Source organism: Spinacia oleracea, chromosome 2, assembly GCF_020520425.1.
Source record: "Spinacia oleracea cultivar Varoflay chromosome 2, BTI_SOV_V1, whole genome shotgun sequence".
Lineage (NCBI taxonomy): Eukaryota > Viridiplantae > Streptophyta > Magnoliopsida > Caryophyllales > Amaranthaceae > Spinacia > Spinacia oleracea.
The window spans coordinates 80664804-80736892 of NC_079488.1; the positions used below are offsets into that span (position 1 = coordinate 80664804).

The window sequence follows — 72089 nt, forward strand, 5'->3', positions numbered from 1 at the left end:
ACAATATTTAATATTTCCGATTCCGGAATTAATTTCCGTTTCGAACAAATATTTAATATTTCTGTTTCCGGAATTATTTTCCGATTCCGATAATATTTCCGATTCTGACAATATTTCCGTTTCCGGCAATATTTTCGATTCCGGCAATATTTCCATTTCCATTAATATTTTCCGATACGTACCATGTTTCCGTTTCCGGCAACATTTACGACTTGGATAATATTTATATTTCCGATACGATCCATATTTCCGTTTCCGGTAATATCATCGTTTCCGGAGTATTCATTTCTTGCTTGTGACGATCTCAGCTCCTACTGAAACCAAGATCCGTCGATTCCGGATATCCATAGATGGAGTATTTAATGCCATTAAATACTTGATCCGTTTACGTACTATTTTTGTGACCCTACGGGTTCAGTCAAGAGTAAGTTGTGGATTAATATAATTAATTCCACTTGAACTGAAGCGGCCTCTAGCTAGGCATTTAGCTCACTTGATCTCACTGAATTATTAACTTGTTAATTAATACTGAACCACATTTATTAGACTTAATATTATATGCATACTTGGACCAAGGGCACTATTTCCTTCAGTCTCCCACTTGTCCTTAGGGACAAGTGTGCATTACCTAATTCCTTTGTCGCTCGATGCTTGCTCTTGAACATAAGGTAAGAGTTGTCATCCTTATTATGTCCAGAGGTGTTTCTCGGTTTCAGAGTTCAACTGATCAAATAAACAGATAATCATAGCCTATGATTCATCCGAGCACGGCCATGTATTTTACAGTTTCTAGCTCTCCGAGTGGCCTTATACAACTTTTAAGCATCTCATCCCGATTTATGGGAGGACAATCCCAATCTTGCGATCTTGAGATTAGACTTCGTTTGATAGGTGATTACCTGAGCGTTGTCTTTATAGCCTCCTTTTACGGTGCGACGGTCAACGTCAAAGCAACTTGTTCTCAAACAAGTAATCTCAAATCACTCAGGTATTGAGGATTTAGTGTCTAATAATTTTAATGAAATTTACTTATGACAGATTTTCATCTCTTACAGTAAAGTTTCATAGGTCTGTCCGATACAAGTCTTCCCAAAGTAAGTATCTATGCAAATGATTATGACATTGCCATGCCCACATAATTCAAGAAACAGAACTACTAGTCATCTTGCATTCTAGTCGTCTAACGTTTTCTATGCGTCCAATTTTATAGAAAACTCCGACCAGGGACCATTTTCAACTTTTGACATTCAAGTTCACTTGATAGACATTTCTTAGTCACAGGACTGGTCCTGACAGTCTATCTTGAATATTTCGTCAAATTGAAGGGACTCATCATTTAATAAACCACAAATTAAATGAAAAAATGAATTCTATTCATTTATTGTGAATGATTAACCAACAATGTTTTACAAAGAATTAAACTCTAAAACTTTAAAACATTAAATAAGGACATCAAAGCCATTCTCCAATATGCTTGATTCCCATAGCTGCAGTGTGCGAGTTGTGCTTCGCCTGCGGCAGAGGTTTAGTCAATGGATCTGATATGTTGTCATCAGTTCCAATCTTGCTTATCTTGACTTCTTTTCTTTCAACGAACTCTCGTAGAAGGTGAAATCTACGAAGTACATGCTTGACTCTTTGGTGGTGTCTAGGCTCCTTTGCCTGTGCAATAGCTCCGTTATTATCACAATACAGGGCTATTGGTCCTTTAATGGAGGGGACTACACCAAGTTCACCTATGAACTTCCTTAGCCATATAGCTTCCTTTACTGCTTCATGTGCAGCAATGTACTCCGCTTCAGTTGTAGAATCCGCAATGGTGCTTTGCTTAGCACTTTTCCAGCTTACTGCACCTCCGTTGAGGCAGAAGACAAACCCAGACTGTGATCTGAAATCATCTTTGTCGGTTTGGAAACTTGCGTCCGTATAGCCTTTAACAATTAATTCATCATCTCCACCATAGACCAGGAAGTCATCTTTGTGCCTTTTCAGGTACTTCAGAATATTCTTGGCAGCAGTCTAATGTGCCTCTCCTGGGTCTGACTTATCTGCTCGTAGCACTGAGTGCGTACGCAACATCCGGGCGTGTACATATCATAGCATACATTATTGAACCAATCAATGATGCATACGGAATCCCATTCATTCGTCTACGCTCATCAAGTGTTTTTGGGCACTGAGTCTTGCTTAGAGTTATTCCATGAGACATGGGTAGGTAGCCTAGCTTGGAGTCTGCCATTTTGAACCTATCAAGCACCTTATTGATATAAGTGCTTTGACTAAGTCCAATCATCCTTTTAGATCTATCTCTGTAAATCTTGATGCCCAATATGTACTGTGCTTCTCCTAGATCCTTCATCGAAAAACATTTCCCAAGCCAAATCTTGACAGAGTTTAACATAGGAATGTCATTTCCAATAAGTAATATGGCTTCGACATATAATACTAGGAAAGAAATTTTGCTCCCACTGACCTTCTTGTATAAACAAGATTCGTCCGCGTTCTTGATGAAACCAAAGTCACTGACTGCTTCATCAAAACGTATATTCCAGCTCCTGGATGCCTGCTTCAATCCGTAGATTGATTTCTTTAGCTTGCATACCTTTTTAGCATTCTTTGGATCCTCAAAACCTTCAGGCTGTGTCATAAACACAGTTTCTGTTAAAATGCCGTTTAAGAAAGCGGTTTTGACATCCATCTGCCATATTTCGTAATCGTAATATGCAGCGATTGCTAACATTATCCGAATAGACTTTAGCATTGCAACTGGTGAAAAGGTTTCATCGTAATCCACACCGTGGACTTGCCTGTAACCTTTTGCAACCAATCTAGCTTTGAAAACTTCAAGTTTCCTATCCTTGTCCTTTTTCAGTTTGAAAACCCATTTGCTTCCAATGGCTTGGTAGCCATCTGGCAAATCGACCAAATCCCATACTTGGTTTTCAGACATGGAGTCTAATTCAGATTGCATGGCTTCATGCCATTGCTTGGAGCTAGGGCTCGTCATAGCTTGTTTGTAAGTCGCAGGTTCATCACTTTCAAGTAATAGAATATCATAGCTCTCGTTCGTCAAAATACCTAAGTACCTTTCCGGTTGAGATCTATATCTCTGCGATCTACGCGGGGTTACATATCTAGATTGACCATGATTCTCACCAGATACTTCTAAAGATCTCTGAGTTTCATCTTGAATGTCATCTTGAGCATTCTCTAGAGTTTGTTGTTCGACTCGAATTTCTTTGAGGTCTACTTTTCTTCCACTTGTCATTTTGGAAATGTGATCCTTTTCCAAAAAGATACCATCTCGAGCAACAAACACCTTGTTCTCAGATGTATTGTAGAAGTAATACCCCTTTGTTTCCTTTGGATAGCCCACAAGGATACATTTGTCAGATTTTGGATGAAGTTTGTCTGAAATTAATCGTTTGACGTATACTTCACATCCCCAAATCTTAAGAAAAGATACTTTTGGAGGCTTTCCAAACCATAACTCATATGGAGTCTTTTCAACAGCTTTAGACGGAGCTCTATTTATAGTGAGTGCAGCTGTATTTAGTGCATGTCCCCAAAATTCTATTGGAAGTTCTTCCTGACCCATCATTGACCTAACCATGTCTAGCAAGGTTCTGTTCCTCCATTCCGACACACCGTTCCATTGTGGTGTTCCAGGAGGAGTCAATTCTGATAGAATTCCACATTCTTTCAGATGGTCATCAAATTCATAGCTCAGATATTCACCGCCTCTATCAGACCGCAGTGCCTTAATCTTCTTGCCTAATTGATTCTCTACTTCACTTTGAAATTCCTTGAATTTGTCAAAGGATTCAGACTTATGCTTCATTAGGTAGACATAACCATATCTACTGAAGTCATCAGTGAAAGTGATAAAGTAGCTGAAACCACCTCTAGCATTTGTACTCATTGGTCCACATACATCTGTATGGATTACACCCAATAGTTCAGTTGCTCTTTCTCCAACTTTAAGAAAGGTTGCTTTGTCATTTTGCCAAGTACACATGATTCGCACTTACCATAATCCTCTAAGTCAAATGGTTCTAGAATTCCTTCCTTTTGAAGTCTTTCCATGCGTTTCAAGTTAATATGGCCTAATCGATAATGTCACAGATAGGTGAGATCCGAATCATCCTTTTTGGCCTTTTTTGTATTTATGTTATAAACTTGTTTTTCGTGATCTAATAAATAAAGTCCATTGACTAATCTAGCAGATCCATAAAACATCTCTTTAAAATAAAACGAACAACTATTGTCTTTTATTAAAAAGGAAAATCCCTTAGCATCTAAGCAAGAAACAGAAATGATGTTTTTAGTAAGACTTGGAACATGGAAACACTCTTCCAGTTCAAAACTAGCCCAGAGGGCAACGACAAATAATAAGTTCCTACAGCTAATGCAGCAATCCGTGCTCCGTTTCCCACTCGTAGGTCGACTTCACCCTTGCTTAACTTTCTACTTCTTCTTAGTCCCTGTGAATTGGAACATAAGTGTGATCCACAACCTGTATCTAATACCTAAGAAGTTGAATTAACTAGTGTACAGTCTATAACGAAAATACCTGAAGATGGAACGACTGTTCCGTTCTTCTGATCTTCCTTTAGCTTCAAGCAATCTCTCTTCCAATGCCTCTTCTTCTTGCAGTAGAAGCATTCGGATTGAGAAGTGGGTTGACTGACCTTCCTCTTTTCAGACTTGGCGCCAGTTTTCTTAGTTGGGCTGGCCTTGTTGCCACCTTTCTTAGCATTCCTCTTCTTTCCAGATTTCTTGAACTTGCCCCCACGCACCATAAGCACATCTTGCTTATCACTTTTGAGCGTCTTTTTAGCGGTCTTCAGCATACCGTGAAGCTCAGTGAGAGTTTTGTCCAGACTATTCATACTGTAGTTCAGTTTGAACTGATCATACCCGTTATGAAGAGAATGGAGGATGGTGTCTACAGCCATTTCCTGAGAGAATTGCTGATCCAGCCGACTCATATTCTCAATGAGTCCAATCATTTTGAGAACATGTGGACTTACGGGCTCGCCTTTCTTAAGCTTGGTCTCAAGAATTTGCCTATGAGTCTCGAATCTTTCGACCCGAGCCAGATCTTGGAACATGTTCTTTAACTCACTGATGATCGTGAAAGCATCTGAGTTGATGAACGTTTTCTGTAGATCTGCACTCATGGTTGCAAGCATTAGACATTTCACATCCTTGTTGGCATCAATCCAACGATTGAGGGCTGCCTGAGTGACCCCTTCGCCTGCGGCTTCGGGCATCGCCTCTTCCAGGACATACTCCTTTTCTTCCTGCATAAGAACTATTTGCAAGTTCCTTTGCCAGTCAAGAAGTTTTTCCCGCTCAACTTCTCCTTTTCGAGAATAGATCGAATGTTGAATGAATTGTTGTTTGCCATAATTAAAACTACAATTGAAAAAGAATAAACAAATAAATAACCATTCACAGTTTCTCTTAATAAACTTAAATTCGAGCATACATGCATAATTCAATGTTCATTAAGCATTTTATTCAAGTTATGTGTTCCGACAGGTGTGAATAAGATGATTCCAAGATCCTAAAAACCATTGAAGAATTAAGCACATTATGTATTTAGACTTAATTCTAAAATCTTTTAGGTAAGCAAAAGCCTTTTGCTAATAGTCTAGAAACTACTCTTGGTTGATAGGTACGTCTAAGAACTTATTAGGTAAACCTATCGATTTTTCCACGACATAAAAGGACTCCTTACTTATATCGTTGAGTTTCACCAAAACTAACATGTACTCACAATTATTTGTGTACCTTACCCCTTTAGTATCGATAAGTAACACCTCGCTATGTCGGAAAACTATTACTAAGATCGATGAAAAAAGGATATCCAAGTAAGTGTTATTTTGGCATGGCACCTTTTAACTCAATTTTTAAGTTTGGAACTTGAGGCTCTTACTATGTAGGTTAGATTTTAAGTGAACTAAAATCCTTAATCATGCAACATAATCAAGCTTTGATCTCATGCATATTTAAGACATATTTAAAAGCAATAAATAACTTAAAACATGCATAAGATAAATGTGATCTAGTATGGCCCGACTTCATCTTGAAGCTTCAACTTCAAAGTCCGTCTTGAAAATCTCCGTGGGAGGCGCCATTTTCTTCAAATAGGATAAGCTATAATTAAACTAATTACAACTATTTGATGGTACGCATACCATATTTGAATTGAAAAACAATTTTGGTACTTTAGACCAATTACATTCAAATTAATGGTACGCAGACCATATTTTCTATCCTATTTGGGCCATACTAGTCACTTCATAACCTGCAAAAAAGTACATATACAATATATATCATTCACCCATTCTGTAATACCCCGAATTTTTAAAACTCGATTAATTATGCTTAATTATTTTTATTTAGATTAAATCGTTTTAAATCCTAATTTCGAACTTTATTTTAATTAACGAAGTTTTATTTCGCTTGAATTTTTAATATTGTTACACGATTTATTTTTCAATTTATAATTTAATTTTCATATTTACGAACTTAACGAACTTTTTAAATTTTAATTATTTTCGGATTTCTAAATTTATTTTATTCAGAAACTAAATTAATTATTTAACGTTCTTATTTTTATTCGGAAAACTAAATTTATTTTTCGTTAACGATATTTATTATTATTTTTTTTATAAAGAATTAATATAGCTAAACATTTCCATTTTTAGTAGTTTCCTAAAATAGCAACAAAATTTCTGAATTTTAGTCCAACCATGTGAAATTACTAAAATGCCCTCAAGGAACCAAAAATTCCCTTTCCCCTCTTCCCTTGCTCTCCACGTATAAACCAGGAAGGAAATTTCTTTCCCTCCTTCCCTCAAATCAGTCCAAATTCAGATACTTGGACCCCAAGCACCTCATCTTGTTCTTCACTCTTCCTGTATACAAATTCCCTTCCAATTTCAGACATTCAACATCAAAAATCAATTACCAAAAACTGAAACTCTCACTCCCTTGCTCCTTCGTTCGAACCACCAGCAACCACCGTAGGCCGCCACTGCATCCACCACTGATCACCACCGTCCCACACCGTTCGACAACACCTCACCCACTCAGCACCACCATTGTACCCCCGTTGTCCTCCCTCCCCTTCTCCTCGTCGCTCCCCTGCCTCTCTCCCCTGACTCTCTCCCTTTCCCGACCCCGCCAGCACCACCACCGTCTCGCACCACCACCTCCAGCCACCCCATCACTCTATCAACCAACCTCCGCCTCAAATCCCCGGCGAGCTTCCCTCCCTCCGCCCAGAACTGCCTCAAGTTACGACCACAAATTCCCCTGTTTTCCCTCTCTGTTTCGCACACTCACCACCCTCCTCTCACAACTCCGTCGCCGCAAACCACCGTTCACCACCGTCGCCTCCAGGCGCGGTTCGCGGTGATGCGCCGCCCAGCCCAGCCACCTTATTCCTCCCCCATCTCTCTCCTCCCCTTCGTGCCTCCCCTGTTCACGAACTCGTTCCCCTTTCTCCTCGCGCCGCCGCAAACAATCACCACCACCTTCGCCTCTGGCGCGGGTTTGCGTGGCTGCGCCGCCCAGCTCAGCCGCCCTCCCTCCTCTCCTCTCCTCCTCTTCTTGCCCTTCTATCTCGAGCACCCCCTCCCCTGTTCGACGCCTTTCTTTCCAGAAAACCAAACCAAGTTTCCTTTTGAAACTTTGGTTTTCCTTAAACCTATAATAGAGTTGGGCCATTTCAATTTGGGCTTTTGGATAAGTTGAAAACTAAAGAGTCAATTTCAGATTTTTCTAATTATTAATTTTTATGTTTTAAAATTTTTATGATATAAATATTTACTAATTAAATTGTTATTATTTTTCAGGTTTAATTATCGAATATCGATTCTACTAATTACTACCTTATTTAACAAAGTGAAATTTAAATATTATTTTCATGAAAATCGATTTATGGAATATATATAAATATTTCGATTGAAATTTCGTTTAATAATATTTTCGTTAAATTATGAAATTATATCTTTAATTAAAATTCGTTATTTATAAATTCATTATTTATAAACTTAATATTTATAAAATATCGATTTTAGATTGTTTGTCGATTTAATATTAATTCAATAATTTGATACTTTGAAAGAAATCGAACTCGGAGCTCAGGACGAACGAACCAAGGAAAAGGCCTAGCAATCATGGAATTGAGGTAACGGCTATTGCTAGTACCCGCAATCCCTTTATAAATGTATTATGAAATTATGACGTTATGATTGAGTTTATGAATTAAATGTTTTGACATGTTTTATGGATTGTGGGAATGAATTATGATTTGTTGAATTATTCTTTATAATATGATTTGATTGAGTTTTCTCATAAAATAATGTTTATATGATGCGTTGAATGAAATGATGTTTTATGGATCCCAGGATCTAAATGATGTATTATGATATAAAATGAGTTATGTTGTTTCAATTGAAATACAAGCCAAGGCTTGGTAAAATTACATACAACATGATCAATGAAAGTGAAAGACCTGGTTTGTCTGGCGGTATATAAACTAACATCTTCCTATCTACCGGTCATGCATGCACCACGGACACCTGTCCACCCATGGATTACGAGCCCAGGCTCCCATGGTTTATGAGCCCAGGCTCAGGGCCCAGGCCCCATGTTACGATGAGCCCAGGCTCTTATGGGCCCAGGCCCAGTGGAGAATTCCTTCACGGTTCGTACTTGCCGACAACTAGCATGTTAATTAAAGTTTATGAATGATGTTTTCATTAAAAGATTATGAATGAATTGAATATGATGTTTAATTAAATGTTTTACTTATTCTATTCTCCCTGTGTTATTAAATAAAATGAGTTGAAATGAATTTACGTTGCTAGGGTAGTCGTTACTGAGTCTTCGGCTCACCGTTTTGTTTTCCATTTTAGGTACTGCGGGGATCGATGGAAACGAGTAGAGGCGAGGAATTTCACTTTAATAAAATTCACCTAGTTTATGCTTAAAGTTATAATAGTTTAATTAAAGACTTTTAGTAAGTTATGTACTTTTATTTTGAGAATATAGAGGATTATTATATTAAATTGGAGGTTTTTATGGCTTATGTATGATGTTGCCTTGTAATTTCCAAGACAGAATTACGGCAGTAATGTCCCGACCAAATTAGGTTAATTCCGCTGCTTATTATGCTTTAAAAAGTGATTTAGAGGTCGGGGCGTTACACATTCATTATCATGAATGGCCCACATAGCTAGTTAGTAAAACACGTTATGCATCACATAAATATTTGCAGCAATTAATTAAGGGCACCAATAATCTACCAATTATTCAGTCCTTATTAATTCTAATCAAGTTGTTTAACCTTAAAGGAATTGTAGACCTAATCAAGAGTTTATAACTAAAAATGCTCCCACTTAAACCAATAAATTCATATGCTTTACTAATTTTAAACATAAAAATGTATTTCTAGTCTAACCGGAAACATACAAATTTAATTAAAATTTAAAGCTCATGTAAATTTATAATTGAATCCACTTATTTAATTTATTTTCAGTCGAACTTAAATTAATTCAAGGTTTTTAATTTTAGTAAAATAATTAGAATAAATTAAAATTTATAATAATTATAATATTCAAAATTAAGATCCAAGAAAACAATTTAAATTATTAATTTTAAAATTAATTAAAATTATATGAACTGAAAATCTCGAATTAAAATTTAAAACTCGACAATCGTAACATGACGAGCACTTGGGCTTGGGCCCAAGCCCCGTCGTGTGCACGACCTATCGCTGGCCCATGGCTCATCGCAGCAGCAGCCACGCGCAAACGCAGCAAGCCAAGCCACGCTTGCGCGCAGCCTGCTTGCCCGCATGCATCGCAGCAGCTACGATGGGAGCGCTCTCTCGCTCGCGCGCAAGCAAGCCCTCGAGGCCACGCATGTTGGTGCGCGGAGCAGCGATCGCTGGGCGACCAACTCTCGCCCTCGCGCGCGCGCGCCTCTCCTCGTGCCACGGCTTCGCCCTTCGCCCATCGCCACAACACACAACACACACGCACAGGCTCCCTTGCCTCGTGCGCGCGCCATGCGCTTGGTTGCTCGCTGCATTCGTACCGCACGGGCGACGACCTCCCTTGCTCGTCGTCGCGTGCCCGCACTATACAACACCCCTTAAGGGTAACACGTAGCTTCCATTTCTTTGTGCGTGCAACATTAATGAGCGTTTTCATAAAAATTTAAAATTTTTAATTCAAAATTAATGACAAATTAATAAAACATATTAATTTCATAATTTTAGGGCGGAAAATCGAAAATTTATTAATCAATTAATTTCCGATTAACATGGATTCAAATCTAGGTCATAAAAATTAAAAATTTAACATAAATTAACAATTTTTATGGTGGATTTTAATCATGGATACCTAATTAAATTATTAATTAATCATGAAAATCAAATCAATTCTAAATTATTCGAATTTCAACAAATTAATCATAATTACAAATTAGGTTGTATAATTAACAAGTCTAGGCATTCATAATTGTTAAACATATACAGTAGGTCAACCAAAAACTCAAGATTTATCAACAAGAATCGCAAATACTTAATTTAACATCTTAGATTTACAAACTTTTGCGTTCGAAAAACTAAAACCTCCGAAAAGTCATAGTTAAGCTTCGAATTTGGGAATTTTAGAATGCCTTTTACATGCGGAATTGACACAAAAATCACTCGATTTGGATGAGTAACGAAGAAACTGCCGAAAAACTGCGTACATATAATTAAATAAACGCAATTTGCAATTAATTAACAATTACGAAAATTAATCACCCCTTTTAATTCTTTGCAAATTTGTAACATTTAACCATGTTTATGCAATTTAGATTATGAAAATAATAAGAGGCTCGTGATACCACTGTTAGGTTATGATACGGATGACAAAACATAAATCATGCGGAAAAACCATAAAGCCAGGAAACATATTATTTACACATAATCATATAGCATAATTTAGGTGCATACACTTTGTAGCGTGCCCTCCCTAGCTGCGCCCGAACCGAACAAGAACAAGTCTTTAGGACTCCAAGTGTCGTCCCTCTGTAGATAGTCCACAGCACGTCCGGATCCGCCTTAAGATTGACCAACTAGAATCGCCCTTAAGGTGCTACAATTTTCGGCAATTATGGGCAAGAATGTGACTGAATTTTTGCTCTCAAAATCACTTTGAATACTTCAAAAACTCGTTATAAATTGTGAACCCAAGCCACATATTTATAGGGGTATGGAAAGAGAATTGGAATCCTACTAGGATACGAATTAATTAAATTAGAATCCTAGTAGAACTCTTATTTAATTAATTTATCCTCTTAGGATTAGGAATTTAATCATATATCGAATCCTGATAGCTTTAGGATTCGTATAGCACGTACACGAGCATCGCACGAGCACCGCACACTCGCGCAGGCCTTGCGGCCCACGCTAAGCGCACAACGCTCGGCCCATGCTGCTGCCTGTGTCCGCGCGCGCGCCCAAGGCCTTGGCTGGGCCTGGCCTTGCGCTGGGCCTGGTCGAGGCTTGGCGTGTGTTGGTTATGCGTGTGGCTTGCTGGGCGATGGCCTGGCTTCGTGCTGGGCCTTCATCTAGCGATCCTCATCCGATGCTAATTCGTACGATACACTTCCGATTAAATTTCCGATTCCGGAAATCATTTCCGATACGAACAATATTTAATATTTCCGATTTCGGAATTAATTTCCGTTTCGAACAAATATTTAATATTTCCGTTTCCGGAATTATTTTCCGATTCCGATAATATTTCCGATTCTGACAATATTTCCGTTTCCGGCAATATTTTCGATTCCGGCAATATTTCCATTTCCATTAATATTTTCTGATACGTACCATGTTTCCGTTTCCGGCAACATTTACGACTTGGATAATATTTATATTTCCGATACGATCCATATTTCCGTTTCCGGTAATATCATCGTTTCCGGAGTATTCATTTCTTGTTTGTGACGATCTCAGCTCCCACTGAAACCAAGATCCTTCGATTCCGGATATCCATAGATGGAGTATTTAATGCCATTAAAAACTTGATCCGTTTACGTACTATTTGTGTGACCCTACGGGTTCAGTCAAGAGTAAGTTGTGGATTAATATAATTTATTCCACTTGAACTGAAACGGCCTCTAGCTAGGCATTCAGCTCACTTGATCTCACTGAATTATTAACTTGTTAATTAATACTGAACCGCATTTATTAGACTTAATATTATATGCATACTTGGACCAAGGGCACTATTTCCTTCATAGTATACATACACCAGTATATAAAAGCATAAGTGTTTTGGTAAACTAGTATGACCCCTTGGCTTGGTCTTGAAGCATCCAATCTTCAAACTCCACCTTGTTATAGCTTTGCACCGTCTTGAAATCCATTCAAAATACTAACTTAGAGTTTTTAATAACTTAGAATTTTTAAATGCTGCCCTAGAAGTACTTGAATTAATAATCTAATTATTACAACAAAACTTCATGGTACACAGACCATATTTAAAAATTACATTCAAAGATAAAACGGTTCGCATACCGTATTTAACAATCCTAGTTGGGCCATACTAGTCACCTGCAAACCTGCAATACATAATAATATAATATGCATTCACCCATTCGTACTCTAAGATGAACGACCCAAGTAAGCTTACACATAATTATGTTTAATTAAAATCATGCTCGTGTACACACGCTGTAAAAGATTAATCAATTCCAAACTATTAATCCTTAATTATATGCTAATCAAATATTTATTTAATTAAAAGTGATTGTGCTACGAAAATTAATTAAAATAATGATTTCAATAATTTCGTTAAAAGACTCCCACTTAAACCAATACCGTTTGAAAATTTCATTTTAAATACTTAAACTCACGGCCCAACCCAAGTTAAATAAAATAAAATATCAAAATATTCCAATGTTACCCCCTACGTGCAAATATTAGGCCTTGAATTAAAATCGCGCGAAGCAAAAATGCATAAAATGATGCAACGTTTTCGCGCTGTGCTACATCCCTCCCGCACAAGACACAGGCCTCAAGGCCCATGCCTCGTACAACAGCGCACATGTACGCATGCGCGCACCCATTCACGAGCTAATTCTCATCACTGCCCTGCTGCTTCCTCGCCTAATGCACACTGACTTGCCGCGTCCTTGTGGCTTACCGTGCCGTGTGCACGCTTGCTCGCCCAAAGGGCTTCACCCAGCATGCACATACACAACACAGCGCAGGCAGCAAGCACCGGCCATGCGCGTGCCAGCACTGCCTTGCTTCCCCTGCTGCTGGTCTCGTTGCCCATGCATGCACGCACAAGGCACGAATCCAATGCCGCACATACACAGCTGTAGACACATAATTCGTGTCTCCCCTAATGGGATGATGATGATACTATTATCCTTGCTAGGTGATTGGTGCAACTCCGTGCGGAAGTCCCAATTGCTAAAGTATATTCCAAAATCCAAAGTCCAATTCCCGAGACCGTTCCCATTATGGAACTCGGTACAAAATTCAATTTCCTTAAAATCAATTTCAAAATCCAAAAACAATCTCACCCAATGGACCTCTCCATTGGTTTTACAAGGCTCTTTCCAGTCAAAATGACATTAAGCTATCCAAAATAGGTAATTCCGAATCCCTAATACAAATTACCATGATTTAATTAAAGTTTCTACCTTTCCTATTTCAAGTTTTCCTATGATGTTCTTGTGTTGTTCATACACACTTGAACTAGGAAATGTAAAAAAAGGAGTAATCTTTGAGGGGATTTAATACTTGAAACCCCCATCAAATGATCATCCAAATTCCTTCTACAATTTCAAGTTTCAATCTTTATGCTTTGTTTTCAAAAAACATGATTAGTAAGTGTAAGATTTCATCCTTGAAAATATTCCTTACAACAATCATCATCAAATCTTCAAAAACCCCAACTTTATACAAGTTCAAAGATGTTTGGAAAGTGCAAACCCTTTTCCAAACTAGAACACACGAGCATTTCAATTTCTATCATCAATATTCAAGTTCTATATTCAATATTCAATGATGTTTAAGTGAGAACAACTTCTCCTTAAACTAGAATCAATTTCAAGTTATGGAGCATATTAAAGGTGAGGCCTTTTTAACATTAAAAGGTCTAATCTTTAAGAACCAAGTCTCCTAATTTCAATATTCAAGTTCAATATTCAAGTTCTATTTCAATAATCAAAGTCAAGGATGCTTTATGATGAGCAACTCATCTAAAGTTGAGATTTCTAGAGAATTGAATCCGTGTCGGGCACACTTATTATTAAGTAGTTGTTGTGCGTTCGGATCTCAAGTACAATAATACAATTTCAATATCGTCATTTAAATATTGTCATTTAAATACCGTCATTTTGAAGGAAATAATGCCCTTGGTCCAAGTATGCATTCTATGTTAAGTCTAATAAATGCGGTTCAGTATTAATTAACAAGTTAATAATTCAGTGAGATCAAGTGAGCTGAATGCCTAGCTAGAGGCCGCTTCAGTTCAAGTGGAATTAATGATATTAATCCACAGCTTACTCTTGACTGAACCCGTAGGGTCACACAAATAGTACGTAAACGGATCAAGTATTTAATGGCATTAAATACTCCATCTATGAATATTCGGAACCGACGGATCTTGGTTTCAGTGGGAGCTAAGATCGTCACAGGCAAGAAATGAATACTCCGGAAACGATGATATTGCCGGAAACGGAAATATGGATCGTATCGGAAATATGAATATTATCCAAGTCGTAGATGTTGCCGGAAACGGAAACATGGTACGTATCGGAAAATATTATTGGAAATGGAAATATTACCAGAATCGGAAATATTGCCGGAAACGGAAATATTGTCAGAATCGGAAATATTACCGGAATCGGAAAATAATTCCGGAAACGGAAATATTAAATATTTGTTCGAAACGGAAATTAATTCCGGAATCGGAAATATTAAATATTGTTCGTATCGGAAATAAATTCCGGAACTGGAAATTTAATCGGAAGCGTATCGTACGAATTAGCATCGGAAGAGGCCTGCCGGACGAAGGCCCAGCACGAAGCCGGGCCATCGCCCAGCAAGCACGCGCGCCACAAGCCCAGCCAAGGCAGCGCCCAGGCCTACCGCAAGGCAGGCCCAGCGCGCGCCAAGGCCACGGATGCGTGGGCCGCGCTGCGTGGGCTGCTGCTCGCACGCGCATGGGCAGCCCTTGTGGCTGCCGTGTGTGTGTGAGTTTGTGCTCATGCGTGATTCCTAAATCTACAAGAGTTAGTGTATGATTAAATTCCTATTCCTAATTGGATAAATTAATTAAATAGAATTCATGTAGGATTCTAATTTCAATTAATTCGTATCCTACTAGGATTACGATTCCTTTTCCATAACTCTATAAATAAAGGCCTAGGGGTCATTATTTATATACAAGTTTTAAGTATTCAAAACTAAGATTTTTAAGCAGAAAAATCAGCCAATATTCTTGCCTACCTAACCGAAAATATTAGAACCTTAAGGGCGATTCTAGTTGGTCAATCTTAAGGCGGATCCGGACGTGCTGTGGACTATCTACGGAGGGACGACACTTGGAGTCCTAAAGACTTGTTCTTGTTCGGTTCGGGCGCAGCTAGGGAAGGCACGCAACAAAGAGTATGCATCTAAACTATGCTAAATGATTATGTGTAAATAATATGTTTCCTGGCTTTATGGTTTTTTCCGCATGATTTATGAACTGTCATATGAATCATAACCTAACAGTGGTATCACGAGCCCCTTATTATTTTCATAATCTAAATTGCATGAACATGGTTAAATATTACAAATTTGCAAGAATTAAAAGGGGTGATTAATTTTCGTAATTGTTAATTAATTGCAAATTGCGTTTATTTAATTATACGTACGCAGTTTTTCGGCAGTTTCTTCGTTACTCATCCGAATTGAGTGATTTTTGTGTCAATTCCGCATGTAAAAGGCATTCTAAAATTTTGACAAAAATAGTATTTTTCTGCCGAACCCAGAATTCTCAAATTCGAAGCCTAACTATGACTTTTCGAAGGTTTTAGTTTTTCGAATGCAAAATTTCGTAAATTTAAGATGTTAAATTAAATATTTGCGATTCTTGTTGATAAATCTTGAATTTTTGATTGACCTACTGCATATGTTTAACAAGTTTGAATGCCTAGTCTTGTTAATTATGCAATCTAATTTGTAATTATGATTAATTTGTTGAAAATTAGAATAATTTAGAATTAATTTGATTTTCATAATTAATTGTAATTTAATTAGAAACCTATGATTAAAAACCACCATAAAAATTGTAAATTTACGATAAATTTTAAATTTTTATGACCTAGACTTGAATCCATAACAATCGGAAATCAATTGGATAATAAATTTTCGATTTTTTCGCCCTAAAATTATGAAATTAATATTATTTATTAATTTGTCATTAATTTTAAATATAAATTTTAAATTTTTATGCGATTCGTTCATAAAACTTGCACGCACGAAGCAATGGACGCTTCGTGTTACCCTTAAGGGGTGTTGTATAATGCGGGCATGCGACGACGAGCAAGGGAGCTCGTCGCCCGTGCGGCACGAATGCAATGAGCAAGGGCGTAGTGCACGAGCACAAGGCAGCAGCCCTGCCTTGTGTCGTGTGCCACGACCAATGAACGAATGGGCATGGGCATAGGGCGAGCCAAGGCAGTCGCGTGTGGGCAGCAAGCGAGCTGCGCCACAACGCGCGCTGCCTCGCACAAGAGCGCGCAGCCTCGCGCGCAGCGAGCGCAAGCTCGCGTGCCACGAGCGCTGCGCCCAGCATTACTCGCGCGCACAGCGCGCGATGTCGCCCGCCCAGCGAGCGATGTCGCGCCCCAGCGAGCGATGGCTCGCGCGCACAGCGAGCGATCTCGCGCGCACAGCGAGCGATGTCGCGCGCCCAGCGAGCGATGTCGCGCGCCCAGCGAGCGATGTCGCGCGCGCGCACTGCGAGCGATAGCTCGCGTGCGATGAGCGCTGGCGCGCGCAGCGAGCACCAATGCGTGCGGAGGCTTGCGATAGGGAAGCAGCAGCTATGCGACGAGCGCATGGGCTGCGCGCACATGGCCAGCAATGGCTGTGTGCGTACGGCCCATGGGCGTGCAACGCGTAGGGTGTTTGCGTTACGATTAGATCGTTTTGAATGTTTAATTTGAAAATTTCAGTTCACGTAATTTTAATTAATTTTAAAATTAATAATTTGAATTATTTTCTTGGATTTTAATTTTGAATATTATAATTATAATAAATGTTATTTATTCTAATTATTTTACTAAAATTAAAATCATGAATTAATTTAAATACGACTGAAATTAAATTAAATTTTTGGATTCAATTATAAATTGATATGAGCTTTAAATTTTAATTAAATTTGTATGTTTCCGGTTGGACTAGAAATACATTTTTATGTTTAAAATTGGTAAAGCATATGAATTTATTGGTTTAAGTGGGAGCGCTTTTTAGTCATAAACTCTTGATTAGGTCTACAAATCCTTAAGGTTAAAACAACTTGATTAGAATTAATAAGGACTGAATAATTGGTAGATTATTGGTGCCCTTGATTAATTGCTGCAAATGTTTACGTGATGCATAATGTGTTTTACTAACCAGCTATGTGGGCCATTCATGATAATGAATGGGTGAATGGTATATATTGTATATGTACTGTTTTGCAGGTTATGAAGTGACTAGTATGGCCCAAATAGGATAGAAAATATGGTCTGCGTACCATTAATTTGAATGTAATTGGTCTAAAGTACCAAAGTTATTTTTCAATTCAAATATGGTCTGCGAACCATCAAATAGTTGTAATTAGTTATAGCTTATCCTATTTGAAGAAAATGGTGCCTCCCACGGAGATTTTCAAGACGGACTTTGAAGTCAAAGCTTCAAGATGAAGTCGGGCCATACTAGATCACAAATATCTTATGCATGTTTTAAGTTATTTATTGTTTTAAATATGTCTTAAAATGCATGAGATCAAAAGCTTGATTATGTTGCATGATTAAGGATTTTAGTTCACTTAAAATCTAACCAACATAGTAAGAGCCTTAAGTTCCAAACTTAAAAATTGAGTTAAAAGGTGCCATGCCAAAATATACACTTGCTTGGATATCCTTTACATCAATCTAGTAATAGTTTTCGCTCAGCGAGGTGTTACTTATTGGTCCTAAAGGGGCAAGGTACACAAATAATTGTGAGTACATGTTAGTTTTGGTGAAACTCAACGATATAAGTAAGGAGTCCTTTTATGTCGTGGCAAATTCGATAGGTTTACCTAATAAGTTCTTAGACGTACCTATCAACCAAGAATAGTTTCTAGACTATTAGCAAAAGGCTTTTGCTTACCTAAGATGTTCTAGGATTAAGTCGACAAACTGTGCTTAGTTCTTCAATGATTTTAGGATCTTGGAATCATTTTATTCACACCTGCCGGAACACATAACTTGAATAAAATGCTTAATAAACATTGAATTATGCATGTATGCTAGAATTTAAGTTTATTAAGAGAAACTGTGAATGGTTATTTATTTGTTTATTCTTTTCAATTGTAGTTTTAATATGGCAAACAACAATTCATTCAACATTCGATCAATTCTCGAAAAGGAGAAGTTGAACGGGAAAAACTTCCTTGACTGGCAAAGGAACTTGCAAATAGTTCTTATGCAGGAAGAAAAGGAGTATGTCCTAGATGAGGCGATGCCCGAAGCTCCAGGCGACGGGGTCACTCAGGCAGCCCTCAATCGTTGGATTGATGCCAACAAGGATGTGAAATGTCTAATGCTCGCCACCATGAGTGCAGATCTGCAGAAAACGTTCATCAACTCAGATGCTTTCACAATCATCAGTGAGTTGAAGAACATGTTCCAAGATCTAGCTCGAGTCGAAAGATTCGAGACTCATAGGCAAATTCTTGAGACCAAGCTTAAGAAAGGCGAGCCCGTAAGTCCACATGTTCTCAAAATGATTGGACTCATTGAGAATATGAGTCGGCTGGATCAGCAATTTTCTCAGGAAATGGCTATAGACACCATCCTCCATTCTCTTCATAGCGGGTATGATCAGTTCAAACTGAACTACAGTATGAATAGTCTGGACAAAACGCTCACTGAGCTTCACGGTATGCTGAAGACCGCTGAAAAGACGCTCAAAAGTGATAAGCAGGATGTGCTTATGGTGCGTGGGGGCAAGTTCAAGAAATCTGGAAAGAAGAGGAATGCTAAGAAAGGTGGCAACAAGGCCAGCCCAACTAAGCAAACTGGCGCCAAATCTGCAAAGAGGAAGGTCAGTCAACCCACTTCTGAATCCGAATGCTTCTACTGCAAGAAGAAGGGGCATTGGAAGAGAGATTGCTTGAAGCTAAAGGAAGATCAGAAGAACGGAACAGTCGTTCCATCTTCAGGTATTTTCGTTATAGACTGTATACTTGCTAATTCAACTTCTTGGGTATTAGATACAGGTTGTGGCTCACACTTATGTTCCAATCCACAGGGACTAAGAAGAAGTAGAAAGTTAAGCAAGGGTAAAGTCGACCTACGAGTGGGAAATGGAGCACGGATTGCTGCATTAGCTGTAGGAACTTACTATTTGTCGTTGCCCTCCGGGCTAGTTTTGGAACTGGAAGAATGTTTCCATGTTCCAAGTCTTACTAAAAACATCATTTCAGTTTCTTGCTTAGATGCTAAGGGATTTTCCTTTTTAATAAAAGACAATAGTTGTTCGTTTTATTTTAAAGAGATGTTTTATGGATCTGCTAGATTAGTCAATGGACTTTATTTATTAGATCACGACAAACAAGTATATAACATAAATACCAAAAAGGCCAAAAAGGATGATTCAGATCTCACCTATCCGTGGCATTGTCGATTAGGCCATATAAACTTGAAACGCTTAGAAAGACTTCAAAGGGAAGGAATTCTAGAACCATTTGACTTAGAGGATTATGGTAAATGCGAATCATGTTTACTTGGCAAAATGACAAAGCAACCTTTCTCTAAAGTTGGAGAAAGAGCAAATGAACTATTGGGTTTAATCCAGACAGATGTATGTGGACCAATGAGTACAAATGCTAGAGGTGGTTTCAGCTACTTTATCACTTTCACTGATGACTTCAGTAGGTATGGTTATGTCTACCTAATGAAGCATAAGTCTGAATCCTTTGACAAATTCAAGGAATTTCAGAGTGAAGTAGAGAATCAATTAGGCAAGAAGATCAAGGCACTGCGGTCTGATAGAGGCGGTGAATATCTGAGCTATGAATTTGATGACCATCTGAAAGAATGTGGAATTCTATCAGAATTGACCCCTCCTGGAACACCACAATGGAACGGTGTGTCAGAACGGAGGAACAGAACCTTGCTAGACATGGTCAGGTCAATGATGGGTCAGGCCGAACTTCCATTAGAATTTTGGGGACATGCACTAAATACAGCTGCACTCACTATAAATAGAGCTCCGTCTAAAGCTGTCGAAAAGACTCCATACGAATTATGGTTTGGAAAGCCTCCAAATGTGTCTTTTCTTAAGATTTGGGGATGTGAAGTATACGTCAAACGATTAATTTCAGACAAACTTCATCCAAAATCTGACAAATGTATCCTTGTGGGCTATCCAAAGGAAACAAAGGGGTATTACTTCTACAATACATCTGAGAACAAAGTGTTTGTTGCTCGAGATGGTGTCTTTTTGGAGAAGGATCACATTTCCAAAATGACAAGTGGGAGAAAAGTAGACCTCGAAGAAATTCGAGTCGAACAACAAACTCTAGAGAATGCTCAAGATGACATTCAGGATGAAACTCAGAGATCTTTAGAAGAATCTGGTGAGAATCATGGTCAATCTAGAAATGTTACCCCGCGTAGATCGCAAAGATATAGATCTCAACCGGAAAGGTACTTAGGTATTTTGACGAACGAGAGCTATGACGTTCTATTACTTGAAAGTGATGAACCTGCGACTTACAAGCAAGCTATGACGAGCCCTAGCTCCAAGCAATGGCAAGAAGCCATGCAATCTGAATTAGACTCCATGTCTGAAAACCAAGTATGGGATTTGGTCGATTTGCCAGATGGCTACCAAGCCATTGGAAGCAAATGGGTTTTCAAACTGAAAAAGGACAAGGATGGGAAACTTGAAGTTTTCAAAGCTAGATTGGTTGCAAAAGGTTACAGGCAAGTCCACGGTGTGGATTACGATGAAACCTTTTCACCAGTTGCAATGCTAAAGTCTATTCGAATAATGTTAGCAATCGCTGCATATTACGATTACGAAATATGGCAGATGGATGTCAAAACTGCTTTCTTAAACGGCGTTTTAACAGAAACTGTGTTTATGACACAGCCTGAAGGTTTTGAGGATCCAAAGAATGCTAAAAAGGTATGCAAGCTAAAGAAGTCAATCTACGGATTGAAGCAGGCATCCAGGAGCTGGAATATACGTTTTGATGAAGCAGTCAGTGACTTTGGTTTCATCAAGAACGCGGACGAATCTTGTGTATACAAGAAGGTCAGTGGGAGCAAAATTGCTTTCCTAGTATTATATGTCGACGACATATTGCTTATCGGAAATGACATTCCTATGTTGAACTCTGTCAAGATTTGGCTTGGGAAATGTTTTTCGATGAAGGATCTAGGAGAAGCACAGTACATATTGGGCATCAAGATTTACAGAGATAGATCTAAAAAGATGATTGGACTTAGTCAAAGCACTTATATCAATAAGGTGCTTGATAGGTTCAAGATGGCGGACTCCAAGCGAGGCTACCTACCCATGTCTCATGGAATGACTCTAAGCAAGACTCAGTGCCCAAAAACACTTGATGAGCGTAGACGAATGAATGGGATTCCATATGCATCATTGATTGGTTCAATAATGTATGCTATGATATGTACACGCCCGGATGTTGCGTACGCACTCAGTGCTACGAGCAGATACCAGTCAGACCCAGGAGAGGCGCATTGGACTGCTGCCAAGAATATTCTGAAGTACCTGAAAAGGCACAAAGATGACTTCCTGGTCTATGGTGGAGATGATGAATTAATTGTTAAAGGCTATACGGACGCAAGTTTCCAAACCGACAAAGATGATTTCAGATCACAGTCTGGGTTTGTCTTCTGCCTCAACGGAGGAGCAGTAAGCTGGAAAAGTGCTAAGCAAAGCACCATTGCGGATTCTACAACTGAAGCGGAGTACATTGCTGCACATGAAGCAGCAAAGGAAGCTATATGGCTAAGGAAGTTCATAGGAGAACTAGGTGTAGTCCCCTCCATTAAAGGACCAATAGCCCTGTATTGTGATAATAACGGAGCTATTGCACAGGCAAAAGAGCCTAGACACCACCAGAGAGTCAAGCATGTACTTCGTAGATTTCACCTTCTACGAGAGTTCGTTGAAAGAAAAGAAGTCGAGATAAGCAAAATTGGAACTGATGACAACATATCAGATCCATTAACTAAACCTCTGCCGCAAGCGAAGCACAACTCGCACACTGCAGCTATGGGAATCAAGCATATTGGAGAATGGCTTTGATGTCTCTGTTTAATGTTTTAAAGTTTTAGAGTTTAAATCTTTGTAAAACATTATTGGTTAATCATTCACAATAAATGAAAGGAATTCATTTTTCCATTTAATTTGTGGTTTATTAAATGATGAGTCCCTTCAACTTGACGATATATTCAAGATAGACTGTCAGGACCAGTCCTGTGACTAAGAAATGTCTATCAAGTGAACTTGAATGTCAAAGGTTGAAAATGGTCCCTAATCGGAGTTTTCTATAAAATTGGACGCATAGAAAACGTTAGACGATTAGAATGCAAGATGACTAGTAGTTCTGTTTCTTGAACTATGTGGACATGGCAATGTCATAATCATTTGCATAGATACTTACTTAGGGAAGACTAGTATCGGACAAGACCTATGAAACTTTACTGTAAGAGATGAAAGTCTGTCATAAGTAAATTTCATTAAATTATTAGACACTAAATCCTCAATACCTGAGTGATTTGAGATTACTTGTTTGAGAACTGGTTGCTTTGACGTTGACCAACCGTCGCACCGTAAAAGGAGGCTATAAAGGCAACGCTCAGGTAATCACCTATCAAACGAAGTCTAATCTCAAGATCGCAAGATTGGGATTGTCCTCCCATAAATCGGGATGAGATGCTTAAAAGTTGTACAAGGCCACTCGGAGAGCTAGAAACTGTGAAATGCATGGCCGTGCTCGGATGAATCATAGGCTATGATTATCTGTTTATTTGATCAGTTGAACTCTGAAACCGAGGAACGCCTCTGGACATAATAAGGATGACAACTCTTACCTTATGTCCAAGAGCAAGCATCGAGCGACAAAGGAATTAGGAAATGCACACTTGTCCCTAAGGACAAGTGGGAGACTGAAGGAAATAATGCCCTTGGTCCAAGTATGCATTCTATGTTAAGTCTAATAAATGCGGTTCAGTATTAATTAACAAGTTAATAATTCAGTGAGATCAAGTGAGCTGAATGCCTAGCTAGAGGCCGCTTCAGTTCAAGTGGAATTAATGATATTAATCCACAGCTTACTCTTGACTGAACCCGTAGGGTCACACAAATAGTACGTAAACGGATCAAGTATTTAATGGCATTAAATACTCCATCTATGAATATTCGGAACCGACGGATCTTGGTTTCAGTGGGAGCTAAGATCGTCACAGGCAAGAAATGAATACTCCGGAAACGATGATATTGCCGGAAACGGAAATATGGATCGTATCGGAAATATGAATATTATCCAAGTCGTAGATGTTGCCGGAAACGGAAACATGGTACGTATCGGAAAATATTATTTGAAATGGAAATATTACCAGAATCGGAAATATTGCCGGAAACGGAAATATTGTCAGAATCGGAAATATTACCGGAATCGGAAAATAATTCCGGAAACGGAAATATTAAATATTTGTTCGAAACGGAAATTAATTCCGGAATCGGAAATATTAAATATTGTTCGTATCGGAAATAAATTCCGGAACTGGAAATTTAATCGGAAGCGTATCGTACGAATTAGCATCGGACGAGGCCTGCCGGACGAAGGCCCAGCACGAAGCCGGGCCATCGCCCAACAAGCACGCGCGCCACAAGCCCAGCCAAGGCAGCGCCCAGGCCTACCGCAAGGCAGGCCCAGCGCGCGCCAAGGCCACGGATGCGTGGGCCGCGCTGCGTGGGCTGCTGCTCGCACGCGCATGGGCAGCCCTTGTGGCTGCCGTGTGTGTGTGAGTTTGTGCTCTTGCGTGATTCCTAAATCTACAAGAGTTAGTGTATGATTAAATTCCTATTCCTAATTGGATAAATTAATTAAATAGAATTCATGTAGGATTCTAATTTCAATTAATTCGTATCCTACTAGGATTACGATTCCTTTTCCATAACTCTATAAATAAAGGCCTAGGGGTCATTATTTATATACAAGTTTTAAGTATTCAAAACTAAGATTTTTAAGCAGAAAAATCAGCCAATATTCTTGCCTACCTAACCGAAAATATTAGAACCTTAAGGGCGATTCTAGTTGGTCAATCTTAAGGCGGATCCGGACGTGCTGTGGACTATCTACGGAGGGACGACACTTGGAGTCCTAAAGACTTGTTCTTGTTCGGTTCGGGCGCAGCTAGGGAAGGCACGCAACAAAGAGTATGCATCTAAACTATGCTAAATGATTATGTGTAAATAATATGTTTCCTGGCTTTATGGTTTTTTCCGCATGATTTATGAACTGTCATATGAATCATAACCTAACACATTTCAATATCGCACTTTCAATACCGCAATTTCAATATCGCACTTTCAATATTGTACTTTCAATATCGCAATTTTAATAACGCACTTTCAATATCCAACCTTTATTTTTTCCATTTCAATTCCGCACTCTTTACTCACTTTTTTTAAGGTGATGTGGTTTTGTATGCATTTCAATAATTCCTTCATTTCTTGTGATGACGCTTTACGTGTTTATTGCTTTCATCACCTCACATGCTAAATTCAACAACATACAAAATGTTACATCACGTTTAACAAAGATAATTTTTGGACAAACCGACCTTAGGTTCCTTCAATTAACTTTAAAGCAAAGTGATCACATACAAATAACAATTTCGATGTTCTAAAATGCATGATCCAACCGACTTAATGTCATGATTAGGATTTCTCGAAAACAATCCTTGTCTAGCTTGTATCCGAATGTACTTTTAAAGCTTGCCAAATAAGCGGTTCGTTACCGTGCCCCGAATCTCACCCATTCGGTTTCTAAGATTCAATGCCTTATCCACAAGAGTCAACTTTGGTCTTTTCAAACCGGACCCTTAAATATTGTTTGGTGGCGACTCCTTTAAAATTCAAAATCTCAAAACCCGTAGGGGAATACAAAAGCCGCGTGCGGGAAAATTTACAAAACACCCCCTACAACAGCGCATGGACATCACTCTCGCATTTGTGCGAGTGGTTGCTCGTCCAACCTAAACAACAATCCAATTTTGTTTTTCCGAAACGTTAATTTGCACGATTCAATTTCATAATTTCAACAAATCCAATCGTTTTTAATTACGAAAAATAATTAAATTGGGTGATTTATTAAAATCACAAACTATCCAATTTATGAAATTTAATAAATCTAGGCTAACAATTATTCAAATTTAACGAATGATTCCAATCAACAAAAAATTGAATACATTAGATAAACCAATCCAAACAATTAAATTTCAAATTTTTATCAAAATTGGTTTATGTAATCGATTAAAAATTGACGAATCCAATCAAAATTTTAATCCTTAGAATTTTTAAATGAGCCATTTAAACTTGAAATCATATTCCCCTACTCGCCTAAATAAATTTTCAGATCTAACCAATTAATGTAATTAGTTTTCGTTCGTAAAAATCATTAATTTAGATTTTCCGAAATTAAAGTTTATAGTTAAAATTATGAATGAAATTTTTTAACAATTCATAATAATTACAGTTAGTAGGAAAAATATCAATTAATTATACATTGATTTGCAACCATAATTAATTTTTTAAATCCGTTTTATTCACGATTTAACAGACTTTAAAAGAAAAACCTTCAAAAATTCCAACTTAGAGGCAAATTTAAGAAATTATAGGGGGTGACTTAAAAAGCCCTGATTAGAATGTCGTTTCAATCTAAAAACACTCAGAAAAATTTATAATCCGACATTTTTCGAAATCATCCATTTTTCACGATTCATCCAATAATCCGAAAAAAAAATCGAAAATAATGACAGAAAATTAGACCTAATAAATCATGAATAGCATGCTAAAATATCTTTAAAACATGAAGTTCATGATACCACTGTTGGGATTTGCAGTTAATCAAATTAACAAAGCGGAAACAATCCCGAAACCAGGATCCATGTAAAAGTATAAATTAAGCAATACATACGTTAGATACGTGTACTCCCCCTTGCCTCATGAACAAGAACAAGAACAAGAACTCCATGTGTAGTTCCTCTACAATAGTCCACCGACATGTTCAGATCCGCCTTGATTCCGTTAACTTAGAACTTCCACAAGGTATTTTGGCTTTTGGAGAATCTCACTCTTGGAGGCACATAGAGAATAAGGGTTCTTGTGTCTCTAGGGTTTGATTGAGTGCAGTATGGAAAACTTAGTGTCTTAGGTTATTAGAATAAAAAATGGAATATGTGTGAGCTAACGACCAAGGCACAAGGCTATGGTCGGCCAACATTGTAGCCCACACATAAACAGCCGCGCACGAGCCTGTTAGTGGTGGGCCTTGCAAGGCATCGCTGCTGCTACTGTTGTTGGGTAGCGTTGGGGCGCGCCCATGGCCTTGGGTTGCTGATGCCTTTGCGCAGCACTGCAGCGCGCTTGGCTCGTGGGCCGCAGCGTTGCTCGTTCCTTTTTTGTGTTGCGTCTAATGCCTCACGACTATTATTTATTGTATAGTACTTGACGATCCAATGTCGTACGATACGATTATTCGTTTTTCCCAGCTTACGAATATATGCAATATGATATACAATTCCGATCCGACGATCTATTTTATGTCATTGGTGTGACCTTGTAGGTTCAGTCAAGAGTAAGTTTTGAGCCTAATAAGGATTAGAACTCACTGATCGGAAACATTGCTCCAGCTTAGGGGGTTTAGGGTATAAGGATTCCAAAGCTCCAAACCTTATAAGCTGGGATAGAATTTGCAAACCCAAATGCCTAGGGGGTTTAGGGTTTAGGAAAGCGGAAGTAAATAACAAGGCTATGCAATTTAAGCTCATGTGGAGACTTCTTACTAACCCGGAAAATCTTTGGGTCCAACTGGTGAAGAAAAAGTACCTTAAAAATGTTTCTCTTATTGAATATGCTCCCTCTTCCAACTGTTCTTGGCAATGGCGCAATTTAATGAAGCTAAAACCCATGTTTCTAAAAGGGCTCCGTTGGCAAGTAGGGGATGGTAAGAGTATATACTTCTGAAAAAGCAATTGGGCTTTCTCATCTCCAATAGCAGAGTTGGTGATCAACCCTTCGCCTATTCTTAGCCAAAAAGTGGCATATTTTATCAACTTAGATAAACAATGGGATGAGGCTAAGCTCGAGCAGGTTTTACCTACTTATTTAGTTGCTAAAATATTATCAATCCCGATTCCTAGAAACGAGATCCCAGATAAATTATTTTGGGGTCCTGACCCAAGTGGCAATTTCACCACTAAATCAGCAGCCTGCTTAATTCAAGGATTTTCTTTAGCCCAAGAGGACAAGGTCAATTTTAGTTGGATTTGGAAGTTAAATGTCATTCCAAAAATATTTTTTTTTTATGGAAAATTTGTAGTGATGCTCTTCCTTCTAAGGAAAGATTGTTTAGAAGTCATGTAGCAGTCCCCCTCCAATGTCAATTTTGTTCCCACCACACTGAAGATAACTCTCATCTTTTTCTTCATTGTCCTTATGGTGTAGATCTACTTGAAAAGCTCCAACACTCCCAAGGTTGGCATGGTTTCTCGCCAATGCCCAACTCTTCTATGCTAGATAATCTTCTCCACTTGAAAAATTCGTTAGGTTGGGAAGATACAGCAAGAATCACCACTGCTTGGTGGCATATTTGGTATGCAAGGAATGCTTTAGTATTTCGTAATGAGTCCATTACAATCACAGAGAGCTACAAGCTAATTTGTAACCATTTGCAAATATATTCTAGTATTGTTGATAAAGAGTCTTCTACAGCAATATTGAATAATAAAAAGAGTGTGTCTCCAAAGCAAGTCACTTGGGCATGCCCACCCCCAAACTATGTAAAGCTCAACTTCGATGGTGCCAAAAAAGGTTCTTCCTCTACGAGCTTGGGTTTCATCACCCGCGGCGAAAAAGGGGAGCTTAAACTTGCTGGAGTTAAGGCTTTACACCCGGATGCCTCCATCTTGTTTGCGGAAGCGTCGACTCTAAGAGAAGGGGTCAAGTGTGCTTTAGCTTTGGGTTATAAAAAACTGATCATTGAAGGGGATAATTTGGTGGTCATCAACTCCATGAATCGAGTCTGGCAGGTACCTTGGGAAATTAGTGGCCTCATTGAGGATACATCGGCGGACCTAGCCAAGGTCGAATGTTTTATGATCAACCATTGTTACCGGGAAGCTAATCAAGCGGCGGATTTTATGGCGGCAAAAGGAACTTCTTGTAATTCTATGTCGTTGTGGTTTTCGTCTTTTGACCATTCCCTTTCCCTCATCATCCGTAAGGATGCTTTAGGTTGGCCCTTTCAAAGGGTTTAACTTGATTTTTCTTTCCTTATCAAAAAAAAAAAAAAACCACAACTTTTACAAAAACTCATACTAGTTACCCGCTACTATTCGCCGATATCTCCACCACTAGCTATTCACCGTTATCCGTTACATTCACGGCTACCCGCTACTATTCATCGATACCCGCTACTTTGACAATTTATTGTTACCCGCTACTTTGACAACTTAACTCTACCTGCTACCGCTAATTTTACCGAATAAAACTTCATAATAGTTACCCACTATATTAACAACTAAATGATACGTACGAAGTAGTATCCTCACTGCTCAACCTCTACAACCTTACCCGCTATAGTTAGTTTTATAGAACGGACCCTTAATTACCGAACTAAAAGTAGATGGTGGATTCATTCACTGTTGAGGTCGTTGACAATCAATAAAACTAACAGTCAAGAAAGACAAAATATTAATCAGTTACCGCCGTCAGATCTCATTTCATCAAAATCATCTGACAGGTGTCGTCACCACAGTTACACCACCATAGATTTTTTGTCAACATCACACCACCTTATCAGTAAAATGGAGTAATAATAATAAAATTATTTTTATTTTTATTTATTTATTTTTCTAGAAATCTCAACAAACCCCACTTTCCTTTATATCCACTTTCTCTCTCCTTCTCCCTTTCTCCGATTCTTCTTCATCTGATTTTTGCAGCACAAACGGTAAGAGAGAGAACTTAGAGATTACCAATTTTATTTTACAGAAATTAGATTGAAGTCTTAATCTTTCTCTTTTTTTTTTCTTTTCAATTCCTTGTACTATTAAATTGGGATTTTTGTTCATTTTTTGGAGGAATTGATTTATGGGTATTCTTTGAATTTTGTAGGTGAAAGTTAAAAATGGTGAGTGAAGTTGAGAAGAATGCTTCTGGACAAGAGGAAGTTGTTTCAATGGAGCTCCCAGCTCCCTCTGGTTGGAAGAAACAGGTACCTTTTTATTTTTTTTCATTTTTGGTTTATTTTTCACTTCGAAAGTTTCTGCTGATGTTGATTTTTTTTCCTTCCAATTTTTGTGTGAATTGGGTTTAATTTTGGTCAAATTATGGGATTTTCTAATGTGGGATTGTGTTTACTTTTTGATTTATTGAGTTATTTGTAGGAATTTTGTTGTTGTTAGTTAGGGTTTCAATTTGGGGATTTCTAACTTATTTGGTTTGATTGGATTTGTCTATTTTTGCAAATGCTGGGAATTAGTATTTTGGAGCTAAATATTTCAAAAATCAGTTAAACTATACGGATTTTTGTCTTTTTAGGGTTTAGTGGGATGGCACTTACATTTTTTTTAATAAATTATTATTGTATTCATTTCTTGTAAACTCATTTATAATTACTGTAGTTAATAATTCATACTCTTATGTTATTATTTAATTTTCAAGTATTTCTCTTTAGTACAATGTCCAATATTTAGTGTCGTGGTATTCTTTTTGCTAAATGCTGTTTCACCGATTTAGGGATTTTGAACTATGGATACGGCAGAAAGCAGTCCGAAAATTGTGTATTGTTTTGATATGGGGCGACAGTAGCTCCATTAAAATTAGTAACATCGACAACTGATCCACAATGTAAGCTAGTGTATGGAAATAGAAGTAGAAAGAACTAATAAAGAAGTGTAAGATCCTCGCCACAGGAGAAATTTTGCATATGCATGGGGATTTTATGTGCTGTAAGGCTTGTCCTGGCTAAGTGAATCTGTTATTACATAGCCTTTTGGAGCCGTTTTGCTTTAGTACATTTTGACTTAGGAAGTTATTAAAGATTAACTAGGTTCTAAGAGAAACTTCAGTGTATGGTTGGCTTGTCTGTTAGCTTTTTAAGTCCCTAGTTTTTTATATGTTTTCTTGGTAGCATTATCATAAGAATCAAAGTCATTGATAAGACGGGCAAGAAGGACATATGAAGTGGAGAAGCTGTTAAAAAATTATGTGAAAGTGTCATTGCTAATACTCTGTATTCCTGTTTGAATCGTGATGTTGTGGGGAAGCTTATCATGTGCTTAAAATAGATATTATGATATTGAATGTAGTGTGTTTGTATAGTTTTGTGCCTTTCGGAGTGTTTTGACTGTGATTTCTTCCTTCTAGCAAAAAGCGATAGTTTCGCCTTAAGTATAGGATGTATTACGAATGGTTGATCTCTTAGAACAGTGGCATCTAATGGTGTTTGTAAGGTTTAACGTTTGAAGTTTTGTGAGGTGTTTACATGAATTTTCTCATTCAAGATACAGTAGTTATGATGGATTGAATGGGAAAAGGAAAAAATATCCATCTTTATTAAACTCTTTGTACCTAGTGCCTTTTCAATATTTTTCCCAGTAGCTTTTCTCAATGAACAATGACGAGACGAGAGGCAGTAGATGTGAATATGTGATCTGAAGTTATGAACACATTTAGTTATTAACTACGTGGTGTAGTGGTCAGTATCTAATGAATCATATATCCCAAAATAAGAATTGTGGTATTGTGGTGGAGTGGTCGGTATCAAATGATTGATGTTCTAGTTTATATTATGAGAACTCCCTTGATAACAAGACTTGGGATTGTGAATTTCTCTTTCATATCCTAACAAGGGAAATCAGATTCTTGAGAGGTATTCTTCACGAGTGAACCTGAAGGAGATGATTAATGGTTTGGCTGCATGACAATGCGATAGGTTTTCTATAAGAAACTAACTTCTGTACTGAACGGTTTTGATTAATGTCTTTGATATCTATTTGAAGCCATTTAGATTTCTAAAAGGCTTTAAAGTCCTAATACCTTTTCACTACTGCCTTTCCCTCTCCCCTCTCCCCCTGTTCTATTTCTTGGGATGGAAATAGTTTTTGCTCCTATATCCTACGTTTTAGACTTGAATCCTTGGAAGGTTCTGGTTGATAACTGACATCTGGGTAGGTCCAGCGTGATAGGAGCTAAGGTTCCTAAATTTATATTTGATACCCCCTCTCCCATCCCCAAACTCGTCCTGTTTTGTTACTTCGGCAGAAAGAGTATCTGCTTGTTGAAGGTTTTTTAATCCTGCAACTTGGTCTAGTATGTCTGTTTCTTGAGAGTAGGAAGCATCACTTCATGACCTCTTACTTCTTTGTCCCTGATCACTGCCTGTCTGGCAATTTAGTTATTCTGTGTTTGGGTTTGCTTGATTTAGCTTGGTAAGCATAATGATGTTTTAGTTGTAACGTGGAAGAGTAAGATGAGAGCAGTTTGAATTATGGAGGCAGCTTGGAATCTAGCACCTTTGAAAGCATAAGGATTTACTACGAAAGATTTGTCAAGAGAAATGTGTAAAATTAGGATAGCTGAAGAGAGTTCATACAAGTACACAACCCAGGAGTCATGGTAAACCAAACAATTTTTGTTTCATATTTCCTATGAAGTTGGGTTTACTGTTCCAGTTATTCAGTGAGACGAGGCTCCAAATATTATTATTGATTTATGGGAGCACTGATGAGGTACCTTGGTTTGTCAGATGCTGTTGGGTATATGAACCTTAGATTTGATGATAGTATCTTGGAATTTTACTGGCTCTTATACATTAATTATTCATAAACACCATCTCCCTTTCTTTAAGAGTTATCTATATCACATTCTCACCATATGTGTACATGTCTTTTTTCCATCAAGAAAGATATGCATTGCAGCAGATAAGGTTTAGTGTATTCACAAGGAAATTCTTTTGAAGTCTTGGCAACTTGGTGCTATTATGTAGAAGTCCCTTGAACTCAATGCCTGTAGTGGAGAATTGGAGATTTCATATATGACTACTAGGTGATTTCAAATGTTGAACGCAAGGTCATCGTTCATCCCATTTAGCAGTTAGAACCACAAATAAGGGTATAGGACAAATATCACTCCTAGAGGCACTATAGGGAAACCCTTTTGTTTTTATGGCTCGTTCTTGTCATGAACTGCTTAAATTTTTAGGTTGTTCGTGTATTATGTTGTTTTGCTTACCTCCATATGGGTGTATCATGAGTTTTCCCTGCTAAGTGAAGACCTGATTCTGCTGATCCTATGTATGAAGTCCTCTCAGGGAACTTTGATGACCTCAGTGCAGAGCCAAATTTAGAGTTCCCGTAAGTGCAGAATTGCAGTCCGTAGAAAGCAACATCCCCACTTTTGCTGAGTTACTGTTGAACTTTCTATGGAAACGGTTCAGATTCTGTTAAGCAAGCAGCGCATGACTTGTTTTAAGGATATTTGGTAAGTCCTTTACTTTTTACATGCCAATTTTTCGAAAGAGGCATCTATGATGGTGGTGATCACAATAGGAAGAACCAATATGTATTAGCTGTACTGCTAAGTGGAGTATACAGAAAATGCACAACCTCTTTAGTTGCTAAGTTCCCCTGCCTCTAAGTTTCCCTGTGTCTCTGGCTTGCTTAATCATTGGGATTGATGATGGATGATTAGGTTTTTGTTTCACGAACAGACATCTCATGAAAACAGACATTGCTTTTTTTTTTTTTTTTTTTTTTTTTAATGATCAATGCATCTCAAAGCTGAATGCTTTGGATACTTTTGGGAATTTATTTTTACAAGTCCGCTTTGGGAAGTCGGAAAAGTATGTGTTAAGTTCTTCCAACGTAGTCTCTTTTTTGTGTGCTAAGGTTGGTAGTCTGGACTCTGGAGCCTTTTCTTTGCTATAAGCGGTAAACTAAATGTGGTATCTGGATTAATGCCTAATACCAAGGAAAGGGGATTTCATGGTCAACAAAGGTTACCAGGTTGAGGTCTCATGTGTCTGCAAGAAGTTGCTGACGTTTAAGGAAAACTCTTTTCACTAAGTTTTCTTTGGCCACTGTAAATATGTAACTTAAGATTTTTTGTGTTAGTTGTTGGAGATGTACTTCCTCAATGATGGGAATAAAGTTTACTGGCAAGATGATCGTTTGGCATAATCAGGCTAAACCTAGAAGCTGTAACTTTCCATAAAGCATAGTTTCCTGTGCATAAAAAACTTGCTTGGGTTGCTATGCAAGATTTTTAGTCCATCGGAGAATCATTTTTATTTCAGGAGTTCTTGCTCCTGTTCTAGTGGCTAATGTGGAAAATAGATGAATGGATTTATTGGGTTTCATAAACTGTTCTTTGGATGGAGTCATAGAGGCGCTGACTTATTAAATAAGCACGTCAGGAACGAATTTGTAGCTAGTATGATCTACTAGACATGGCATGAGAGAAACCTTTAAGAGATTTTAGATCAGCAAAAAGTGGCTGAGGAATTTTAGGAAGATCCAATGACCCAGCAGAGGATGGAAGGAAACCTAGATTTTCTTGGTTAGAGACGAGGGTATGTGGACATCAATAAGCTGGGGAGCTTAGGTATGTTTTATCTATTTCTATTGCTCTATACTTTTGGGATGCATGGAGAAATTTTTGCTGATGATTCAGTTGCTAATTTGAAAAGAAGTTTTTTGAATTTGTAAGGTGATATATATTTTCTAATGCTATTAGTTACTATACCTTATCATGGTATCCTTTTGATGAGAAATTTCATCATGGGATCCTATTTGTCATTCTAGTCAAGCTATTTTCTCTTGGATCAGTTGAAGTTGTTATATGATAAATTAAGACCCGTTATATGGAATTAAGACCTGTATCTGAAATATTGACTGTAAAATTGAGATCAACCGTCCTTTTTTGTTGGAAACAACCGTCCTGTAAAATTAAGATGGTGAAAAACACTCATTTCTTTAAACGTTGCCACACTATCTGTCACCGTATTTCCGTGTGGCGTGTTCAGTCTTACCTTAGACCAACTTCTTTTGCTTGTTGCCATTAGGCACTGGTAGTGTCTGGAGGTGCGTCTATCATTTGGCCTAGAGAATAGTTTGTGATAGATCGTTTCTGTTTGGTCGCATTTAAAACGCCCTAGTCTAAGGATGGAATTCAGCTTTTGCAACCTAGAAGTTGGACAAAATCCTATTAAGTTCTTCAGATAGTCATGATTTCCATTACTTGAAGTCTCAAGATGTATTAGCTGTTCCAAAAATGGCCAAGTGGAGGTTATTGAAGTGGTTCTACTGATATCTGTCGTGATATGGTGGTTAATGTAAACTTAGCTGCTAAGTAAAACTATGGCTGTGTTGGTAAAATCGTAGCCGGAGAAAGGACGAGCAAAAGATTGAAATTGCTGAAATGCTGGGTCCCTTGGTATGGGGAAGGGAAGGAGTTGGCTGAATTTTGAGGAATATGGCTCTCTTAGGAAAATATAATATTTTCAAGTCTCAACTCTGGAGGTTTTCCTGTCAGTGGAGGCAATCCTTTCTTCATTCTGTGGAGCTATCATATGAGATTCAGACCTCACAGTTTTGGATACTAGCTGTCTTACATAGTTACATGGGTTCATGGTTGTAGGTGATATTCATGTTGTAATAGAAATTACCTGCTCGGGATAAATCAATTGTAGTTAGGCTGAGCTCGGATTTTGGGGGCAATTGACCTAAATCAAATCAAATACTTGTAAGGCAACTGGTACTAGTCTACAACAGCTTGAGGTAGCTGCTTGGATCTCAGCTGCTTGGATCCCTTAAACAGATTTCCCTCAAATCATTGTTGAACAAGGAACTTTTGGTCTATAATTGAATAAACATCCAGATGTAATGTTTTCGTTTTCATTCTGTTAGTGATATTTTGTGGCACCTTAGTCTTCATATATTTATTTCAGAAAATTTCCTTGTTGGAACTTATGTTTTACTTACGAGTTACAACTACTACCTGAACTTCGATTTCTTCTCTGAAACCCTCTTTTTATTTTTTGGAAATAGTTCTAACTACTTTAGCAATGTTAAGTTCTGTTACTTGATATTCAGCTCCCGTTTTTCATGAGGAGACCAGCGAGATAGATTGTGGCACTCTTGTTTGATCTTTCAAAAGTACAAATAGCCTAAGATAGGTTTCCAGCCTATTAGCTAGAGAAGCAGTTGAGTTGGGTTAGAGCTTTTGTTTCTTTTACCTCCTTTCTCACTGATCCTCTGAGGTATATAAATGGGTTCTCTGAAATCCATTGGATATGCAGACGTCTTGTGGAACTCCCGAGTCTTGAATCTTGATATTTAACTTGCCATCACCCTATCCAAGCATACAACCCACCTCTATTTTGATTAATACCCCTGTCATATTTTGCAGATTTGCACATCTTAATTCATTCACGTATTAAAAAAACGGAGGTGTGTGCCAAAAGTTCAAAACAATATCTCTTGGTTGTGTAGACTTGAATCTTGTTTCTGCTATTTCCAGTTTGACCAAACACTTGTTGAGGTACATGGAAGTGATGAAACACAAGCGGTTAGCGGGTATCTTTACTTATAGCTAATAGCCTTGCAATGGGAACTCTTTAAGCCAGAATGATTCATTGCCTGGGATTAGAATTTGGTGATCCTGTTATTAAGAGTTGGGTATTTGGTTGTAGCTGTAGGTAGGTCCATTGCCTGAAAACAATTTGGAGAGACGTAGTGAACGCATCTGACTTTGCTTTGTGTTTTTAATGCTCGATTATATTAGAGATGGGTAGCCATTTTATATTCAGATGCACGATGAATCAGAAATTGTCGGTTGTATTCCTTTGATTTTTGCAGATGGTACTGATAGAATAATAGTCTTATCTAGCTTACTTAATACTTGCTTGGTTGGGTTTATTATGACCATGTATATAGTTGGGAGGACAACATCGAACGGTGGCAAAGCAACTCTAACTTGTCCATTCCGGTAGTTAGTTTTGTGTGTTTTAGAGCTAGTGTTACACCAAAATTCTAACTCGTTACAAATGCCATATAGGTATTTATTCAATACTTTAAGCACTCTTACTTTTTTCCGGTTTTCTCTCTTCCCACTTCTAATATTTTATATAGTCAACAATTCATAATCTGCTTCAAATGTAACCATGTAAGTTTGTTTGTGACAGAAGGAGTACAATTTATTGCAATAAGCTGCACTTATTTTTTCCCACTTCATGCTTGTGTGTTTAGAGAGGCTGGAGTTTTTGGTGGATTGATTTTTCTGAGTCTTGAAATATAATGAGGTTTGTTTGCAGTTCTTCCCTAAAAGAGGAGGCACACCAAGGAAGAACGAGATTGTCTTTACTTCCCCAACAGGAGAGGAGATCCACAACCAAAGACAGCTGCAACAGTACCTGAAATCACATCCTGGTGGTCCACCAGCATCTGAATTTGACTGGGGTACTGGTGAGACACCTAGAAGATCAGCTCGAATTAGCGAGAAAGTTAAATCTTCTCCTCCCACTCCTGAAAGTGACCCCCCGAAGAAAAAGAGTAGGTCGTCATCTGCTTCCAAGAAGGATAGCAAGGAGGGTGAGGTCACAGCTGAAGAAACAAAGACAGATGAGGTCACAGCTGAGGAAACAAAGACAGATGAGGTCCAGATGGATGACGCTGAAAAGATAGAGAAAGAAGAGATAAATGAGGGAGCCAAAAAAGATGTCGAGATGCAGGAAGCTGAGAAAGATGTTGCAAACGAGAACCAAGCTGAGGACAAAGGTGTGGATTCTGAGACCAAGGAGGTTGTTCCTGAGCCTGAGAGAGAGACCACAGTGGCTGTAGGTAAGGAGGAGAATGGTGTAGAAACTGAGAAGCAAGATACAAATGCAAGTGAGGGTGATAAGACCTTTGTTGAAGATGCAGAGAAGCATGCCCCACAAGAGCAAGACAGTTTGCAGGGACAGGTGAAAGAAGATGCTGAAATTCAAGATACAAAAGAAAGTGATGGAGATAAGACCACCTCTGTTGAGATTGTGGATGTAGCAGGGAAGCAGGGCCCACAGGAGCCAGCTGAGAAGCAAGATGGTTTGCAGGAACAGGTGAAAGAAGATGCTGAACAAGGCAAGAAAGTTGCAGCAGATGCAACTAGTATTCAGGATAAGGAAGCAGGGGATCCTTCTCAAGTTGGAGAAGATAATTCTAAAGCTGTGGAGCAACCACAACCTGAGAAACAAGACGGTTTGCCAGAGCAGGTGAAGCCTGAAGCTGATGTGAATAGCATTTCAAAAGACAACGGGACAGCTGCTCCAGGACTCACAGAAGAACTAAAGGGAATAGATTCCGTGGCAGGTGACATAAGCAACAAAGTATTGGAGGTGACCGAGAATGGAAGCCAGGCAGGTGAGGCTAGGTCTTGAATCTTGATCCTCGCTAATGTGGTTGTCATCTTGCTGTTGGAGTCGTCTCTTTTTGAGATTATGGAGATCTCTAAATGACTGTATTACTATTAGCGTTGTTGTTTATGGTAGATTTTGATTCGTTGTTTAGTGAAGATACCCCTGTACACAGTTGTAGATTAGGCCTCAGAGTCCTTGACATAGCCAGTGATTAGGGGGGAAATTTGTAGCTCCTACAGAGATTTGTCTGTAACGTTATGCTGTCAAATTACTGGTTCTGTTATAACTTAACAACCATTTATGTATTGTATGATACTACTCGAATATGTACTATCACATTCTTCAATTTCGTTACACAACTACTCTAATATTGTGGATCTATCAAGCCGTGTGCGGCCAACAGTTGGATCGAGGAGATAGAAATCAGTTTTTATCAGTCACATATGCTCTTCAAACTGATATATAAATTCCGAAAATGATAAATTACAACTATAGTATGACTGATGATTAGTTACAAGCAAAAAGAATGCTAGTGCTTGGCCTTAGATATGGCAAAATTCACAGAGAAACACTGTTGCCGATCTAGTGTAAGAAGTGTACACTTAAACAGAGGGAAGTGGATACAACTCTCGCTCAAAAAGAAGACGAACACAGTCAGAATCAGAAATTCTTTTTCAAATTCCCTTGAGAACTCCATTAAGTCCTGTTAATGCAGTCCATTTCTCGAACGCACTAGCTGAAGATACAAAGGCGACCTTAGATGATTCGACATCTTTCAGAGCCACTACAAATGAGAAGGAAATATCAGTATCAGTTACCATAATGCAGAAAAAGTAAGCTTTAGAGAGTTTCCTAGACTTACCAGTTGATATCAGCTTCGAGATTGAGGTGTTGAACATGTCAACTTCTTCCTTCTCCTCGGCGTCTAAGCTTAGCTGTTTGCGGGTGGTTCAAAAGAAACAGAAAATTTACTCAGAAATCTGCAAATGATTAGCATCTCACTCGAATTCTGCATTGTACTATGACAAAAAGAATGAGGGCAGACCTTGGTGAAGGCTGAATTAGCCTTCTTAATCCAATCAGTGTCAGTGCTAGCGCCAAGGACTGAGCTAGCAGCTTTCAGATCATTACTATCTATAGCTTGGCCTACCTCGCTCAACTTGTACACGACATCTTGCAGATACCCTGATGATTTTGGACATCAGATGGTAAGAAAGAAAGAAACAAATGCTTTCATAAGCATTGTACTGAACTTACGATAATCATTAGTATCACAGTACTGCAGAACTCGGGAGATTACAGAACATAAAAAATATACTGCCACTGAGCATAAGATTTATACTCTAATGCTTTGAACTCTGCAAATGTCTACTGCTTAAAATGAGTTTTACACAACAATAATTGATTAGAACAAACGGAAAACGGCGCAGGATTTTTATAACAATAATTCACGATTTGACCACATTACAATCAATGTATTTTTTGTATGATTTTCAGCAGTAAATCAGAAGAAGGGTACCTTATTATACTGAAACCTTGAAATACAGACAGAACTGTACAATTCAATCAATTAGACTCCACAAATCTTTCAACAGATACATAGAAGATAACATCAAAAGAAAAACAATCATAATTCACAATCCTTTCAGTTCAGCGTACAGATTCAGAACCTATGTAGGCATATCCATGTCAGACACCGTCACACCGTATCCGAAATTCGGCACTTTTGGAGTCCAAGTAACATACTTATGTCAGAACCAGTAGAAAACCTTGAGCAATTATGTTCTCAAATATGGTATCAAAAGAACTGCTGATCAATAAAGAACTCTTCTCCTACTAGAATCCTCATCTAGTGGGATAATTATCAAGGGTGATGATAAAGGTCGCAAGTTGCGACAACATTTAGTTGTCGCAATCTTACGTGTCAGAGTTTAATTGGTACATATAGACGCCACGTAGACTATGCATCATCGAAATATTTTTACTACCAATGCAATATTTTTACTATAAAAATATGTAAATAAGGTAATCGGTATAAAGAAAGAAACAAATTAGAATATTAAGATTTTCAGACATTTTTTTGTAATATGTATAATAGGTTATACATGTTAAATATTTTAGTTTCCAATTTAAATCATGACACATAAGCATGCCATGTCATTATTGTGACACGACTTAAATGTCGCATGTTGCGACCTTTATCATTTTCGAATTATCAATGAGTACCTTGAAACATCCCTGAATTCTTCATTTTACCTCAAATATACCCGTGTCGGATCCTCAATACTCGGACATGAATATGGAGTATGGACACTCCGACACTTCATTTAAGACCAAAATCATGCAATGTTTTCACAAAATAGCGGTGTTGGACACTTGGACACGTACCCCTATCCGATAAGGATATCCTAGTTCGATAACATAGTATTGATAAAGTTCAATTCTGTTGCTCACATTCAGGAAAAAAGAAAAATAACAGAAAAGATGAGACCTTTTTCCTTAGTGGATGAGTTAATAGCTCCTTGTCTTTCAAGCCTCTTCTTCCTATCCCTCTTTACCTTCTCCAAGAGCTCCAAATCATCCTCATCTTCCAACGGGGCCGCCTCGGCAAGTGGCACACCTTTCCCTGCCAATGATATCAGAAAGGCAGAAGACAGGGAAAGAGCAAAGCTTCTTTTGCTAACACATGGGGTAGATGATGATGAATCTGTCTCTCCTGTTTTGCAAAAGGGTACTAATAAATTAAAATTCTTGTTTTTTTGAAGGCAGAGTGAAATTGATGATGAAGATGATGATGATAATGTGGGTGATGATGAATTGGATGATGATGAGAGATTAGGGAAGATGTTAGCAGTTGAGAGGAAGGTTGCTGCTAATGCCATTTTTGTTTTGTTAGTTTCTTTCTTCTTTCCTACAACTTCACTTTTGGTATACAGTTTTTTTGGTGGGAAAAAAATCAGTGAAGGAGACTTTAAAGAGATAAGATTTTGCTGGATTTCTCTGATCCAATAGATCAAGTATAGCTCATGGGGTCATTTTTACAAAATTTGGAGGCTAATTTTGTCTTTTAAAAGTTGGCAACATATATATCATATACTTTCTCCGTCTTTTAATACTCGCAACGTTTGGACTTTTGTCACTATTCATATAATCTACTTTGACTATTCTTAGTGTTTTTTATATAAGATAAAACATAGTCATGTGGGATCTTGTTAGATTCGTCTCAATGTGTATTTTCAAAATGTCAACTTTTTATAATTTTTGCATAAAGAGAATTTAAGATATAAATGATCAAAGTTGTGCATTGGCATGCATGAAACTAACAAACGTTGCGAGTATTAAAAGACGGAGGAAATATGTGTATATATATGGGAAATAGATTCATCTTTGCTGCATATGGTCGTGAACAACTATTTCTATTGTTGTCAACATTCCCTATGCTACTGTATTTACTTGAAGAATTTCTCTGATGACTATAGTGTCAAAGTAGTTAATTAGTCACTATATGCAACTCATCGTCCTTGTATATCTGAGTAATTTATCTAGCAGGCAATACTCGATCCGGAAATAGCTTTATTAGGTTCTCACACATTATTTTCTCATTATGGTGCTGCAAAAACCGAAATAAAAATTGAAAAGATCAGATTTTGATTATAACACCCCCTCCCCCCAAGTCTTGTTCCATAATGGCTTGTGTCCAAATTGGACACCAGTACCATTTTAATAATATAAACAAGTTAAATATAAAGGAGAAGTGTAAAAGAAATTATGGAAAGGTACTTTTTCACCGTAACGGGAACGGGGTGTGGGGAAATTTGGTGGGAAATTTTCGCCAAATCGCTGAAGAAAATACACAGAAAAGTTGGAGGAAACTTTTACACGAAATTCCTTCGATTCAGAAATAAGAGTTCTTCCTTCCACAGGAGGGAGAGATAAACAAGAACATGTTCTTCCTTCCACAGGAGAGAGAAAGAAACAAGAACAAGTTCCTCCACATGAGAGAGAAAGAAAAGGGATGGTACGAACTTCCCATGAACTGTTTGAATTCGTTGGTAGTAGCCCCGAATTTCTTTACGACGATCGAAACAAGTGCAAAATTGTATAAATGTTGTTTGTACTAAATTTCAGATAGCTTGACAAATTTATTTGCAGTTACTGGGCTTCTGTTGAATTGTAGAACATTAATAGAAAGGAAATTGGGAGGTTGGTACTTCATAGAAATTTATGTCGAAATTCAAAGAGTATTAATTCGAAGATAATAATTTATTCATAATTGGAAATGTATCGATTTATCTGATACAAAAATATATTACATTGCCACTTAACATGTACCGGTGGTTTAACTGAAACAAACTAGAAGATATTGTATGTGTACCAATCTAGACAATTGGTACTATAAATGTACCATATTATCTATGAGTGAACAAAGAAGTTAACATAAGATACTATTTTTGTAATTTAGTACACTAGAAATACGTTTACACTTAGGTTGGTACTTCATTAGTACCATTCCTTTAATTAATAGTAAAATTTTATTCCATGTGTACCATGATGCATTGGTATTAAAAAAAAAACATGTTTAACGTTTGGTATTTATTTTGTACCGTTACATAACAATTTTGTGGAATGTTATGATTTTTGTACCAAATTTAGTACCGGACATAAAATATGGTATTTTATTTATACCATATGTTAATTTAAAAAAAATTGGTATTAAAATAATACCATATGTAAAAAAAGTTAATATTTGGTACGTATTATGTACCAGTATCAAAATTTTACGAAGAAAGGTATTAAAATAGAACCAAATCGTATTGTACATTAAAATTTTAGGGTTTAAGGATAAGGGTTTAGGGTTTAGAGTATAACATTTGTGCCATTTGTATCTTATATATAAATTTAGGGTTTAGGGTTTAAGGTTAATGTGAGTTAGTGTAATATAATGTAAGTACAAACAATTTTGTAAACACATAATTGAAAATTGTTTACTTTTAAGTTAAATATAGTGAAATTTATTATCCACTTTAGATCAACGAACAGGAACTCCAAATGTCGTTCCACTACTTGGTTTAACGACACATTCAAATCCGTCTTGAGATTGATAGCGTAGATCTCCTTCTAGATCGTTTAGCTAAATTTATTTATTTAATCAATTTTGTGTATGTGTTTTATAAAAGAACTAAATAAAAGTTTGTGTCTTGGTGAAAAATGTCTTATAGATGAACCAATACATTTTATTAGATGAACTAAATCAATGGTGAAAAATGTGTTTTATAAAAGATATGTTTAAATGAATATGTAAATATATGTTTAAACTAAGATATGTGATGTAAATATTGAAAGTAAACTAAGATATGTTTAAATGAATAATGTAAATATATGTTTAAATATGGTAGTTAAATTTAATACAATTTAGCACCCGAAAAACAAGCAAATGAAAATATTGGTACTGATTTAGAAAAAAAATTCAAAGTTATGTACCATTATAATTTGTTTGGTATTTTAAATGTTAAATTTATGAAAAAAATGTACTATTAACCATTGTTTTGGTTAAAATTCATACAAAAATGATAAAATAATGTACCTTTTTTTTTAAAAGAATAGAAAGTTTGGTACAACATTTAAACGTTTGAATATGTGTAATGAGGTAATTGGTTCTCTATTTGTACCAAGTATATAAATTTAGAATATAGATGGACTTATTTGATTAGTTTTTACCTTTTGAAGGTCCTATTTGTCAGAGCACATTGGTTCCCCTTATGCCGACACGTAATGTCTAACAACTGTATCCCACAAAAGGGGGGAATTTTTCTAAATTATGTAGGCGGGAAAAATTGAAAGTACAGTATGGAGGATTATATCGATTATCCATTTTATTTTAGAATTTAGGGTTTGAGTGTTTTAGGAGAGATAAAGAAAGCATAATTGAATTTGGTATTCCACAAAAATCAACATTTGGTCGCATCTTTGGACTTCGAGCTTATTTAAGGTATGTGTTTGTCTTAACTTCGTAAATCAATATATGAATTTTGCATATTCAATTAACGAATTAGGTTAATTTGCTTTTGATAAATTGCAATTTTGTTTTGAAAGTAGGACATAAATGATTTTAAATTATGGGTGTTGTGCTTCTGTAAATTAAATTGGCAAGTTCAAGAAACATATTAGGATATTTATATTCAATATTGTTAATGTGGGTAATTTGTAAGAATTGAGACTTGATTATTAATTAAGTGTGAATTAATATATGTGTATTGATAATTAAATAAGTGTGAATATATAAGCCTTGAGAATGGATATTGAAATTTAGTTATTGAAAACGTAGTTAGGGTTAAGGGTTTTGAAAGGGGTTTTTACTTATTTACAATCTTGCAGAAACATGGATGAATTTGTTGGGAATGATAATGAGGATGTAATTGTAGGGGAATACAGTTAAACATAATAACATGTGCGGAAACAATCCCCAAAGCCAGGAAACATGTATAAAGCACAGATTAAGCAAACTTACATTCGAAGCGTATTTCCCTAGTAATCTGTCAACGAACACGAACTTAGAACTCCACTTGTCGTTCCTCTACTTGGTTCACCGACACGATCAGATCCGTCTTGATAACCGTAACTTAGACAATCAATCAAGAGTTTTTGCTTTTTGGGAAGAACAGTTTCCTTAGAGAGAGGAAAACTGAAGAACTTAATTCTAAATTAGGTTTAGGGTTTGGAAACTTGTGTGTTCTGTGATGTGTGGAAAAATACAATATCCCTATTGTATTAATGATGTAACCGGCCAAGACTAATGAGCCTTGACCGGCCACACACACGAGCACACGGACCACAGCCCACCGCCCAGCAACACACGCTGCAGGCCGAAGCCCACAGCGCGCGCGTTGAGAAGCTGGGCCATGGGCCTGCTCGCTCGTCGCTTCTCGTTGCTTGCGCTGCTGTTGCGTGCTCGCGCCCACACGCGGGCTGGCTGCTCGCCTTTGCTCGCGAGCTTGCTGGCTCGTTTGGCCTTGCACGCTTGCGTGCTTGGCTCGACGGGCCGGCAACTCCGATGCCCTTCCTATTCGCGATTAATATCTTTCCGATATTATTTATCGTTTCGTATACAAAGAATCACCGTCGTACGATACGATTTATTCGTGTCGCCCAGCTTACGAATATTCGCGATACGATATACAATTCCGATGCAAGGTCGTATCGTATAATATGTTTTCCAAAACTAATTCCCGAAAAGCTATTAAATGAATTTTCGATTCATTTAATCCGGTGATCTGTTACGTGCCATTGGTGTGACCTTGTAGGTTCAGTCAAGAGTAAGTTGTGAGCTTAATATTCATTAGAACTCACTGATCGGAAGCATTGCTCCAGCTAGCTGTTCCGATCACTTGATCTCACTGAATTAATTGTTCGCAATCAATCTGAACCTTGGTATTAGACTTAATGCACCTTGGGTGAAGGACATATTTCCTTCAGTAATTGAGGATATAATTGAGGAAGTAACCATTACTGATGATGAAGAAGAAACTGGAGTCGACGATGTTGTAGTGACTCCTCCATTTGTTGGAATGGTATTCCACAGAAGAAGCGGACAAGTACTACAAAAGGTATGGAAGACAACAAGGATTTAGCATACTCCGTTCTGCTGGGTCGTATGTGCAAAAGGGTGGGGAAAAATTAAAGGAACTGAGGAGATACTTGTGGAAGTGTGAATGTTATGGTCGTGCAGTGTATAGGCGTCGGGTTGAGGGGAAAAGGGTTTACTCAACAAGGGATGAGCTTGGAACTAAACGGTAAAAGAAATGTGATTGTCCGGTTCTAATGTATTGCAACTTGACTAAGGATGAGGATTGGGTGGTTAAAAGGGCAGTTAATGAGCATAAGAACCATTGTCCAACACCGAAGAAGTCTAGGTATGTTCCTATGTACTGGCATGAAGACATCAACTCTCTTGTAAAGAGGAAGTTGTTCAATGACTACAACTCGGGTGCTAATGTTCCTCAGATATTTAACTGTCTAGCTAGCGAGAGGAACGAGGTTGAGAATGTGACATTCACCAAAAAAGATCTTCAAAATATAATTGCTAGGGATAAGGCAGAAAAGACGAAGGAGGGTGATTGGAATGCAATGTGGAAGTACTTTAAAGCGATGTCTACTGACAACGAAAATTTCTTTCACAAGCATAGGGTGGGTGAGGATAATAAATTACAGGATGTGATGTGGGTAGATGCTAGGAGTAGAGCTGCTTACGAAGAGTTTGGAGACGTTGTAGTGTTTGACTCCACCTACTTAACTAATGAGTATGACCTGCCATTTTCTAACTTTCTTGGGGTTAATCACCATGGTCAAACCATTCTTCTTGGGTGTGCATTCTTATCCCATGAAGATTCAGAGACTTCTGAATGGTTATTTACCACTTGGTTGTCATGTATGTCTAACAAAAAACCCATAGGTTTTCTTACTGACCAAGACGCTACCATGAGGAAGGCCCTACGAGAAGTAATGCCTGATGTCCGACATCGATGGTGCTTGTGGCCATTAAATCATATGGTACTTTAACAAATAAAGCATATGGTATATTTACATGCAGACAAACTGTAAAATTTGCATTTGTTGTTTATATTGCTATCTTTTTACTACTATTTCAGGATTATACCATGGGATTATACCATGAAAGGGAAAAGTGACGGTATGTGGCCATGGGCCAGCGCTGCTATGTTATTGCTGCCACGCACTTGTGCCCATGGGCCTCGAGTGCCTCGTGCACTCGACTTGTGGGCTGCACTTCGTCTTGCGTTCAAATTATCTTTCGACAATATATTTATCGTGTCGTACAATACGATCCAACGTCGTACAATACGATTTTTCGTTTGGCCTAATTACGAATATACACAATACGATATACGATTCTGATCCAACGTCATGTCGTATAATTATGTTTTCCGAACTAATTTTCCGAAAAGACATTAAATGAATTTCCTATTCATTTAATTCGACGATCTGTTACATGCCAATGGTGTGACCTTATAGGTTCAGTCAAGAGTAAGTTGTGAGCCTAATAAGGATTAGAACTCACTGATTGGAAGCATTGCTCTAGCCAGCTGTTCCGATACTTGATCTCACTGAATTAATTGTTCCTACTTAATCTGAACCTTGGTATTGGACCAATGCACCTTGTGAAGGACATGTTTCCTTCATCTTAGTCACAGGACTGGTCTTGTCAGTCTATCTTGAATATATTGTCAAATTGAAAGACTCATCATTTAAAAAACCACAAAATTAATTGGAAAAATGAAATTGTTCATTCCTATGAATAGCTAACCATAAATTTTTTACAAAGTATTAAAACTCTAAAAACATAAAAACATTCAAAAGGACATCAAAGACATTCTCGAATATGCTTGATTCCCATAGTTGTTGTGTGCGAAATGTGCTTCGCTTGCGGCAGAGGTTTTGTCAATGGATCTGAGATGTTATCATTAGTTCCAATCTTGTTTATCTCGACTTATTTTCTTTCAACGAATTCTCGTAGTAGATGAAATATACAAAGTACATGCTTGGCTCTATGGTGGTGTCTAGGCTCTTTGGCCTGGGAAATAACTTATTATCACAATAGAGAGCTGTTGTTCCTTTAATGGAGGGGACTATACCAAGCTCACCAATGAACTTCCTTAGACAAATTTCTTCCTTAGCCAAATTGCTTCCTTTAATACTTCATGTGCAGCAATGTACTCCGCTTCAGTTGTAGAATCCGCAATAGTGCTATGCTAGCACTTTTCCAGCCTACTGCTCCTCCGTTGAGGCAGAAGATAAACCCAGTTTGTGATCTGAAATCATCTTTGTCGGTTTGGAAGCTTGCGTCCGTATAGCCTTTAACAATCAATTCATCATCTCCACCATAGACTAGGAAATTATCCTTATGCCTTTTTAGGTACTTAAAAATATTCTTGGTAGCAGTCCAATGTGCCTCTCCTGGGTCTGACTGGTATCAACTCGTAGCACTGAGTGCGTTAGAAACATACGGACGTGTACATATCATAGAAATACATTATTGAACCAATCAATGATTCATATGGTATCCCACTCATTCTTCTTCGCTCATCTGGTGTCTTCGAACACTGAGTCTTGCTAAGAGTCATTCCATGAGACATGTGTATGTGACCTTTCATGGAGTCAGCCATATTGAACATGTCCAGCACCTTATTGATATAAGTGCTTTGACTAAGTACAATCATCTTCTTGGATCTATCTCTTTAGATCTTGATGCCCAATATGTATTGGCTTTTCCTACATCCTTCATCAAAAAACATTTCTCACGCCAAGTCTTTACAGAGTTCAACATAGAAATGACATTTCCGATAAGTAATATGTCATCGACATATAATACTAGGAAATAAATCTTGCTCCCACTAACCTTCTTGTATACACAAGATTCGTCTATGTTCTTGACGAAGCCAAATTCACTTGTTGCTTCATCAAAACGTATATTCCAGCTCCTTAATTATGGTTGCTTCAATCCATACATGGATTTCTTAAGCTTGCATACCTTTGTAGAATTCTTTGGATCTTCAAAACCCTCAGGTTGTGTCATGAAGACAGTTTCTGTTAATATGTCGTTTAAGAAAACGGCTTTGACATCCATCTGCTAAATATCATAATGGTAATGTCTAGCGATTGCTAACATTATCCGAATAGACTTTAGCATTGCAACTGGTGAAAAGGTTTCATCATAATCCACACCATGGACTTCTTGTATCCTTTTGTAACCAATCTAGCTTTGAAAACTTCCATTTTCCTGTCCTTGTCCTTTTTCAACTTGAAAACCCATTTTCTTCCAATGGCTTGGTAGAGATCTAGCAAATCGACCAAATCCCAAACTTGGTTTTCGAACATGGAGTTTATTTCAAATTGCATGGATTCTAGCCATTGCTTGGAGCTAAGGGTCGTCATAACTTGTTTGTAAGTCGCAGGCTCATCCCTTTCCAGCAATAGAATTTCATGGCTCTTAGACATTACGATACCTACATATCTTTCAGGCTTACCTTGTACCTTTGCGATCTACGCGGGGGCAACAACTCCAGTTGGTTCTTGAACCTCACCATATACTTATAAATATCTCTGAGTTTCAACCTGAATATCACCTTGATTATTCTCTAAAGTTTGTTGTTCGACTCGAAGTTCTTCGAGGTATACTTTTCTCCCACTTGTCATTATGTAAATGTGTTGTATTTTCCAAAAAGATACCATCTAGAGAAACAAACACCTTGTTCTCATATGTATTGTAGAAGTAATACCCCTTTGTTTCCTTTGGGTAGCCCGCAAGGATACATTTGTCAGATTTCGGTTGAAGTTTGTCAGAAATTAATGGTTTGACGTATACTTACAACCCCAGATCTTAAGAAAAGACACTTTTGGAGGTTTTTCAGTTCGTAATTCATATGGAGTCTTTTTTATAGCTTTTGATGGAGCTCTATTTAGTGTGAGTGCAGGTGTGTTTAGTGCATGTCCCCGAAATTCTATTGGAAGTTCGGCCTGACTCATCATTGATCGAACCATGTCTAGAAGGGTCATGTTCCTCCGTTCTGACACACCATTCCATTTTAATGTTCCAGGAGGAGTCAATTCTGATAAGATTCCACAATATTACAAATGGTCATGAAATTCATATCTCTCACCTTCTCGAGCAGACCACGTGCTTTAATCTTCTTGCCTAGTTGATTATCTACTTCACTCTGACTTATGCTTTATTAGGTAAACATAACCATATATACTAAAGTCATCAGTAAAAGTGATTAAGTAGATGTAAAGATGGATGTGGGCCGGCCCGGCCCGAAGCCCGACCCGACCCAGCACGAAAAAAGCCCGGCCCGGCACGAGCACAAAAAAAGCACGGCCCGGCACGGGCACGAAGTCGTGGGCCATGGGCCTTAATTTTTTAGAAAAAGCACGACAAGGCACGGCACGACTCGACCCGTCACGACAAAGCACGCTAAATTTAGTAAAATTAGCCTTAGGCACGACGGGCCGGCCCGGCACGGCACGAAATCCCGTGGGCTTGGGCCGGGCCTGGGCCCTTCTTTTAACTTTTCGGCTTGGCACGGCACGACACGAAACAAAGTGGGCCTGGCGTGGGCCCGACCCGGTTAGGACTGTAACCCGTGGGCTTGACCCGAAGCCCGACCCGACCCGGCCCACAACCATCTTTTGTAGATGAAACTACCTCTAGCATTTGAACTCATTGGGCCACATGCATCTGTATGGATTAGTCCCAGTAGATCACTTGCTCTTTCTCCAACTTTAGAGAAAGGTTGATTTGTCATTTTTTCAAGTAAGCATGACTCACATTCGCCAAAATCCTCTAAGCCAAATGGAACTAGAATACCTTCTTTCTGAAGCTTTTCCATGCATTTCATGTTAATATAGTCTAATCGACAATGCCACAGATAGGTGAGATCTGAATATTTTGTTTTGTCCCTTTAAGTATTTATGTTATAAAATTGTTTGTCGTGATCTAGCACATAAAGTCTATTGACTAATTTTGCAGATCCATAAAACATCTCTTTAAAATAAAACGAGCAACTATTGTCTTTTATTTCAAAATTAAATCCCTTAGCATCCAATCAAGAAACATAAATGATGTTTTTAGTAATACTTGGAACATGAAAACATTCTTCTAATTCCAAAACTAGCCTAGTTGGCAACGACAAACTATAAGTGCCTATAGTTAATGCAGCAATCCTTGCTCCATTTCCCACTCGTAAGTCGACTTCTCCTTTTCTTAGCCTTCTACTTCTTCTTAGTCCATATGGACTATAACATAAGTGTGAGCCACAACCAGTATCTAATACCCAAGAAGTTGAAAAAGCAAGTTTACAATCTATAACGAAAATACCTAAAGATGATACGACAGTTTTGTTCTTCTGATCTTCCCTTAATTTAAGGCAATCCCTTTTGTAATGACCAATTCCATCACAATAAAGACAGTTTGATGTGGATTTGTCTTGCGTTCTCTTCCTTTTGGGAACTGACATAACTTTTCCCTTAGACTTTCCATTCCCTTGAATGGTCTCCCTTTAGCCTTGAGTAAACCTTTGGCTTTAGAGTCTAGTACTATTTCAGCAGTTTTCACAAGCCGAACAAACTCATTAACTGTTTCTTCTCTTGGTTCACTCATATAGAATAGCTTAAAGCGACTAAATCCATCATGAAGTGAGTTGAGTAAGATGGAGACAACCATCCTTTTGCTCATTGGTAAACCTAGCAGACTCAAGTGATCAAACAATGATAACATGTAGTTCACATGATCACTAAGTGGATTATCAGCTCTTTGCTTTGAGCGAAGGATTCGAGCATGCATTTCTTGGAATTCCATCCTGAAATACTCCCTCCGTCCCAGCATAACCGCAACACTTTCCTTTTTCATCCTCCCCAGATTACTTGTTACATTTTTTTCCAACCCATTTAAGGAAAGTTTTTATTATATTTTAATGGATGTCCCTTTCTCACTTTGGCCCACCACACAAATATTTTAATTTCAACTCTCCTATATTTCAATATAAAAGTATCATGCATTCTCTTTCCTATAATATTAAAATACCCCACTAACTTCCATCACACCTACTTTTTAAAAAATAATAATTGATAACCACGCTACTACTTATCGCATTAAATTGTGTGCCCAGGAGAGTGTAACGATTATCCTAGGACGGAGGGAGTATCTGTTTTGAAAGTCAACCTTTTAGCCTTCCATTGATTGAATCAATTCATAGACATTAAGGTCCCTTTCTCCCGTGCTTCCACGACATATATCCCTTAGATGCTTGAGAATCATATATGGTTCGTAGGCTACAAACCTTCTATGCAAATCACTAGGGATGTTGCTCAGCATGAGACTCATAACTTTCTTGAGATCCGCTTCCCAAGAGGCATGTCTTTCAGGAGTCATGTCTCTTGTATAATAACTTGGAATGGGGTTGAAGAGTGCATACTCAATGCCATTGAGTGTTACCACCTCAACAAGATTCCTTTCCCATTCAAGGAAATTTGCTAGGTTCAACTTGACCATAAGTTCAAAACCAATGATGATGTTTGAATTGTTGAATTCCATAGTGAAAACTATAATTGAAAAGAATAAACAAATAAATAACCATTCATGAATTCTCTTAATAATTTAAATTCAAGCAAACATGCATACTTCAAAATTATTAAGCATATTATTCAAGTTATGTGTTCAGGTAGGTGTGAATAAAAAGAATCCAAGATCCTCAAAATCATTAAATTACTAAGCATGCTTTGACTTGTCTTAATTCTAAAATGTTTTAGGTAAGCAAATTTATTGCTAATAGTCTAGAAACTACTCTTGGTTGATATGTACGTCTAAGAACTTATTAGGAAAACCTAGCCCATGTGCCACGATATAAAAGGACTCCTTACATATATCATTGAGTTCAACCAAAATCAACTTGTACCCACAACTAATGTGTACCTTTCCCCTTTAAGATCAAGAAGTGACACCTTGCTTTGGCGAAAAACTACCACTAACTTGATATAAAGATAAGAAAGTAAGTGTTATTTTGGAATGTCACCTTTTAACTCAATTTTAAAGTTTGGAATTTAAGAACCAAGTGTGTCTTGGCCTAGTGGAAAGGATTTCACCTTCCAACCAAAAGGTTGGGGGTTCAATCCCCACTAGGGGCACTTTGAGGGAGGGTTCCCCTTATCACTCCGCCCACTCTCAAAGTGTCTAGCCTGCTAATCCGGGCGGGTTGACCCGTGCGGTGTTCCGACCCGGTAGGGCTATTCGTCTTACCTTGCAAAAAAAAAAAGTTTGGAATTTAAGGCTTTACTATGTTGGTTAGATTTTAAGTGAACTAAAGTTCTTAATCATGCAACATATTCAAGCCAAAATCTCATGCATAATTCAAGACATATTTAAAGGCAATAAATATCTTAAAGCAAGCATAAGAATTAAATGTGATCTAGTATGGTCCGACTTCATCTTGAAGTTCAAACTCCGTCTTGAAAATGGAATTGAACCTTCGATCTCGAAATTCAACTTGGGAGGCTCCATTTTCACCAAATAGGAATTGCCTGATTGAATAATTAATCTAATTATTACAACAAGCTAATGGTATGCACACATATTTAAATAAAACTTATAGTACTTTAGACCATATTTTACATTCAAAATAATGGTTCGCATACCATATTTTCTATCCTACTTGGCCTCACCACCGCACACATAGAAAATAATATATATATATATATATATATACAATATATACCATTCACCCATTCATTTATCAATGAATGACCCACTTAACAAGTTAACAACTAGTTAAGGTTCAAGAATCTACCAATTATTTGACCTTATTAGTCCTAATCAAGTTTTTAATCCTAAGGAAATAAGGACCTAATCAAAGGTTTAACCAAATATGACTAAAAGATCTCACTCAAACTGTAATCCCCCGTAAATTTATAAATTTTATTAATATATTTTAACCTAGTTATTTATATTTAAATAGAATTTACGAATTTTAGTAATAAATATATAATTAATGTATATTTATTTTATTTAATTACATTCTAAATATTTTAACGATTTATGCAATCAAAAATAATTTTTAGAATCATAGTTTGAAAAGAATTTGAATTACGAAGACACGTTTAAATTTGGAAAACACTTCTAATCGGTTTTGGATTCAAACACTAATAGAAATTCTAATCCTAACCCAATAAGTAAAGCCCACAATAAATAAACCTCAAAAGTTACCCATAATTCTCTCTCTTCCCCTTTCACTTCACGTGAAACTCAAACCCTCCTTCTTCTTGCTCCTTCACATGAACTTGCAGAAAAATACTCACAAACCTCTTTGTCTCAGCCGCCAGCCAGCCAACCGCCGACCACCGTCGTTGCAGCCCTCACCACCGCTCCTCCGTCAGACGATAGTCTTCTCCCTCTTCTTTTTCGTTTTCTTTCTCTTTTTCGTTCTTCTTTCTCCTCCTTAATCGTGCTTTTGGTTTTCCGCACAGCACCACCGCACGCACCACCTTCACCCTGCCGCCCAGCCGCCTCGTTCCTCGTGACCACCTGCCGCCGCGCACCACCTTATCCGCCGACAACCCTTCCTCTCTTCTTCTTTTGGTTAAATTCTTAAACCCTAAGCTAATTTAATGTTTTGATTATGTTTTAATAATTTAATTTATGTCTCCTGAATTAAATTTATGATTTTTATAATTAAGTTATGAATTTTCAAATTATATATTTTGCTTAATTGATAACTTAATTTTTAAATTATATGATTGAATTGAAATAAGAATTTTAATTATTTAAAGCATGAAATTTATGGCTTTAATGGTTTTAAATCATGGTAGGATGATTACGAGTTATTAAAGTTAAGATTTTTATGATTCTAAGCATGTTAATTTGGTTTTGGTGAAGTTTTTAACTATGTTATATTGCTGAAAATTTAAAGGATGGTGTTTTTATAGAGTTTTTAATGAATTATAATCATTAATATACTAATTATTATGCTAGGAGATTAAATATCCAAGTTTTGATATTGGAGAAGGTTCTAAATACGTTTAGGATGTATTTAGAGTACTTGATTATTGCTGTGAATTATTGCAAGTTGATTGAGAAATTTTATTGGTTGTTTTAGGCGGAGAATTCTCTGTAGGCGACTTTTGAGATTTTTAAAGTGGCCTATCAATTTGTTTACACAGGGTACGTACATACTTCTGTGTTGGTGGATGTGTTACTGTGATTGAAACCATGTTGAGTATATTATGAAATTGCTTATGTTGAAATTGCATGTTTGATTCCCTTGGATTAACATGTTGAACATGGAACATGGAATTTTCTCTAGAGTAGTCAATAAGTTTGGGAGAAATTGGAAATGGGAAAATAATTACACTGCAAACCCCAGAGGTAGAATTTGGGTAGGCTGGCTTTATCAAGAAGTTGATATCCATGTGTTACAGGTGCATGAACAATTTATTCACTGTGAAATTAGGGATAGGTATGGAGTGGTGGAATTGTATGTTACTCTGGTGTATGGTCTTCACTCCATTGACACTAGGAAGAATTTGTGGAACTCCCTTACTACTCTTGCCTCAAGTGTAGGTAGCTGTCCTTGGGTCATTACTGGTGATTTTAATTCTCCCCTGTTTGCTGATGATAGAATCAATGGTACTCCTGTTTCAGCAACAGAAACCAAGGATTTTGATGAGTTTATTACAAGTAATGGGCTGTGTCCTGTAAAGAGTGTAGGACATTATTTCTCTTGGCACAAAGGCACTGGTGAAGGTAAAATTGCTAGCAGGATTGATTGGTGTTTGGGAAATGATGAATGGATTCATAAATTCAGTAATGTTCAGGTTGAATACCTAAACCCTTCCATCTCTGACCACTCCCCTTTACTGATAAACTGTCTGCCAGACAAGGTGGAGGGAGGTAGACCTTTCAGATTTCTCAATTATTTGGCTGATCATAGTAGTTTTTCTGCTATTATTCAGGCAGCTTTTACTGAAGTATACCATGGCACTCCTATGTTTAAGCTCTGGTGTAAGCTGAAAAAAGTCAAGGCTGAACTCAAGAAGTTACATAGAGAAGACTTCTCTGGTATTACTGAGAAGATTACCATTGCTAGAAGTGAGCTTGATAAGGTTCAACAGAGTTTGCAAACTGGTAGATCTCCTGCTCTTCTCAACCAAGAGGTGGTTTGCATTAAACAGCTTAGGCATTGGCTGAGAATTGATGAGATAGCATTGAGACAAAAATCTAGGATCCAATGGCTAAAACTAGGTGATTCTAACAACCACTTTTTCTTTTCCACTGTGAAAGAAAGAGTTAGATTCAATAGCATTGCCATCCTATATGATGATAATGGCACTAAATTGGTTGATCCTGATCTAATTCAAACAGAAATTCTGAGTTTCTACAAAAAGCTGCTTGGCACTTCTGCAAACACTCTTCCCTCTATTCACATTCCAACAGTGAGAAATGGCTCTAGGCTAAATAATGATGCTAGACAGGATCTGTGCAGGGATGTTACTGATGATGAGATTGATTTGGCATTACATGGGATTGGCAATGATAAGGCTCCTGGTCCAGATGGTTTAAATGCAGTCTTTTTCAAAAAGGCTTGGCCTGTCATCAAACAGGATATTTATAGAGCAGTGAAGGATGTGTTTGCTACCAATTTCATGCTTCCCCAGTACAAATGTACATCTATTACTCTCATTCCAAAAGTTCCTAATCCTACAAGAGTTAAAGAGTACAGACCAATTGCATGTTGTAATGTGGTGTACAAAATTGTTTCAAAAATTCTAACTACAAGAATGCAAGGGGTGATTGGACAGGTTGTTAGTGAATGTCAATCTGGGTTTATTCCTGAGAGGCAAATTTCTGACAATATTCTGCTTGCTACTGAGCTCATTAAGGGCTACACTAGAGCCCATCTTTCACCCAGATGTATGCTCAAGATTGACTTAAAGAAAGCCTATGATTCAATTGAATGGCCTTTCTTGATCAGTGTTATGGATGCTCTTGGCTTCCCTCATAGATTTGTGCAATGGGTGTACACATGCATTTCCACTGTATCTTACAGTGTGCTCATTAATGGGAAACCTTGTACACCTTTCAAAGCTAAAAAAGGGCTAAGACAGGGAGATCCCTTGTCTCCTTTTTTATTTGCTATTGGCATGGAATACTTGTCTAGACATCTCCATCAGTTGCAGACCAAGCCTGATTTTAACTTTCACCCAAGATGTGCTAAACTGGCTCTTACTCATCTAATGTTTGCTGATGATTTGCTTCTATTCTGTAGGGCAGATCTAATCTCTATTGACATGATGTTGGCTTCTTTTAAGAAGTTTTCTCTAGCTTCTGGTTTGGAGGCTAATATGGATAAAAGTAACATTTATGTTGGGGGTGTTTATGGTCAAGATAAAGCTGATATTCTCAATGCAGTTTCTACTCCTGAAGGTTCCTTTCCCTTCAGATATTTGGGAGTTCCCCTCTCAACTAAGAAGCTGAAGTATACTCAATGTAGACCCTTAATTGAGAAGGTGTTGGCTAGAGCTAAAGTGTGGACTGTCAAGCATCTATCTTATGCAGGTAGGCTCCAGTTGGTTCAAACAATATTGCTGAGTTTACAATCCTTTTGGTGTCAGATTTTCATCTTGCCAAAGAAAGTGAACAAAGAAATTCAAGGGTATTGCAGGGTGTTCCTGTGGACAGGCAACACTGACCCTTCAAAAAAAGCTCTGGTTGCTTGGCACAAGCTTTGCTTGCCCAAAGTTGCTGGTGGTTTGAATCTGAAAGATATGTGCTGGTGGAACAAAGCAGCTGTTGCTAAACTCCTCTGGGCTATAACTTATAAGAAGGATAGACTTTGGTGTAAATGGGTTCATGCTTACTACATAAAGGGGAGGGATGTTGGGAGCACTCAATGGCCGGTTAACATGTCTTGGCCTTTGAGGAAAATTCTGAACTCTCAGAGTTTAATAGATAGCATTGGAGGGTGGAGTGCAGTGAGTAAGGGAGGTGTCTTTTCCATCCAAATCATGTATCATCTGCTGATGGGGCCATGTGATAAAGTCAGCTGGAGGAGAATCATTTTCCATAATAAAGCTTCCCCAAAAAGTTTGTTTGTCTCTTGGCTTGCTGTTTTGGGAAGATTGCCTACACTGGATAGACTTCTCAAGTGGAAAATTGTGGACTCTAATGTGTGTCCTTTATGTTCTTGTATGCCAGAGTCTACTCAACATCTGTTTTTTGAGTGTAGCTACTCTGCTGCTATCTGGTCTTCAGTTCTTGCTTGTTTACAGTTTCACAGACCTGTTTCTCAGCTTGATAATGAAGTGGTGTTGATGACAAGAGCTGCCAAAAGAACTGGTGACAGATTCAAGTTGCTTCTGATGTTCTTTGCTGAATGTCTTTATGGAATATGGCTGCAAAGAAATGCAAAAGTCTACACTCATTCCTGCAGAAGTCCCCTTGATCTTCTTAGAGATATCAAATATCGAGTGGCCTGTAGAGCCACTGATCAGCAAAGAAACTTGCTCTTGATGTAAACTTGTAGTTTAGTTTCAGTTTAGGCCTTTTGGCTTGCTGTGGGTGTTGTTGTTTTGACCTTTGTTTCAGTTTTGGCCTTTGTGCTTTCTGTTGCTCTCAGTGGCTCAATTGGTTTTGGAGCTTGTACTGTTTGTAAGCTAGTTTGCTAGCTTCCTCTTTGGTAATAATAATATATTATTTGCCAAAAAAAAAAAAAATTTATTATGAGAATTATATCATGTTGGCATGGATGATTGGTGCAAGCATGTTAGTTTGGGAACTTTATATTATTTATATATATTTGGAATGAATCGGTGTTCCCTTTTAGCATTTCACTACTTTATGAGGACTGTGAACCTTGTTTAGTACGTTGATATTTACACCTATGAAAGGTAGTTAATCATTGGTTAAGGAATGGTAGAATTAAAGTTGAAATTAATCTTGGATTGTAAGTTGTGTGATCACTTATTAAATCCCAAGATAAAAAGGAAGTTGTAATTGTTTGTTGATTGTGTTGTGTATGTTGTTGATGAGTCATAACGACCTTCATTGATAAATCATGTAAAGTGAAATCGGATAGCAATAGCTTTACACTGTGCACGTCTGAAGTGACGGACAATTAGGAGTTGGAGTCCATATGGTAGCTAGCCATGGCTTTTTCTGGGACCGGATTGATCACCGTGTTCTATTTTAATTTAAAGGTTCATCGATATCGCAGGTCATAGGAATACAGAGTCGCGCCCGTATTCTGTCTTCCAAATGGAAGCTTTTCAGCTAGACAATTCAGTCCATTGACTAAACCATCTAAATGAATTATTATCTAAAGTCAGTCTAGTACAAGTATTATGTGAAGCTTTATGTTTGAACTTGTCATTGTTATTATTTCTTAGTATCATGTTAGGATTGTTCGTTTAATTGAATAATGTTAGGATTATTATTGTTTTAGTATGTAGTACTCAGCTTTGATGATTACGTGCTTTGTTTGTGTGTTTTGGTCATGGATATGCCTTATTGATCATGTGATGACCATTTTGGTGAGCATTCTCTAAGGATCAATAAGCATTGCCCATCCACAGGTTTAAAGATGATGCATCATTGGGTTCTGGATCGTAGAGCTTGTAGTTTAATTTAATTTTCTAAGTTGGATTTGGTTTGTTTAAGTGGACTTTCAAACTTGTTGAATTATAACGTTGACTTTACTTTTCGTGTTTTGGTTTTGGAGCTAGTCCCGTAGTTGACCATTTATAAATCTAAAGTTATTCGTTATGTTTTCCGCTGCAAATTTCTGAATAAGTTGTTACGTTTTCACACGGGCGATAATACTTTGATAATTCTTTATATTTATATTACTATCTATATTAAAAGGTTATTCTAGAAAAGGATAATTGTCGGGGTATTACACAAACCAAGAATAATATGCTTTAATGATTTTTAAACATAAAAATGTTATTCCAAGTCCAATCGGAAACCACAAATTTAATTAAAAATTTAAAGCTCGTATAATAATTATTTTAAATCCCATTATTTGATTTAGTTGATTAATTGAATTAATTATAATTTATTCAAGTTTTTTTATTTTACTAAATAATTAGTATAAATTAATTATAATAATTAAACTAATAAAATTAAGTTCCATTTAGAAAAATTATTTGCACGAAAATAAAATTAATTAAATTCGTCGCTCAACGGAAAATCAAAACCGCACAAGGCACACAATGGCACGAGGCCATTGTGCCTTATGTGCGATATGCTAACAAGGCCCATGGGCACAACCCATGCCTCATCTAGCACTAGTAACAGCAGTAGCAACGTAGGGCCACACGCGCATGGCCAAGGTATTGGGCCTTATCATCGCTGCAGCGCCCATGTGCTTGATGGGCTGGCTCATCGCCAGCGCTGGCGTGGCCTGCAGGCAAGGGCAGCGCCCGCGCGCGAGCTCCCTTGCTCGTCACGTCGCTCTCCCTTGCTTGCTGGCGTATCGTTGCATTCCAACGCCCACACTCGTGCGCATAGAGCACACATAGTATGCAAGCATGACCCGAGCCCCTACGCCCTTGCACACCGCACAGGTGTCGCGCATAGCACGAGCTGCCTTGCTCGCACGCTGTCTGCGCACACCAAGCAGTTGTGCCCTTGTGGCACATATACGTTCTTGGCCCTTGCGGCCTTGTTCGTATGTGCAATCTCGTGAAATTTCTTATGAAAATCGAAATTTTCATAATGTTCATGACAAATAAATAAATAGTACCAATTTCATGAATTTAGGCAAAAAAATCAAAAATTTATAAATTACTCCGTAAACAATTTCCGATTACATGAATTTTTAGGGATTAAAAATAGGGTATAAATTTTAAAAGTTTCAACCGTTAACAATATTAGGGGGTCTTTATACATTAGATCTCAATTAAATTATCAATTAATTATGAAAATTTGAGGTAAAGTCCAACTTTTTCAAAAATTCAACAAATTAATTATAATTACAAATTAGGTAACATAATTAACGAATTTGAATCTTGAAATTGTTAATCATATGTCGTAGGTCAATTTTCTATTTCAATAATAACAAACAAGATTCGCGAATATTAATTTTAACTTCATAAAAAATTATAATTATGCATCCGAAAAACTAAAACCTCCAAAAATTCATAGTTAGGCTTAGAATATGAGAATTCTGGGTTTGGCCAAAAATAGTCTTTTTGTCAAAATTTAAAACAACGTTTACATGCGGATTTAACGAATCTGAATCTTGAAATTGTTAATCATATGCAGTAGGTCAATTATTATTTCAATAATAACAAACAAAATTTGCAAATATTTTAACATCATTAGAAAATTATAATTATGCATCCGAAAAACTAAAACCTCCGAAAAGTCATAGTTAGGCTTCGAATATGAGAGTTATGGGTTTGGTCGAAAATAATATTTTTGTCAAAATTTAAAACGCCATTTACATGCGGAATTAACTATAAAATCATAAAATCACCGATGAGTATTGACAAAACTGCCGAAATTTCCTGCGAACATATAATTAAATAGTCGCATAGAATTTGCAATTAATTACCATGAAATCAATTCACCCCTTTTAATTACTTGCAAATGAATAAAATTTATTCCATGTTAATAATTTATTATGTAATTAAACAAGAGGCTCGTGATACCACTGTTAGGTTATGACCAATCCAATTGACAAGCAGAAAAACCTTAATTGTAAAATGCACATAATCAATTAGCATAATTTAGGTGACATACAATTAATGATGTGTGCCCTCCATAGCTGCTCCCGAACCGAACAAGAACAAGTCTATGACTCTAAACGCCAACCCTCCGTAGTAAGTCCACAATATGTTCAGATCCGCCTTAAACTCAACCAACTAGGATTTAATCTAAGGTATAAGGAATTCCAAATCTCACCTTATGTGATATGCAAATTATTGGTGTGTTGTCATTTTCATGATCATACATCTTGTATTTATAGAAAATAGGAAAACCCTAAGTGGCCAAACCCATAGAAGCAATTTAGGCAGTTTTGGGAAAAATCCCAAAACCCTAAACACTAGGGCAGCCGACCATCCTAGGTTACTTGTGGGCCAAGTTTCTTACGAAGCAAGCAAACTTAGCGCCCAAGTTTTCAGGCGGCCCAGCAGTGCTGGCCAGCAGCAAGCGCGCACACGCTGGATGATGGGCCTGCACGCTGGCACTGCAGCGCTGGCCTTTGTGCCTTGCGTTGTGGCACTGGTGCTGGCCCTTTTGCTCGGCATTGTGATGTTGCTTGTGGGCTTGCTCGTCGAGCTATGGGCCGGCGCTTGCGCGTTGGCTTGTCGCTCGTCGTGCTTCCGATTTGTTTTCCGATTCTGGAATTATTTTCGACTCGAACAATATTTCTGTTTTCGATAACATTTCCGTTTCCGGTCATATTTCCGTCTCTGCCAATATTTCCGTTTTCCAATATTTCTATTTCCGATAATAATTTTGGATTCCAACCATATTTCCGTTTTCGGTAATATCTTTGACTCCGATAATATTTATGTTTCCAATATGAACCATATTTTCGATTCCGGCAATATCTTCATTTTCGGACAAATATTTTCGATACGAACCATAATTCCGCTTCCTGCAATATTTTCGTTTCGCTTCCGGCCGGCAATATTTTCGATGATATTTCTGATACGGGCCATATTTCCGCTTCCGACAATATCTTCCTTTCGAACAAATATTCTCGTTTTTTCCTTTTGATGATTTTTTTAGCTCCCACTGAAACCAACATCCATCATTTCTGAATATCCATTATTAGATTATTTACTGAATATAATATTCACCTAAATATACTTGATCTGTTCGCGTACTATTTGTGTGGCCCTACGGGTTTAGACAAGAATAAGTTGTTGCATTAATAATATTAATTCTACTTGAACTGAAGCGACCTCTAGTTAGGCATTCAGATCATTTGACCTCACTGAATAATTAACTTTTTTAATTAATATTGAACCGCATTATTAGAATTCGCGTTAAATACATTAAATGCAAACTTAGAACAAAGACATATTTCCTTCAAATTTACAATCAAAACCTTTTTCAACACTACATCAAACTCCAACAAACCACACCTGAAACTCTAATCGTCTCCTTATCCCCGACCACAAAACCTTAACTTCCCTTCGTATTTTGGGTCATTTTCTGCTGGAATTTGTTGTTCATGCAACGGACTTGAAATCAGAACATCGAAAACCTGCAGGTTTTAGACGGATGTCTGTGTCTATAGGTTTACCTGAAATTTGTTTCTGATGTATCAAATAATGCATGTGTGGGTTATGAATTGAAGGAGTAAGGTGTCAAGGATTCTTGGAGTAAATTGTTTTCGGTTTCGAAATCAATTATTGTTGGGGTATTGTGTACGCCTCCAATTGCTTATTCCAATAATGGATCGAGTCTAACTTCTGGTGAGGAAAGAAGAAGTGGTATATCCATGTCGCTATTTGGTGATGGATCGAGCCTTATACATAATATTATTGCCTGTATTTGGTAGACTTGTACCTGTTCCTTAAACAGGTGATGTGCCTAGCAACCGTTATACTCCATATCTCTGAAGCTCCTCAGGTTGTGTAGCTGACTAGATGCATGCTTGTGGCATACTCCTGTAGTCGTGTTTGTTCGTGCTTCTTGAAGGTCTATTGCTTATCGTGTCTCTTGTAGTGTGTCACCATGTTTTGGTTGCTGACAATACATTATAGTTTGTGTTAGAATGTGTTAGGTTATGATACATATGACAATTCATAAATCATGCGGAAAAACCATTTAGCCAGGAATACATATTATTTACACATAATCATATAGCATAGTTTAGATGCATACTCTTTGTTGCGTGCCTTCCCTAGCTGCGCCCGAACCGAACAAGAACAAGTCTTTAGGACTCCAAGTGTCGTCCCTCCGTAGATAGTCCACAGCACGTCCGGATCCGCCTTAAGATTGACCAACTAGAATCGCCCTTAAGGTACTAAAGATTTTCGGCACTCTTAGATAAGAAATGTGTCTGAATTTTCTCTCAAAAACTCACTTTGAATACTTGAATAATCTCATTAAAATATGTGACCCTAGGCACGTATTTATAGAGTTATGGAAAGGGTTTTGGAATCCTATTAGGATACTAATTTATTTAATTATAACCCTACTAGGACTCTAATTAAATAATCATTATCTAATAGTTTTAGGATTTAATCACACTTCGAATCCTGATTGCTTCAGGATTCCCGCACAAGCAATGCACGAGCACCGTACACCCGCGCAAGCCTTGCGGCCCACGCTAGGCGCACAGCGCTCGGCCCATTGCTGCGCTCCGCGCGCGCGCGCCCAAGGCCTTGGCTGGGCCTGGCCTTGCGCTGGGCCTGGTCGAGGCTTGGCGTGCGCTGGTGTGCGTTGGCTCGCTGGGCGACGGCCTGGCTTCGTGCTGGGCCTTCGTCTAGCGGGCCTCGTCCGATGCTAATTCGTACGATACGCTTCCGATTAAATTCCCGATTCCGGAATTCATTTCCGATACGAACAATATTTAATATTTCCGATTCCGGAATCAATTTCCGTTTCGAACAAATATTTAATATTTCCGTTTCCGGAATTATTTTCCGATTCCGATAATATTTCCGATTCTGACAATATTTCCGTTTCCGGCAATATTTCCGATTCTGGCAATATTTCCATTTTCAGATAATATTTTCCGATACGTACCATGTTTCCGTTTCCGGCAACATCTACGACTTGGATAATATTTATATTTCCGATACGATCCATATTTCCGTTTCCGGCAATATCATCGTTTCCGGAGTATTCATTTCTTGCCTGTGACGATCTCAGCTCCCACTGAAACCAAGATCCGTCGATTCCGAATATCCATAGATGGAGTATCTAATGCCATTAAATACTTGATCCGTTTACGTACTATTTGTGTGACCCTACGGGTTCAGTCAAGAGTAAGCTGTGGATTAATATCATTAATTCCACTTGAACTGAAGCGGCCTCTAGCTAGGCATTCAGCTCACTTGATCTCACTGAATTATTAACTTGTTAATTAATACTGAACCGCATTTATTAGACTTAACATTGAATGCATACTTGGACCAAGGGCATTATTTCCTTCAGTCTCCCACTTGTCCTTAGGGACAAGTGTGCATTTCCTAATTCCTTTGTCGCTCGATGCTTGCTCTTGAACATAAGGTAAGAGTTGTCATCCTTATTATGTCCAGAGGTGTTCCTCGGTTTCAGAGTTCAACTGATCAAATAAACAGATAATCATAGCTTATGATTCATCCGAGCACGGCCATGCATTTCACAGTTTCTAGCTCTCCGAGTGGCCTTGTACAACTTTTAAGCATCTCATCCCGATTTATGGGAGGACAATCCCAATCTTGCGATCTTGAGATTAGACTTCGTTTGATAGGTGATTACCTGAGCGTTGCCTTTATAGCCTCTTTTTACGGTGCGACGGTTGGTCAACGTCAAAGCAACCAATTCTCAAACAAGTAATCTCAAATCACTCAGGTATTGAGGATTTAGTGTCTAATAATTTTAATGAAATTTACTTATGACGGATTTTCATCTCTTACAGTAAAGTTTCATAGGTCTTGTCCGATACTAGTCTTCCCAAAGTAAGTATCTATGCAAATGATTATGACATTGCCATGTCCACATAGTTCAAGAAACAGAACTACTAGTCATCTTGCATTCTAATCGTCTAACGTTTTCTATGCGTCCAATTTTATAGAAAACTCCGACTAGGGACCATTTTCAACCTTTGACATTCAAGTTCACTTGATAGACATTTCTTAGTCACAGGACTGGTCCTGACAGTCTATCTTGAATATATCGTCAAATTGAAGGGACTCATCATTTAATACTAAACCAAGATTAAATGGAATATGAAAATACATTTCATATGTGATAAATGTTCAACCCCATTGTTTTACAACCATGGGCCTCAAACCCATCTTTAAAACAGTTCATGGAATTCAAAGCTATGCTTGATTTCCAGTGCTACAACGTGAGTGTTGCTTCTCACTTGTTGCATAGGTTTAGTTATCATGCTTTGCCAATCTTAATATCTTTTCATCGAATGTTCTTCGAGATATGATGATAAGATCTTTTGAGTGTGTTTGTTTTGTGATCTATTCCTTCTAGCTACAAGAGTAGTTCTACGCATCTTACAATGAAGAACCATCAAGTCAGAAGACATATGATCCACCCAAGTTCAGTGAAGAACTCTTTAACATAAACAAACAACCCTGTTTTATTGCTTCTTAGGCAGTAAGTACTTTTACTTCAACTGTTTAGGTTGCTAGTGATGCTTTGTTTGGATTTACTTATCCAAGCAGTTCACAGATATGTGGAATACTTTCCAGTTGTATCTTAGAACATAGAAATTAATATTTAATTTCCCACGCAACAACTCATGGTCTCCAATCCATGTTGCCATTTCAAAACACGATGCTCTATAGCTCGTCCTTATCAATGGTTAACTCCAAAGGGTCTTGCTTGATCCTTTGCCAGTGTTTATGCGTGTAGCATCAATATTTAGCATATCTTTATTTCCTTGAATCAAGAATTATTCCTATGTACCTTTTCAAGTACCATAAGTATTCTTGATCTCAGTCTAGTTGATCTTTACTTAGATCAATAGAGATTGGTATATGTTCGTCATGGCTAAAGTCATACGATACGTTTTTGGCGATCCTCATATTATATCATACATGATAAATTCTTTTGTAGAATAATTCCCAATTGAATTCTATTCATGTAACTTTAGCTTATCTAGTTTCAGTAGATACTAAATTCAGCTAAATTCTTTGACATATAATATAGGTTAAGAATCTTATTTAGATCATTTGATGTTTAACTTAGTAAATGCTTATACATAGTTCAAACATCCTTTACTTAGATTTATTCACATGGGTCGAATATCTCCAATGGAGACTTTCGTGTTTGATTTAGTAAATGCCATTACTTAATCCAAAACAATATCATAAGATCTTTGTAAATAGATCTTAATACCCAGTATGTACTAAGTTTCGCCATGGTCCATCATTGATGAATAATTTCAAATCTAAGTCATTAGCATTTGAATGTTGTTTCACAATAGAGAGATATGTGTGTAATAGACATAGGACCAATTAAGTTTTAAGTACCCCTACTAAACTTCTTATATATCTATAAGAATCATGTATATTTTATGAAACTAAAATTCTTATTAGCTTCACTTAAAATACAGTTCCAATTCCCAATTGCTTGCTTAAATCTGTACTTAGATTTTATAAACTAGCTTTTCTTTTCAAGCATTTATTTGGATCCACAAATCCTACGACATACCATGTACATAGTTTCTTCCAACATTTGACTGAGGAAGATGTTTTGTCATCCAATTGCCATATGTACCAATATGCAATCATTGCTTGAATTATAGACTTAAGCATTACGATTTTGCATGAGGTTTCAACACAATCCACATCGTGAATTTGCTTGTAACCTTTAGCAACTAATCTAGCTTTGTGTGTGAACACAATTTCATGTTTGATGGTTTTTATCCTTAAAACAAACTTTGCAACCAATAGGTGTGAAACTATTCTTGCAAATCAACAAAATTTCAATTTTGTCATCAAAACATTGAGTATGTTTTATGGCCTCTAACCATTTAAAACATTTGAGTCTATATATGGCCTCTAACCATTTTAGGGAATCTGGGTTTCGTCATAGCTTTCTTACAAGTCACAAACTCATTAATCTACATGATAATAGTTTGACTGCAAGTTGTAGGTTTCTTCACTATCTAATGGAAGAATCGCATAGCTTCAATGACCTGAACTCCATGTTTCTTCACTATCTAATAGAAGAATCTCATAGTTCCAGTGACTTGAACTCTATGCCTACTAGGGTATAGAACATCAAACAATAGAATATCAATAGCCACTTGAAAGTCCTTTGAATATTCTGTTCTCCTTGAAGCACTTGTAAAGTCTTCTAAGAGATGTCTATTCTTTAAAGCCACTTCTAAAGTCCTTAAAGAATAAGTTCGGATTTTCTGAAGCACTTCGAAAAGCCTCCGGAATGTCCGTTTATGTTTGTTGTTCGCCTCGAAGACTTTCGAGGTCTATTTTCTCCCACTTGTCATTTTGGAAACGAATCTCCAAAAGGACATTATTTCGAGCAAACAAACATAATGTTCTCAAAAATTCGTGGTAGAAACAATACCCTTGTGTCTCATTTGAATAAATCACAATGAAACATATATCTAGACTTGGGCCTTAGTTTGTTGAATAACAAACACTAAGCTCCCACTGAGTTTAGCAACTCTTTAGATATATATAATTGAAAAGATATCCTGAAATTACTTTTCAATAGCTTTGACGAATTTGGTTTAGTTTGGTGGTAGTTGAGCATTTTGTTTTAGAAATTATAGGAAAAGTCTTTATGATTCATCATTGATCGAATCAAGTACTAATTGACTTCGATTATTCCAACTACGATATGCCATATCTTATGGACCTAGATTGTGAAATTACAACACACAATCATTGATGATCATATTTGGTCTCAAGTAATCATCAACATGGTCTAACCTAGATCTTTATGATTTCTTGCCAAGTGGATTTTATACTTCTGAATCTTGGAACTACCCAAACAGATTCAATTTATATCACATTTGAGTCAATAAACCTATATTCACTCAAATCCATGTGAAATAATAAAGTCATAAAATCTTTCTTTAGCTTTGAACTCTATTGTATAGGCGTTCTAACAATAGTTCATATCTTTTGTTACTTTCAACAAGTAAGACTAGCTTGTCTTAAGTTGATCTAGAAATCAACCAACTTTCAAAAGTCCATTAAAATAGAGCTTTTGAATGTTAACTTGTTGATATGGTCTAAGCAACAATGCCAAAGATTAGTGGAACTCAAATCAAGGGGTTGATTTGAACCTAGTAAAGTTCTTTAAAGAGTTGTTTGTTTTAATCAAGCATATTGACTCATTCCGTAAATGACCATTTCATTCAAATAAACAAACAAACAAGCATTGTTTTTGTTCTTCTGAATGTGAGTCTTTCTGTGTTTGAAGCAGAAATTTAGGTATGCTGATTATGGAACAAAATAGCCATTTAGTTCCAGCCTTTAAAAGGACTTAAAACAAACTAGATTACCCTACAACTAATGTAGCATTGCCATGCTTCATTTCCCACTTGTAGGTCATTAGTGTATACTAGCTTCCATTATTTGAGTTATTACCGAAGTAAGAACCTCAAGCGGTATATGATACCTAAGGAAGTTTGATTGCTAGGTCACTTCTCTTTAAACATAAATTTATAGGTAGAAACGGAATCGTAAATTCCTTTCATTTGTTCCTCGTTTTCCTATTTCTTGTACCCTTTCTTATAGTCTTAAGAATTGAATTCTTTAGTGTTGACTTTTATACTTTGTTAGACATGTCCAATGTCACCAACAAGGTTCTTTACCATTTTAATTTATGTTGAATATTTTGTTTCAACTAGATGATCTTACCAGAAGCTTCTAAAGTTCTCTAAGCATCGATCTATTCGAATGTCTAGGGACTAGACTCATTCGAGAATTAAATGGACAAAGATATTAGGTTGTTAACCATTGGTAAAGCTGAGCGTATTAAACTCAATGCTTTATGATCTCAAAACTACATTGTATTTTGAATTCACAAGCACCAATTGGTTTGCCATTCGATTTTGATATTCGAAAACAACCATAAAAGTCGCTAAAAGAAACGTACATTTTAAATTGCTCACTTTCTCTCATTTCCGTGAATCGTTCTTGGATTCACTACCAATCGAGGAAATTTACTGTTACCTTTCTAAAAGGATTTACTGCAGTGCAAGATATTTAATTATAAACAATAATTAAAACATACATTGAAGCATGCAAAGTCTAAACATTTATCATGAATAATAACTTGAAAATGAAAGCAATCATGCAATTTAAACAAGTCATTAGCATTTTATTCGAATTATGTGTTCCGGCAGGTGTGAATAAAATGATTCCAAGATCCTAAAATCATTGAAGAACTAAGCACAGTTTGTCGACTTAATCCTAAAACATCTTAGGTAAGCAAAAGACTTTTGCTAATAGTCTAGAAACTATTCTTGGTTGATAGGTACGTCTAAGAACTTATTAGGTAAACCTATCGATTTTGCCACGACATAAAAGGACTCCTTACTTATATCGTTGAGTTTCACCAAAACTAACATGTACTCACAATTATTTGTGTACCTTGCCCCTTTAGGACCAATAAGTAACACCTCGCTGAGCGAAAACTATTACTAGATTGATGTAAAGGATATCCAAGCAAGTGTATATTTTGGCATGGCACCTTTTAACTCAATTTTTAAGTTTGGAACTTAAGGCTCTTACTATGTTGGTTAGATTTTAAGTGAACTAAAATCCTTAATCATGCAACATAATCAAGCTTTTGATCTCATGCATTTTAAGACATATTTAAAAGCAATAAATAACTTAAAACATGCATAAGATAAATGTGATCTAGTATGGCCCGACTTCATCTTGAAGCTTTAACTTCAAAGTCCGTCTTGAGAATCTCCGTGGGAGGCACCATTTCCATCAAATAGGATAAGCTATAATTAAAACTAATTACAACTATTTGATGGTACGCAGACCATATTTGAATTGAAAAATAACTTTGGTGCTTTAGACCAATTACATTCAAATTAATGGTATGCAGACCATATTTTCTATCCTATTTAGGCCATACTAGTCACTTCATAACATGCAAAACAGTACATATACAATATATACCATTCACCCATTCATTATCATGAATGGCCCACATAGCTGGTTAGTAAAACACATTATGCATCACGTAAACATTTGCAGCAATTAATCAAGGGCACAAATAATCTACCAATTATTCAGTCCTTATTAATTCTAATCAATTTGTTTTAACCTTAAGGATTTGTAGACCTAATCAAGAGTTTATGACTAAAAGGGCTCCCACTTAAACCAATAAATTCATATGCTTTACTAAATTTAAACATAAAAATGTATTTCTAGTCTAACCGGAAACATACAAATTTAATTAAAATTTAAAGCTCATATAAATTTATAATTGAATCCAAAAAGTTTAATTTAATTTCAGTCGTATTTAAATTAATTCATGATTTTAATTTTAGTAAAATAATTAGAATAAATAAAATTTATTATAATTACAATATTCAAAATTAAAATCCAAGAAAATAATTTAAATTTTTAATTTTAAAATTAATTAAAATTACGTAAACTGAAAATTTCAAATTAAAATTTCAAAACGATCTAATCGTAACGCAACAACCCCACGCAACGTACGCCCATGGGCCACACGTACACAGCCATCGCTGGCCATGTGCGCGCAGCCCATGCGCTGCGTCGCATAGCTGCTGCTGCTATCCTTCGCAAGGCTCCACGCGAGCTTGTGCTCGCTGCGCGCGCGCCAGCGCTCGATGTACGCGAGCCATCGCTCGCTGCGTTCGCTCGCCAGCGCTCGCTTGATGCGAGCCAGCGCTCCTGCGCGTGCTCGCCAGCGCTCGCTCTGCGCGCTCGCCAGCGCTCGCTTGATGCGAGCCAGCGCTCGCTGCGCGCGCTCGCCAGCGCTTTCTTTGTGCGAGCCATCGCTCGCTGCGCGAGGCATCGACGCTGGGCGCAGCACTCGTGGCACGCGAGCTTGCGCTCGCTGCGCGCGAGGCTGCGCGCGCTTGCGCGAGGCAGTGCACGTTGTGGCGCAGCTCGCTTGCTGCCCACACGCAACTGCCGTGCCTTGCTTTCGCCCATGCCCATTCGTCCATTGCTCATAGCCCACGACACAAGGTAGGGCTGCTGCCTTGTGCTCGTGCACCATGGCCTTGCTCATTGCATTCGTGCCGCATGGGAGACGAGCTCCCTTGCTCGTCGTCACATGCCCGCACTATACAACACCCCTTAAGGGTAACACGTAGCGTCCATTGCTTTGTGCGTGCAAGTTATATGAACGAATCGCATAAAATTAAAAAATTTATATTTAAAATTAATGACAAATTAATAAATTAATATTAATTTCACAATTTTAGGGCGAAAAATCGAAAATTTATTATTCAATTGATTTCCGATTAACATGGATTCAAGCCTAGGTCATAAAAATTTAAGATTTATCATAAATTTACAATTTTTATGGTGGTTTTTAATCATAGGTATCTAATTAAATTATAATTAATTATGAAAATCAAATTAATTCTAAATTATTCTAATTTTCAACAAATTAATCATTATTACAAATTAGATTGCATAATTAACAAGGCTAGGCATTCAAACTTGTTAAACATATACAGTAGGTCAATCAAAATTCAAGATTTATCAACAAGAATCGCAAATATTTAATTTAACATCTTAAATTTACGAAATTTTGCATTCGAAAAACTAAAACCTCCGAAAAGTCATAGTTAGGCTTCGAATTTGAGAATTCTGGGTTCGGCCGAAAAATAGTAATTTTGTCAAAATTTTAGAATGCCTTTT

At 37.4% G+C, this 72089-nt stretch overlaps 2 protein-coding genes across 2 annotated transcripts; one reads left to right on the forward strand and one right to left on the reverse strand.

Moving 5' to 3' along the window:
* The first annotated feature begins 29404 nt into the window (after positions 1 to 29404).
* LOC110796113 (methyl-CpG-binding domain-containing protein 11) lies at positions 29405 to 38359 on the forward strand. Its single transcript, XM_022001144.2, has 3 exons — positions 29405 to 29555; positions 29720 to 29819; positions 36921 to 38359. The coding sequence occupies exons 2-3, from the start codon at positions 29733 to 29735 to the stop codon at positions 38019 to 38021; spliced, it is 1188 nt and encodes a 395-aa protein (XP_021856836.1). The 5' UTR covers positions 29405 to 29555; positions 29720 to 29732; the 3' UTR covers positions 38022 to 38359.
* An 85-nt stretch (positions 38360 to 38444) lies between these two features.
* On the reverse strand, positions 38445 to 41005 carry LOC110796114 (thylakoid lumenal 16.5 kDa protein, chloroplastic). Its single transcript, XM_022001145.2, has 4 exons — positions 40492 to 41005; positions 39046 to 39185; positions 38863 to 38935; positions 38445 to 38784 (listed from the first exon to the last, which is right to left on the reverse strand). Exons 1-4 carry the CDS (start codon positions 40880 to 40882, stop codon positions 38675 to 38677), a joined length of 714 nt encoding a protein of 237 aa, XP_021856837.1. The 5' UTR covers positions 40883 to 41005; the 3' UTR covers positions 38445 to 38674.
* Between the last annotated feature and the right edge of the window lie 31084 nt (positions 41006 to 72089).

Coding starts and splice junctions, on each gene's coding strand:
- LOC110796114 (XM_022001145.2), bottom strand. CDS start 40,882: ATGGCATTAGCAGCAACCTTCCTCTCAACTGCTAACATCTTCCCTAAT. Junction 39,186..40,491: donor CTCATCCACTAAGGAAAAAG/GTCTCATCTTTT, acceptor CAAAATCATCAG/GGTATCTGCAAGATGTCGTG. Junction 38,936..39,045: donor CTAATTCAGCCTTCACCAAG/GTCTGCCCTCAT, acceptor ACCCGCAAACAG/CTAAGCTTAGACGCCGAGGA.
- LOC110796113 (XM_022001144.2), top strand. CDS start 29,733: ATGGTGAGTGAAGTTGAGAAGAATGCTTCTGGACAAGAGGAAGTTGTT. Junction 29,820..36,920: donor CCTCTGGTTGGAAGAAACAG/GTACCTTTTTAT, acceptor GTTTGTTTGCAG/TTCTTCCCTAAAAGAGGAGG.